This window comes from Papio anubis, chromosome 14, assembly GCF_008728515.1.
Source record: "Papio anubis isolate 15944 chromosome 14, Panubis1.0, whole genome shotgun sequence".
NCBI lineage: Eukaryota > Metazoa > Chordata > Mammalia > Primates > Cercopithecidae > Papio > Papio anubis.
Genome location: NC_044989.1, coordinates 58344895 through 58416983, shown reverse-complemented (window position 1 = coordinate 58416983; position 72089 = coordinate 58344895). Strand labels below are relative to the sequence as shown.

The following is a 72089-nucleotide window of genomic DNA, read 5'->3' as shown; positions in this document are numbered from 1 at the left end:
TTTTTGTTACCTTTTTTTTTTTTTTAAAGCAGAGCAGGGACATGGCTTTTTCTAGAGATATATTGCTTTCAGGAGCTACCCATTGCTTAGCACAATTTAATTCTAGTGTAACTGTACTTGGGATTCTTAAATGCCATCAATGGGAATGCATGGAGTATACTCAGAGGAATTAGAGTCTTCCTTTTACTTTTATGAAGTTGAGTATCATACTAAGGTAAATAAGATTGTGTTACAATACTGGAACCTGTCTTAAAGTGGAAGTAAGTTGTTATAATTCTGGCTTCGAAAAGACTGAGTTTAATTTTGTTAAATGTTGAAAGACGTATCTAACCTTCATGGGAAATGTCTTGTGGCCTTAAATTAAATGATAATATTTACTGAACACGAAAATATACCAGTTACTGTTCTAAGTAATTTACATGTATTAAATTATTTAACCAGTAGAACCACTTCATAGGATCAGTACTTTTTTGTGCCTATATTTTAGGCATGGAAACTGAGGTACTGAGAGTTGAAAGACTTTACCCAAGAGATTTGGTGTCAGAAATGAAATCAGAATGCAGGCACTTTGGCTGTAGAGAGTATGAATTTAACTACTACACTATTATTCCACTCTAGGTTGTCAATATGTAGTGATCATAAAGAAACAACACTGAATTCTGTTAACAGTTTGTGAGTTTTTCATTATTTCTCATGTTTAACTTTAGTGATTTATTTCCCTTTCACTGCAGAACAACTGAGATATTCATACCTTGGTACATGTTCCCTACTCTGGAATGCACTTCTTTCTTACTGTTCAAATTCAGCCCATTCTTTAATGCTCATTTCTCCATAAAACTGTATCTATTAATCAGATTCCCAAAATTAGAGATGGTATGGAACATAGTAGATTTCTAGAATGATTTCTTCTCAAACCAAGTAATTACTGAGGCAACACTGAATCCATTAACTTCTGATTGAAAACATGCTGTTACAGGGTACCTAATATCTTCTCTTCATAAACTTTTACTTAACTCCGAATTATTACCACCCTAAACTAGACTGATGCCTTCGTTTTTTGACAGAAATTTAGGATTATACAACCATTTATTATTAATCTCCTGTTTATTCATATATCTGTGCTTTTGATGTATATGTTTTAATGTACCACTCTTCTAGATGCTTGAAGATAAAATAATAAAGACACGGGGCTTGTCTTTACAAATCAAATTTTTTTTTTTTTTTTTTTTTTGAGTTGGAGTCTCATGCTATCACCAGGCTGGAGTGCAGTGGTGTGATCTCGGCTCACTGCAACCTCCACCTCCCAGGTTCAAGCAGTTCTCCTGCCTCAGCTTCCTGAGTAGCTAAGACTACAGGGCTGTGCCACCACGCCAAGCTAATTTTTGAAAATTATTTATTTTATTTTTAGTAGAGACGGGGTTTCACCATGTTGGCCAGGATGGTCTTGATCTCTTGACCTCGTGATCCACCCGACTCGGCCTCCCAAAGTGCTGGGGATTACAGGCGTGAGCCACCAAGCCTGGGAAAATCAGATATTTTTAAGATGTCTAACCTAGACTAGGAGACTAGGGAATGGTTCACTAACAGTAATGTTAATGTCTGTGAACTAACACATGAATGTTATGTGTCTATGAACATTCTTTGGACCCTAGTTCGATAAATGCCACAGGGTGAATAAACTCTACTTCCCTTAGACTTTGTTAGCCCACCAGCATTCATCTGTCCCAACAGCTATTTGTAATGCTTTTCCCTTGGTAACTATATCCAGATTCTTCACGACAGTGCCTCCACATCTCACCACTTCTTTGCTTTTTTTTTTCCTAAAATATAATTTACATTGAGTAATATTTACCTTTCATTTAATGTAGTTCCATAAGTTTGGCAAATGCACACAAATCATGTAACTGCTACCAGATTAGGATATAAAGTCATACTGCATATTTAAAACTTAATTTCCTAAATGGATGTGTAAGTAGAAGTACTGATGGTGGGGAGAGTTACTAGTAAAATTTGGTACACTCAGAGGGTCTGCCTCTTACGGCTGAAGAGTGCTCATGGGTTCACTGGTAAATATAGAATCTATTCACACTAGAGGCAAAGAATAGAATGTAGATTAAAGGTTTTTTTAAAGTAATTCTTGACATTCTCTTTCAGGAAGTGAATTTTGGAATATTCAAGTACGTCTTTTTTTCCCTATCCATCCCTATGGACATGGGAATTCATAAAATTCCTATTCCCAACTCTTCATAAACTTAACATATGATTTGTGTTCTCTACTTTTGTTTAATCATGTGTGTGTGCTTGTGTGTGTGTGTGTGTGTGTGTGTATGTCTGTGTGTGACTATCATAAAGGGAAAGTAAAAGGAACAGATTACATACTGAGTCTTTTCCCATGTGAACAGCTATAAAGTATTTTCTAAACAACAAAGTATTATTGAAATATAAGATATTCTTATACTTCTCTCATTTTCACAATAGCGCTCAGCAAAAAATGGACAAAAGTTTTCATTTAATGAGTTCTTTTTAATTGATTGAATGATTGCTTCCATATGTGTGAGCTCTTCTGTAATACTAGACAAGTGATACTGGAGTGAGATTTACTTTAATATTAGGCTTAGAGCTGTTTTCTGATGATGTTTTTGATGATAAGTATAAAAAGTTGCTGTGCCATTTTGAAAGGCAAACTTTAATGTATTTCTGCCTGTGATCTGGTCCTATCATGTGGACAATATTTACCCTGAATAATTCTTTTCTTTCAGCTCAGTATGACATACTCGTTTTCAGTACAAGATAGGTCATGTTTATCTGTTGCACTGTCTATGGTCCAGTGATCTCTTTTGTAGTCTAAGGGGAACTGTATGAAGACTGAACTGTGTCAAGGAGACTAAGAGTGTTAAAGTTCACGAAGAAATCAAGATAAGCCTTTGCAGAAACAAGAGGGAGTTAAAATTAGTATGAATTGATTTCCTACCCCCTTTTCAGAAATTGTTCTCACATGTTGAGAGTCTTTGGCCATTTATGTTATGCTCTGTGTTAAGACTGTGACATGACTATGCCAGAGGATGGCCAAGGTCAACAATGTGACCTATTTTTATTTTTTCTTAATAGGAAAAAGTTGCCATTCTTTTCCAACACTAGCAGAATCTTTCTGTGTGTGGCTTTGCAGACTCCTTTTTGTGAACATTTCACATCTTTTCCTTTGATTAAGCTTGTTAGATTTCAGACCTCCTTGAACTTTAAACTTCTCATTTCCAGCTTTTCCAGTTAGATGTTCTAAATCGAGTGATCTATTATACAATATTATTAGCTTATCTGTCCTTTGGCCATTCATTATTCATTTCAGATATATTTTTCTTAAAATAATAAAACAAACAGGAGATAAACATTGTTTTAAATCATTTCTATTTAAAATTGAATGAGTCTGTTTACAAGTTTGAATTACCTAAAACAGATAAAAATCCATTTATTATATGAATACTTTATACATCTCAGCTTATCTTTCAGATTTTCTTAAGCTCTGAGTTACAAAGAGGTCCTAGTTGTTTATTGATTACATCAGTGGCACTTTATTGGTTTGATCTTGAATCGGCCTAATGGATTACTAATGTATTAAAAAATAATATATCATCAGTCACTATGAAAACAACATTTTTATTAAACCACGAAATATTTAGTAGATTGAAGTCATATGATCACCAATTAAAGACAAAATTAAGGCAAACATTTCTTTTTCAAAATGTTCAAGCAATTAACTTAATGTTTCAACTCACTTTTTGTGTATGAACATAATAAAGTGATATTAGAATTACATTAAGAAATATTGCTGTGAGACTTTGTCAAGATGGAAGGCTTAACTGATAAAATACCACCCAATCACTTTCTGGACAAAAACAGAAAAATTCTAGAAAAATATAAAATTATTTAAATGTATATTTGAATGTGAATCCAATAAATGGAAAGCTTTGGTGCCAGAAACAAAGACTGAAATCAGACAGAGTAGTGAGCCATCACTGAAGCTGGGTGGTTCATGGGGGTCTCAGACCATTGAGGCTATGTGTAAAGGTGATAAGGAATTGGATCCATGCAAATCGGGGTACTGAAACTGAGTTAGTAAGGGTTGCTATGTTCAGGAAAGTGGGAATAGAGAAAAAAAAAACCCTCTGTTTGCTGGACTGGGAGCAATAGGAAGAAACTGGTATTTTCCAGGTATTTGGGTGGGAAAAATTAGGAGCTAGAATATGCAACTCCAATTTGTGTTTTGAATAAATACGGAGTTTGTATTAATCAGGGTTCTCCAGAGAAATATAATACTTATAGCTATAAAAGAAGCTTATTATGGGAATTAGAACTAAAGAGGCTGTAAATTCCCACAACATGCTCTTTGTACACCAGAGAACAGGGAAATTGGTGGGGTAATTCCGTTCAAATCTGAAGGCCTGAGAACCAGGGGAGTTGAAAGCCTGGGAAGAGGTGGAAGCAGGTGGAGGTGGTATTGGTCTGTGTCTCAAAGTACCAAGTTCGGAGAACCAGGAACTCTAATGCCTTAGGGCAGAATAAGATGGATATTCCAATTCAAGAAGAAAGAGGCTTTGCCTTTCCAATACCATTTCATTCCGTTTGGATGCTGGATGGATTGGATGATGCTTCCCCACATTGATTAGGGTAGATCTTTCATGCTTAGTCTACTGATTCAAATGCTAATCTCTTCCAGAAATACCCTCGCAGACACATCCAGAAATAATGTTTTATTAGCTATCTAGGCATCCTAGCTCAGTCATGTAGACACATAAGATTAGCCATCACAGAGCTCAAATTCACACTGACTGCACTTGCTGGTAGAACTACAACATAGGACTTAACCCATTGCTGAAGGTAAAATATCTCAAGAAGTAGAAATAATAAAACTATGTGAAGAGATTTTAACATAAATATGTTGAAAATGTTAAAGAGAAAATGAAAGAGAAAACATAAAACTTGAATAGGACAGACAGTATGAAAATGAAAAGTTTTTTTTTTTAACTTTTAATTATAATGTACGTACAGTGAAACTCACCCTTTTTTTATACAGTCCTGCAAGATTTGGCAAAGTTATGTATAGTTGTGTAATCACCACCATTACAATCAAGACACAGGACAGTTCCAACACCCCCCTCAAATTTCCCATGCCCTGCTTTGTGGTCAATCTTTCCTCCCAGCCCCAGACCCTAGTAACAGAAAACAACAAGTTTTCTGTCTCAGTAGTTTTGACTTTTCCAGAATGCTGTGTAAATGAAGTTTTTAAGTATATGTAGAAGTTTTAAAGTATATGTAGCAGCTTTTTGAGTGTAGTATCTTACACTCAGCATAACACATCTGAGATTTATCTATGTTGTTACATGTATCAGGAGTTGCTTTTCTTTTTTCACTGAGCAGTATTTTATTGAATGGAGGTTCCACAATCATTTTTGTCCATTTCCCAGCCAAGGGGCATATAAATTGCTTTTAGCAATTTTGAATAAATATACTATAAATATTCATATATAGGTTTTTGTATGAACAAAAATTTTTATTTCATGTAGATAAGTGTCCAGGAGTTGAATTACTGGGTCATATGGTTAGTGTATATTTAATTTTATTAGAAACTTCCAAACAGCTTTCAAAGAGTTTATAACAGTTTGCATTCCCACCAGTAATGTATGAGGATTCTAGTTTTTCTGCATCCACATCAGGAACTGGTAATGTCAGTGTTTTATTTTTTTTTTAAATCTATTCATATAGGTATGTAGTAGTATCTCATTATAATTTTAATTTGCCTTTCCTTAATTACTAATGATCTTGAATACGTTTTCATGTGCATATTTGCCATATGTTTATTTTCATTTGCGAAGTATTTGTTCAGAGTTTTGCCCATTTATATTGGATTGTTTGTTCTCTTACTGAGTTTTGAGAGTTCTTCGTATATTCTGGATACAAGTCCTTTATCAGATACATAATTTACATAGATTTTTTCTTGGTTTGTGGTTTGTTGTTTTATTATAAGCGCCTTCAGAGAGAAGAAATTTTTAATTTTGATAAAGTTCCATTTGTTAACTTTTCTTATAATATTTTATGCTTTTGATATTTCATTTGTTTTCCCATGTGTGTTTTCTCTGATTTCAGGTTTTACTTTTAAGTCTGTCATCCATTTGGATTTAATTTTTGCATATGGTGTGAGGTAGGAAAGGAAGTTTATATTTTTTTGCATGTGTATATCCAGTTTTTTCAACACAATTTTAAAAAAAGATTATCCTTTTTCTAATAATTACTTTTGCATTTTTGTCAAAATCAATTGTGAAAAATCAGTTGAGACTGGGCGTGGTGATTTATGTCTGTAATCCCAGCACTTTGGGAGGCCAAGGCGGGCAGATCACTTGAGGTCAGGAGTTTGAGACCAGCCTGGACAACATGGTAAAACCCCATCTCTACTAATAATACAAAAATTAGCTGGGTGTGGTGGCAAGCATCTGTAATTCCAGCTGCTTGGGAAGCTGAGGCAGGAGAATTGCTTGAACCTGGGAGGCAGAGGTTGCGGTGAGCCGAGATCGTGCCACTGCATTCCTGCCTGGGAGACAGAGTGAGACTCCATCTCAAAGAAAAACAAACAAACAAACAAACAAAGAATTGAACTATGTATTCGTGGTTCTATTTCTGAAGTCTTTTTTTGTTGCAAATATATGTAGTATATCGCTTTATAGTCTTGATATCAGGTAGTATAAGTCTTCAAATATTATTCTTTTTTCAAAATTGTTTTGGTCTTTCTAATTCCCTGGCTTTCCATATAAATTTCAGAATTAGCATGTTGATTTCTATAAGGAAATCTTGCTGGGATTTTGATTGGAAATGTATTGAATCTATATTGAGTCCAAAATCTATATTAGATCTATCAGTTTGAATAAGCTTATATTTAAAGAATATTGAATCTTAACAACTTTATGTCTTCCAGTCTATGAGCATGGTATATTTTTCTATTTGTTTAGGTATTCTTTTTTTTTTTTTTTTTTTTAAGATATAGAAGAGAGATGACTTGATTCAAATTAACTATTCTTCTGCTTTCTTGAATCCGGTTTGTAAGTTTTCTTTCTGCTTCTCTCCCAAGTCGAATACTCACAGGATAAAATTTCCATTTCTTGCTCTGCTTTATGCTTCAAGGTATATAAGAACATAATCTTTTAAAGTAGTTTACAAAAAGCAGGCATCTAAAGGCATTCTGTAATTTTTCCTACCATTGGTTTTGTAATTTTCAGCATATAGTCCATATTTAGTTGGATTTATGTCTAATTAATGTAAATGACACTGTTTTAGTTGAATTTGCAATTGTTCATTGCTACTATATATAAGATACGGTTTTTTTCATATTGACTTTGTATTCTTTGTGGTTGTTAGTTATAGTAGTGTTTTAGTGGATTCCTTAGGATTTTCTACATGATAATCCTATCGCTCATGAATAGTGGCAGTTTTATTTTGAATTTTCCAATATGGATGCCTTTTATTTCTTTTTGTTGCCTTCTTACCTACTGAAGCTACGACCTTCAGTATGATTTTGAATAGGATGAGTGAGAGCAGAACATCCTTATTTTGGTTCTGGTCTTAGGGAAAAATCATTCAGTGTTTCACCAGTAAGTATAATGTTGGCTGTAGGTTTCTTGTAAATGTACTTTATTAAGTTAAGGATATGATATCATATATATAGGAGCAATATTAAAACATGTTTGGTAAAGAAACCAAAAAATGTCAAAAGAGTGGTTGGCTCTGGGGAGGACTGGAGAAGGAATGGAATTAGAGGAAAATATTAACGAATTTCAGATTTGTGTTTAATATTTTATTTACAAAATATCCACAGAAAATATGTCAAGTCTTTACATTTATTAATTCTAAGTTTTGAGCTTATACATATTTGTAGTTTTACCCTCCTTTTCTCTAAATATTAGAAATATGTCACAAGGAAAGTCTTGCTGCAATGTATGAACATCTTAACAAAAATTTCATTAACCTTTAGACTTCATGGTTGTATTAGTGAATTGCAGAAATCCAAATATTTATATAATTCAAAATTTAACTATTAAAATTAAGTTTTACCCAATATTTGTCTATTTATCACTCTATCCATCTACCTTCCATACATCCACTTCAGCAAGAGACTTATTTTTTATGATACGCTTCAAATGATCAGAAAATCAGAGAATAATATAACAAATCTGCACAATGACTTAATGTTGACTTTTTAATCCCCCCATTTTTTTAGTTTTTATATATATATTTATATATTTATAAATATATATATTTATATATAAATATATATTTATATACATATTTATATATATTTAATTTTTAATATATCTTTATTTTTATATTTTAAAAATATTCATTCCTATTTAATTATATCTTCCAGCTTGCTTTTGCTAAAAGGAAAGTTATTGAATTTTAAATGCTTATTTTATAATGATCCCTTTTAATAATTTTAATACTTTCTAGTTGTTTTTCTTTTTTGGGGTCAACAGTAATAGTAACCAAAAATATATCATTTAGTTTTCTTCTTTTCAAAATGTGTATCTCATCATTGTCCTCATCTAATTAGTTGGGCTGGAACTACAAGGACAATGTCAATGTACTGAGCATCTGTTTTTCCCCTGGTGTTAAAAGGATTTAATTCAGTGTGTCATTGTCAGGTATACTGGGTTGAGGTAGGCATCTTTATTATGTTAAACAAGGATCCTCCCTTTGCTAGTTTAGTAAGAAGCTTGCGTTTTATCAAACTTTTAAAAGTGTGTGCCATAGTTAGCTAAAAATACAATGCCTTTTAGCACTTATCCATACAGTTATATGGTTTTTCTTCTTTTACCAGAGATTAATTGTATTGATATATTTCCCACTCTTGGATTCTAGAAGTGACCTACTTGGTCACTGAGTATTTTTCTCTTAACACACTTAAAACACTTTGCTACGAGGGTTTTTTCCTCTCATTTTCAATGATACACTTAGTTGTACTGCACAGTGTTTTTTATTGTTGTTTGCTTTACTTTTTTGTTAGGTTGTGATATCAAGGTGTTCTTGATTGTCACTTTTAAAAAAACTATTCATATGGAACAATTATGTTCATATTTAATATTAGACTCTAAAAATTACATTTAGACAATACATCAGCACTTTTTCTATGGCTGCTTTATTACCACAATTGTAGAGTTGAGTAGTTGTGATGAAGACAGTATGAAACTCAAAGTCTTTAATATTTACTCTCTGGTCCTTTATAGAAAAAGTTTGCTAGCTCTTGGCTTAGAGTATCAGCCACGCAAGAAGCACATGGGAACTCCAGTGATCTTTTTTGATGTCCCCCTATCTTGCCATCTCCTAACTTATCCAATTCCCTCAAAGCTGTTATATCAATATTGATGACTTTATCTTTGATTGGCTAATTTTGTATTAAGTATTGATCAAAGAAAAATGGTCTAACAATTATTTCATCAACTATTTTCTAACTGACTTTAATATTATTGTCATACCAAGTATCACTGTGTTGAATCCTCCAAATTTTCATCATGATAGTTATTGTAATCATTATTTCAGCCAAGATTTATTTGATTTTCTAACACGTTTTTGTGCAGCATTGTATGCACTCTCCCTTGCAGGCTCTTAATTCCCTCTTATTGACAGTAAACTTTTCAGCAGGAGAAATAAATGCCAAAACACAACATGTGAAAGGAAGGCAAACACTTTCAATCTAGAATCCACCATTAGTTTTTTCCATGCCTTTCCCTCCCATTTTCTTCATACTTATATGACACTTTGGCTGGGTTTGTGGCAGCATAATGACATCCCAAGTATGTCTATGCCCTAATCTCTGAAACCTGTGAATATGTTATCTTACATGGAAAAAGGAACTTTGCAGATGTAATTAAGGCTATGAACCTTGAGATAGGAAAATTATCCCAGATTACCCAGGTGGGCCCAATCTAATCAAATGAGTCCTTAAAAGCTGAGAACCTTTCCTGGCTACCGTCAGAGGAAGTATATATGAAAAAAGGGTTAAAGAAATACGTTATTGCTGGCTTTAAAGATAGAGAGAGAGAGCCAAGGTGGCTGACTAGATACAGCCAGGAAGACCTTCACCCACGAGAGAAACTAGGCCCTCAAGTAGATCAGCATACTCGGAACAGATGTTCAGAAAGAAGGCATTGAGAGTGGACAGAGGGAGGACACAGATCTGGACTAAAAGAGGAAGAAGTTGGAAACTCTGGACAGAGTGACCCAGTGTCAGGATCCATTTCTGGCCCTGAGCAGCTCCTAGGGAAGGGGTGAATGAAATAAGTGTGGCGCGGTTCATGGACCTCTGGGGTCCTAGCTGCAGGAGACCCCACAATACCCAAAGACATCTGAGCTGGCAAGGAGGACTACCTAGAGAGTTGGCAGAGACAGAAGTCTAGCCTGTGTGGAGCCTTGATTGTTTGGTGTGGGGACGGCTGCACTGGAGCATGGCCATGGTTACCTATTCCCCAAGGTTCACCATAATCCCCAGGTGGCTATAGACTTTGCTGGCTGCCAGACCTGGATAGTGCAGGGCGCTCTTGCTTGTGGGACAGGGTAAGTCTGATCTGAGTGTCCTCTATTCTCCACATCTGCCAGCCCCTCCTAGGTTTCCTGCCTTGCTGCACCTGCTTGCCACTGGCCACTCCTCTAGCTCTTTCATCAGCAGACCCCATCTAACCTTTGGAGTGCTTTTGCAGATGGATCCCTGCCAATGTACACCAGCCTGCAGCCACCCGCAGCCAGTTCATATCTGCATGCAGCCTTCCCCCACTGGCAAGCACCTGCATGCAGCCTTCTCCTGCTGGTGTGCAGCTGCCCACAGCCTGCTTCAGTCACTTTGGTGAAGTGACACTAGTGCTTTTGCATGCAGAGACCTGCTGCAGCTCCTGCTGGCACACATGTGTATGCATGAACTCAACACCACCATCCACCCAGAGCACTTTTGCCAGCAGCCCCCATTAGAGGGTTGTTGCCAGTAAACTGGGAATACCTCAGCCCCTCCAATGCAGCAGGTGCTTAACCTGAAGAAGCCAGAGAGCAAAGCTGCAGACCTGGTTCCAGCCTCCCAGGCTTAGAGCACATAGCCCAGGAGTGCTCAGCTGAACCTTGGCCCCTGAAAGCATCCAGAATGAAGCCAATTGACTAAACCCAACTTATACCACAGTCAAACCTTCAAGGGCATCAAAGAATATAAAAGCAAAAGGCCCCATCCAAAAGACATAAAATTCAAAGATTAAAGGAGCATCAACCCACACAGATGAGAAAGAACCAGTGCAAGAACTCTGACAACTCTAAAAACCGGAGTGTTTTCTTTACTCCAAATGACTACACTAGTTCCCCAGCAATTGCTTCTAACCAGACTAAAATGGCTGAAATGATAGACATAGAGTTCATAATCTGGATGGCAAGGAAGCTCACTGACATACAGGAGAAGGTTGAAACCTAATCCAAGGACCATAGTAAAATGGCCTAACAGCTGAAAGATGACATAGTCATTTTGAAAAAGAACCAAATTGAACTTCTGGAAATTGAATAAAATCTTCAAGAAATAGGGGATTATGTAACGAAACAAACTTATGATTCATTGGCACTCCTGAAAGAGATGGAGAGAAAGCAAGCAATGTGGAAAACGTATTTTAGAATATTGTCCACAAAAATTTCCTCAACCTCACTAGAGAGGTTGACATGCAAATTCATAAAATTCAGGGAACCTCTGCCAGATACTACACAAGTTGACTCATCCCCAAGACACATAGTCATCAGATTCTCCGAAGTCAACATGAAATAAAAAATCTTAAAGGCAGCTAGAGAGAAGGGGTAGGTCATATAAAAAAGGAACACTGTCAAGTTAACAGCAAACTTTTCAGCAGGAACCTTACAAACCAGAATAGATTGGGGCCTACATTCTACCCACCCGGGGTAGAAGTTCCACCCAGGAATTCCATGTCTGGCCAAACCAAGCTTCATAAGTGAAAGAGAAATAGAATCCTTTTTCAGACCAGCAAATACTAAGGAATTCATTACCACGGGAGCTGCCTTATAAAAGGTCCTTAAGGGAGTGCTAAACATAGAAATGAAGGACCAATACCTGCCACCACAAAAATACACTTAAGTTCATAGCCCACTGACATTATAAAGCAACTATACAATCAAATCTTCGTAAAAACTAGCTATTAATAAGAACAAAATGACAGGATCAAATCCTAACATGTCAATATTAACTTTGAATGTAAGTGGGCTAAGTGCCTCACTTAAAAGACACAGTGGCAAGCTGGATAAAGAAGCAATACCCAACTGTATGCTGTCTTCCAGAGTCACATCTCATATGCAGTGACATCCATAGGCTCAAAGTGAAGAGATGGAGAAAGATCTATCAAGCAAACAGAAAAGGAAAAAAGCAAGGGTTGCTATTCTTATTTTAGGCAAAACAGACTTTAAACTGACAATGATCAAAAAAGACAAAGAAGGGCATTACATATTGATAAAGGGTTCAATTCAACAAGAAGACTTAACAATCCTAAATATATATGCACCCAATACTGAAGCACCCAGATTCATAAAACAAATTTCTATAGACCTTGAAGAGACACATAACCACAAAATAATAGTGGAAATTTCAACACAAATTGATAGTGTTGGACAAATCATTGAGACAGAAAACTTACAAAGATATTCAGTACCTAAATTCGATATTTCACCAAATGGCCCTGAGAGACATCTACAGAATACTTCACCCAACAGCAGAATATATATATATATTTTTTTTCATCTGCACACAGATGAAAACATACTCCAAGGTTGACCACATGCTCTGCTATAAAGCAATTCTCAACAAATTAAAAAAGAAATCATACTAATCACACTCTCAGACCACAGTGCAATAAAATTAAAAATTCATGCCAAGAAGTTCTCTCAAAAACCATACAATTACATGGAAATTTAACAACCTGTTCCTGGATGATTTTGAGTAAAGAATGAATTGAAGGCAAAAATAAAAAAAAATTCATTGAAACTCATGAAAACAAAGATAAATATACCAGAATCTCCAGGACACAGCTAAAATAGTGTTAAGACAAAAGTTTATAGTGCTAAAAGCCTGCATCAAGAAGTTAGAAAGATCTCAAATTAACGATCTAACAGCACATCTAGAAGTACTTGAAAAATAAGAGCAAACCAACCCCAAAGGTAGCAGAAAAAGAAATAACCAAAATCAAAGCCAAACTGAAGAAAATTGAGATGCAGAGATTCATGAAAAAAGTCAATGAAACCCAAAATTTGTTCTTTGAAAGAATTAATAAGATTGATAGACTCATGGCTAGATTAACAAAAAAAAGAATTCAAATAAACGTAATCAGAAATGACAAAGGGAGCATTACCACAAATCCCACAGAAATACAAAAAACCCTCAGAGACTATTATGAACATCTCCATGCACACAAACTAGGAAACCTACAATAAATGAACAAATTCCTGGAAACACAACCTTCCAAGATTGAACCAGGAAGAAAGTGAAATCCTGAACAGACGAATAACAAGTTCTGAAATTGAATTAGTAATAAAACCCCTACCAATCAGAAAAATCCCTGGACTAGACACACTCACAACTGAATTTTAGCAGATATATAAAGAAGAGAGGGTGCCTGTGCTGGGGTTAAATTATTCCAAAAAATCAAGGAGGAGGGACTCCTCCTTAACTTATTCTATGAGGCCAATATCATTCTAATACCAAATTTGGCAGAGACACATGAAAAAGGAAAATTTCAGGCCAATATCCCTGATGAATATAGATGCAATATTCTCAACAAAATAATATCAAATTGAACCCAGCAGCACACATTAAAAAGCTAATTCACATGCAAATCAAAGCCACAATGAGATACCATCTCATGCCAGTCAGAATGGCGATTACTAAAAAGTCAGGAAACAATAGATGCTGGTGAGGCTATGGAGAAATAGGAATGCTTTTACACTGTTGGTGGTAATGTAAATTAGTTCAATCATTGTGGAAGACATTATGTATGGTAATTCCTCAAGGATCTAGAACCAGAAATACCATTTGACCCAGCAATTCCATTTATGGGTATGTATGCAAAGGAATATAAATCATTCTACTATAAAAACACTTGCATATGTATGTTTATTGGAGTATTATTTACAGTAGCAAAACATGGAACCAACCCAAATGCCCATCAATGACAGACTGGATAAAGAAAATGTGGTACATATACCACATGGAATACTATGCAACTATGAAAAGAAAAAGTCAGGAAACAATAGATCATGTCCTTTGCAGGGACATGGATGAAACTGGAAGTAATCATCTTCACCAACTAACACAGGAACAGAAAACCAAACACCTCATGTTCTCACTCATAATTGGGAGTTGAACATTGAGAACACATGGACATGGAGAGGGGAACAACATACACCAGGGCCTGTTATAGGGTCAGGAGTGAGGGGAGGGAACTTAGAGGACAGGTCAATAGGTGCAGCAAACCACCATGGCACATGTATACCTATGAAACAAACCTGCATGTTCTGAAAGAGGGAGGGAGGAAGGGAAGGAGGGAGGGAGGGAGGAAGGAAGGAAGGAAAGAAGGAAGGAAGGAAGGGAGGGAGGGAGGGAGGGAAGGAAGGAAGGAGAAAGAGAGAAAGAAAGAAAGAAAGAAAGAAAGAAAGAAAGAAAGAAAGAAAGAAAGAAAGAAAGAAAGAAAGAAAGAAAGAAAGAAAATAAGCCAATACTTTCAAAAAAAAAAAAAAAAGATACTTGGCCTGAGGGATTGCGTGATCCATGTCTCTTGTGATGTGGCACCCAAAATGTCAATCAATATGATTTAGATCTGGATGGTGAGTTGGCAGCATGTTTGAAATCTCATAAAGATTGGTCTGCTTGCCTTAATTGTATGATGTCAATGAATTAAATTTCATAAAATGTTTATTAAGCAAGTGACTGGCTTTTTAGATCTTCTGTTATCAAGTCTTGGAAGTGGACATGACTGAGATATAGAATGTAGCTCTGAGGCAAATCGAAAGTAAAGCATTATGTCCCACATTGTAAATTTGTAGGAATTGCTGTAATATTTTTTTTCTAATTGTTTCTGACTATGTCCATTTGTAACCTGGTTATTGATTAACACATTTTTGGATATGTTCAATTTTTTAAGAATCACCCGAACTTTATACTGAGTGATATTTTACTTTATGCTTTGGAATCAGCACCAAGTATGTAATGAATTATTTTTTTCAGGCATTAAGTCCTTTTTTTTTTGTAACATACATTATTAAAAAATACTCTTAAAGTAGAAAGAAAGGCTAATTCCCTAAGATTAACTAGGCTTTGTTGCTACTTCAGCATATGCAAATCAATACATGTGATTCACCACATAAACGGAAATAAAAACAAAAGCCACAGGATCATCTCAATAGATGCAGAAAGGGCTTTAGATAAAATTCAACACCCTTCATGTTAAAAACGCTCAACAAACTAGTCATTGAAGGGACATGCCTCAAAATGATTAGAGCCACCTCTGACAAACCTACAGCCAGCAACATACTGAACGAGCAAAAGCTGGAATCATTCCGCCTGAAAACCAGAAAAAGACAAGGATGCCCACTGTCACCGTTTCTATTTAACATCATACTGGAAGTCCTAAACAGAGCCATCAGGCAATGAAAAGAAATAAAAGGCATCCAAATAGGAAGAGTGGAAATCAAACTCTCTCTCTTTGCAGATGATATGAGTCTATATGTAGAAAACATCATAGACTCTGTTCAAAGGTTCCTAGAATTGATAAACAACTTCAGTAAAATTTCAGAACACAGAATTAACGTACAAAAATTGATAGCATTTCTATATACCAGCAATGTCTAACCTGAGAGCCAAATCTAAAACCCAATCTCACTCACAAAAGCCACACACACACACAAAAAAAACCCTAAGAATACAGCTAACCAGGGATGTGAAAGATCTCTACAATGAGAACTACAAAACACTGCTGAAAGAAATCAGAGACTACAAAATACACGAAACAATATTCTATGCTTATGGATAGCAAAAATCAATATTGTTGAAATGGCCATACTACCCAAAGCAGTTAATAGATTTAATACTATTCCTATCAAAGTGCCAATGTTATTTTTCACAGAATTAGAAGAAAATGATTCTATAATTCGTTTGGAAACAAACAAACCAATAAACAAAATTCCAAATAGCCAAAGCAATCCTAAATTAAAAGAACAAAGCCAGAGGCATCACACTACTTAACTTCAAATTATACTACAAGACTACAGTAACCACAGCAGCAGATACTGGTACAAAAACAGACCCATAGACCAATGGAGCAGGTTAGAGAACCAAGAGATAAAGCCACATGCCTAAAACCATCTGATCTTTGACAAAGTTGACAATAGGGAAAGGACTCTCTATTCAATAAGTGGTACTGGGGAAACTGGCTAGCCATGAAGATTGAAACTGATTCCCTTTCTTTCACCATATACAAAAATCAACTCAAGAGGAATTAAAGATTTAACTATAAGACCTAAAACTATAAAAACTTTGGAAGACAATCTAGGAGATACCATTGTGGACATAGGTATTGCCAAATATTTCATGACAAAGTCTCCAAAAGCAATTGCAATGAAAACAAAAGTAGACAAGTGGGACCTAATTAAACTAAAGACCTTCTGCACAGCAAAGGAAACTTTCAACAGAGTAAATAGACAACCTACAGTATGGAAGAATATATTTGCAAACTATGCATGCAAAAAAGACCTAATATCCAGAAATGATAAGAAATCTCTAAGGAACTTAAATTTATAAGCAAAAAACAACCCTATTGAAAAGTGGGTAAATGACATGAAGAGATACTTCTCAAAGGAAGACATACAAGTGGCCAACAAGCGTGTGAAAAAATGCTCAACCAGTCAGAATGGCTATTATTTAAAAAGTCAGAAAACAACAGACGTTCAGACATTTGCGAGGTTACAGAGCAAAGGAAATACTTATACACTGCTGGTGGGAATGTAAATTAGTTCCGCCACTGTGGAAAGTAGTTTTGAGATTTCTCAAAGAACTTAAAACAGAACTACCATTTGACCCAGCAATTCTATACTGGATATATACCCAAAGGAATATAAATCATTCTACCAAAAGGCACATGCTCTTGTATGTTCATCACAACACTATTCACAGTAGCGAAGACATAGAATCAACCTAGATGCTGAACAGTGGACTGAATAAAGAAATGTGGCACATATACAACGTGGAATACTACTACACAGCCACAAAAGAATGAAATCATGTCCTTTGCAGCAACAAGAATGCAGCTTGAGGCCATTATCCTAAGTAAATTATCACAGAAACAGAAAACCAAATACCACATACTCTCACTTATAAGTGGGAGCTAAACATTGAGTGCATGTGGACACAAACGGGAGCCTACCTGAAGGTGGAGGGTGAAACGAGGGTGAGGGTCAAAAACTACCTATCAGATACTATACTCACTACCTGGGTGAAGAAATCATTTGTATATCAAACCCCAGTGACATGCAACTTACCCATGTAACAAATCTGCACATGTACCCAACTGAACCAAAAATAAATTAAAAAAAAAAAAGAAAAAAAAAAAAAAACAAATATGGCACGTTCTCACTTATAAGTAGGAGCCAAATCTTGGGTACATGGTTGGGGACAGATGTTAGGGACTCCAAAAGGAAGGAGGGAGGAGTACAAGGCCTGAAAAATTTCCTACTGGGTGGTATGTTTGCAGTCTGGATGACAGGATCAATAGAAGACCAAACCTAGCATCATGTAATATCCCCTTGTAACAAACATGCACGTGTACCCCACCCCAAATCTAAAATAAAATTGAAACTGAAAAAATAGAGATGGAGGAAGGGGGTCAGAGCCAAAAACTTCAAGATAATACATTTGTGCTATTTGAAACCACAAAGTTTGTGGTACTTTGTTAAGGCGGCAGTAGAAAACTAATATAAAAAGTCTGTAGAGTATATCCTTGTTTTTGGGCACTTACTGTTGCTTCTAAGAAATTTACTGTCATTCTGATTTTGTTTAGCATTTTTATGTGTTTGGACCATGGTTGATTGGGGGTGTGTTTCATCTCAGTCACTGATATGAATACCTTGATATTAAATGTATCTTTGTTATTAATTTCTTGGTAACAGTATTTTTTTCATTGTGATTATAGAATATTGTTTTCACAAATTTTACTTTAAAAATGTTAGGGGTTGTCTATGGTCTAAAATATGATGAAATAATTTTGTAGATAATTCATGAAACATAATAATAAATAACATGTAATCTCTATAATTTATGATATTCTGTATACAATTTAACATCTTAAAACTGACATTGTTTAAATTATCTTGATCAATTTGTATAGCCTACCTGATCTCTCAAACCTATTAGATGATCGATTCTTTCATTATTATTATATAATTTTTAAGTTTCTGTGTGTGTATATAAATAACTTTTATATTGTTTGATGGCATTATTTATCAAGTAAGGGTTGGTTGTTTTATCTTCAATATGTTTTTGCAATTTATTATTTTCTGCTTTTATCTTCATTAATTCTTTTTACTGTCTAGTTTTTGATTTCCTTTGATGTATGTTTTCTAGTTTTACAGTTGGCTGTTTCCTTAATTTTTAAATGTTTTGTATTTAATAATTAAAGTACATATTCCTATGCATTTTTCTCTGAAGTGGCTTTGCCTTTACCTTACAGTTTATATGTTCACATTTTCACTGAATTCTAAAGATTAAAATTACTTTCAGCTAATTTTTTAGAAGATTTTTTCTATTTTTAAGAAATTAGATTTATAATTTTATATTTAATTTTTTGTTCATTGCACTGTAATAGGAGAATATGGCCTGTCTGCCTTTTTGAATTTAGTGGGATTTTGCTATACATCTTAGTATGTAGACAATTTGTAAAAAATATCCAATATATACTTTAGAACTGTATTTTATGTTAATTTGTTTTAGAATTATCAATATTTTAATCTGTCAGACCTTTGTGATCAATTAAATCTTGTTTAATTGTCAAGTTCCCACTTGATTTGACGATTTTGGAAAGAAAGATATTGTAAAATATTTCTTTATGATTAAACCTCTATAAGTTTTTCTTTTGATCCATTTATTTCACAGCAGAAACAATAGCTTTAAATAAATATAGAAACCTTATATGGCTTTCCATTTTTCTTAGAATAAAACATTAACTTGTTTCTGTTATCTTACCCAGCGTCCTTTAATCTGCAGCAAACACTGAGCTAACTTCTTACTCAGAGTCTTTGCACATGACACTCTCATTTTCTGGAACACGTCTACCTCCTCACCTTCCACCCTACACTTTGTTTTTGGCATCTTGCTTCTCTATCTCCTTCTCATCTTACAGTTTCAGGTGCTTAAGTGTTTCTCCATCATATAAGCCCTCCTAGAACTAAAATGGGCTCTTGCTTAAAACAGAACAATTTTCAACTAATTTTTTTTTTTCTCCACTAGATACTGGCCTCAGCTGCTTTGAACGCAGAGGTTCCTCTGAGACTTTTGGGGATATCTATCTATCTATCTGTCTGTCTATCTATCTATCTATCTATCTATCTATCTATCTATCTATCTATCTATCTATCTATCTATCTATCTGTCATCTATCTATCTTTCAAGAAGTAAAAACCTCTCAGGAAGCTGTCCTTTATCATTAAATTTCAGCTCTTGGAAATGATGTGCTTCTTTGCGATTTTAATCATAGTTTCATCATGTCTTCCACAAAATCATAAAATTTACTTCTGTTTTGATGGCCCACTTCATAGTTTGACAGTGCGGCTAGATAATTATTATTTTGTAGCTATTTTCCTTTCATCTTATTAAGAGGTAAGGAGGCAAGAGGGGTAAATATATAAGGAGAATTTGTTATATAGAAATTCAGATTTTAAAGTGAAAAAATTCAAAGGAATGGGTATTGAATGACATGTTGGCAAATGGTTTTTAGACTATTTTGAGTAAACATATTTAAATTTGATACACTTATGTATTATAATGTGTTTCTTATTAGTCAACACTCTTGTTTAGTTGGAATAAATTTACTTGTTAATAAGAGATCATACTTTTTATATTTTGTACTTGCATTTGCTTGGCCCTTAAAAATAGGAAAAAATGTTCAAATGTATCCATAAGATAAATGCCAATTAAAATTACACTGCGTTATTACTTCTCCCCTATCAGGTTGGCAAAAACCCAAAAGTTTGACAACTGTTGGCAAGGCTGTGAGAAAATAGGCACTCTTATATATTGCTGGTGATAATACAAAATGGTACAACCCCCATGGAAGAAAATTTGGCAATATCTAAAAAAACTCATGAGCATTTACCCTTTGACCCAGAAAACTAATTACTAGGAATCTATTCCAAAGATATTCAGGAAAAATATGAAAAGACGTTCACAAGACTATTTACTAGAGAACCATTTATAATAGTAAAAACTAGAAAGAACCCAAATGCTCATCAATGGAGGATTGATTGAACTACTGTACACATGGAAATATGTAGCTATAAACAGAAATGAGGAATATTTTTATATATACATATGAAATAATTATTAGTACAGGTTTTTAAGTAAAAAGGAAAAGCATGTTGTGGAAAACAATGAATGATTATCTATAGGGCCAAAAGAAGAAATAAAGAACATAAATATTTAAGATAAACAATTTGTATATTGTGTTTCTTTACATATTTGACTTTTTAATCATGGATGTGTTTTACATAAATATTAAAAATTAAAGTAAAGAATACAAACAGTTAAAAACAAAATTAAAATGAGACAAATGAATCTAATTCTGTATTGAATTCATGGCATAATCTCCCAGAAACTAATCATTCCAAGGGATTTTAAAATATAACAAACTGGCTGAACTTTCTTAATGGGTTATATGCTAAAGACCAAAATAATGCAGAAAAAAATAAACTGTTTTTGGTAATCTGCTGTTAGTGGTATTATTGTGTAACTGTTGCATGTGTATAGTAGGATAAAGCAAATAAGCACATGAATGTCATTGGGAATTAAAATTTTTCGTAAGAGAGGAATAGATAAAAAATTAAGGAAGTTGAATCTGAAATTATACATTGGAGTTAGAAATATCAGTATTATGTCATAATGTATTTTTTGACGAAACAATCAAACAAACAAAAAACATGTTTCATAGATTTGTCTGCTGAAAAGCCTAGAAACAGTAACAAACTTGATAGTAATGAACACCCACAATTGCCAAATTGTGGCCTCTAAGTACCATTTCTCAGTAAAACAAATCAAGGCTCCTTGAATACATGGCTGAATTCAGGTCTGAGGCAGAAAATATGCAAGATAAACTGGAATACTGTGTCAAGCCATAGAGCAAGGATACTGTAAAAAACTACAGTGGTCAACAGGACCCCAGAGCCAACCTGAAGAAGCTCTCATTGGCCAAAGACAATTCAATGTAAGCAGTAATTAGGTTAACTGCAATGAGTTGGATACATGAAATATGTTTAAATGCATGAATACATAATAATAATTTTTAAAAATCTTACCAATTACCTTTGAGATTGCTAAGGAATGAGTTGAAGCATTTTTGATTTTGCCTTTCCTATGTAAAGTAGACTTTCCTATATTTTTTATTTTATTAAATTGCCTTCTTTTCATGTAAGTATTCCGACTAATAAGTGAAAAGTAATATAATATCATAATTTTTCAACCCTAAATGAAATAAATGGATTTAGGCATTAAGTATAAATGGATACTATCATCACAAAAATAGATATAAGCAGGAATTGTGAGCCTCCCAGAAAAAGATTTTACCTACAAAGTAATCTCTCAAAATACATAAATAGATAAATAAAATTACGAGCATGTAGAAAAACGTTAGCAGTCCTGAAACATCTTATCCTTAGAGAAAGCCCTGCTTGCAAGGTGGGTTGATTCTTGACTGGTGTCTGGAAGCTGAATTTCAAGGGAGTTACCATCATTACCTACTAAGAATGCTTACTGTGCTTAAACTGTTTAAACAAACAATGTGGTTTATGGTGAACCCTGCTTTCTTTATGGAAGTCTTGAATTGTATATACCAGGCAGAGGGTGCCTCCATGACAATCCTCAATGGTATACAACATTTTACATGTGCTGTCATTTGCTGCTAAGTGAGTACTGTTATCCCACTAGGAGAGGGCTCTTGCAAGTTTGCACCTGATTTCCTCTAGATTTTGTCCCACATACCTTTTCCCTTTGCTGATTTTTCTTTGTATTATTTCTCTGTAATAAATGATGACCATGAGTATGGCTATATGTTGAGTCCCGTGAGTTTTAGTGAATTACTGAAACTGGAGACCCCAACGCTAAGGCTCTCTACCTTACCACCAGTTTATAAGAAATACATGGAATAGAGCAACATATAAATAATACTACAGAGATGCAATCAGCAGAGTCCAGAGTGTGAAAAGTTCTGTAGTATCTTTAACAAATAACTGGCAAGACAAACAAAAAAGGGAAAAAAATCCTATCAATTAAGAGTCTTCTGAAATATTTAAAGATAAAATGTAACAATGTGTGAGACTGGTTTTAATGTAATCTAGCAATGGTAGTAGAAGGGAGAAGAGAGTGGAATTATAGAGGAAACAAGATTGGTCATGAGTTGACTTTTGTTAAAATTTAGTGATGGGTTACACAGATTTATTGTGCTTTATAATACATTTTAATGATATTATTATGTAAGACATTGTAATTAAAGTTGAATTTAATAATTTTTAAATTAAATAAAAATTTGAAATTATATTTGCTAATGTTTTAAAATACTCTTGCATATATGTTTATATGGGGTTTTCTCCAATATCCTTTTATCATTGACTGCTTTCAAAATTAAATTTACGTTTTCTTTGTATTTTCTCTATGCTAAATTTATGTTTTCTTTGTATTTTCTCTACATGCTAAGAAAAATATATATTAAAAGAATGATCTGTTTCATGAAGATAAAAATAGTCCACGAATAATTTAAGCGAAAGTCTTTTTAAATAGACAATTCTTTAACATTTGTTTTTATTTTTAATTTCTGATTTACCATGATACTTCTTTGTAACTATGTAGTAATGGCTTATATTTTTACAGAAAATGTCCATTTCAGAAAATTCTGATTTGGGGAAAATGTACAATGGTCTCATATAATTAACATTAATTAATAGTCTCATATAGTTTTTTTAGTGTGAATGTGAATATATATGTGTATATATGTAAATATAAATATTAATATCATTTATAATTTATAATATATTTATGATTATATATTTACATCATAAATAATATGATACATATTATATACATTATAAAAATGTACATTCTGTGTATATAAATATAAATGTATATATTCATTTTATATGCCCTTTGTCATTTGTAATTATTCCATCTTCCCTCCCATACTCAAATAAACCTAAGATTCTGGACCTTAGCTACAGAAAGTGGAATATAGCATTATATGAAAAAAAATAGGTTATGGGAGGGAAACTGAAATTGAAACACATCCATACCAAGGGATCAATGGAATTCTTTTATAGCGAAGCTGAAAGACCTCGGCATATGGACAGAAAACATGTTTGAAGCTATAAGGTGGACAATGGGGCTACCAAATCAAAGCAAGGGTGCTCCAAAGGCAGAATAAGAGGAGAGATTTCTTAAGCTGCTTAAGCATAGCCTCAGCTGACCCCAATACAAGAAATCATCCCAAAGCTTTTGTTTCTGTGATTTCCTCAGTTTTTCTGTTTTAGATTTCATTTATTTTTGATTTGATATTTAGTATTTCCTTTCTCTTCATTTCCTTAGGACTTCTGGAAGTATTGTTTCTAAATTCTTGAAATAAAGTTTAATTCATTTAATTTTTGATTCCTTTTTTTAAATAAAAGTTGTGCATAAGATGTGAATTTACTTTTGATGCAGCTTTAGTTCTACTCCAAAAACTTAGATATATAAATAATCCTAATATCATAATTCTTCTAAATTGTTATTTTTTAAAATTAAAGGTATAAATAAAATAACTAAATTTGTAATTTATTTTCTCCTTGATCTGCAGTTAGGCAAATGCATTTAAAGTTTTCAGTGTTTGATTTCCAAAACCATTTTTAAACTTATATTTATCTTCTTACAATTAAAAAAAATTGATTTCTTCCAATGGAAGATGAAAATCGTATGTGTTGCTTTGTCTACTTTATTAGTTCCCAATACACTGTCCATCCCCTCTTTGTCACCTTCATCTTTGTTATGTTGATACCCTCTTTTTCTTTTTAACAAGTATTTCTTTATAATTTTTGTCTCTTATGTTTAATTTTTACGTCCATTTATCACAATTATTTAGGCTAGCATTTCCCAATTCGTGACTCCCCCAAAACACTCTATTTTATAATATATTAATAAGTGTTTTGAAAAAAAATCTTTGATGGTAAGGGAAGCCTGTCAATGAGGCTTGCCTGAGGTAAGCACAATTATATTGACATCTTTATTTTAAAAGAGATTTTAAAGAGAGATTAATATAATCATAAATATTGTGGCTTGTCTTCAGGAAGTTGCATTATGCAAACTTTCTCAAAATTGTTTGACTATGGAGTCAATTTGTCCTAGAATATTTTTTAACATTCCATGAAGTTGATGTTTTTGTAACAGAACAACATTGCTTTGGGCTTATTTCTAGATTTTTAACTAATATCGATGCTCACTGCCAGTCAAACCTCCAATTTCTTTCTCACTATTCAGTTTTTAGTTTTGATTTATCTCCTGGTAATGTGGAGCAAATTTTTATATTTCTCTGTGTGAAAAATTACAAAATGGTATATTCTCTGATACATGGATAATCTTAAAACAGCATTCACATAATAACAATAATAACGACAACTTGCTTGGGTATAAAAATCCTTGAGTCATCATAACTGTTTTCTTTCAAGGTACTACAAATGTTTATTTTCTTTTAGCATTCTGAGACCAATTTAGCTGTTGTTCCCCTGATAGGAGTCTAGCCTTACACTAAAGAATCAAGCATTTCACTAGAATATGTTTTGATAAGTATCTATTTTTTCCTAAGTCATGGTGAGCCTCTTCCATGTCTAGATTCAGCATTTTTTTGGATGAGAGATGCTTTCTTCTGCACCTTGATTACTTAACTTTGGATTTCCTCTTATTTTTATTATTTATAGCTCATATGTTTATTCTTTTTCCATAGTTTTCTTTCTCTCGTGATTTACATTACTTTATCTTTTTCTTCAGCATACTAAAGGTACTTTTTTTATGTTTGTTCTACACACTGATAATTCAATTTTTTTGCAGTTTCAGGCTGGCTCTTCTGGTGCTTCTGAGATTTACTGAGATTTAGCTACCGCAGTTTTATTTTGGGGCAATTGCTTCCTATAATGTTTTTTCTCTTCTTGTTTTAATCTTTGTTTATTATTTAATCTTATCTCATGTATAATTTATCTCAGTATGGCAGGTCCTACTTGTATAGAGATAATGTTCTTTTACATGCTGGGACACTTTTCCCCTTCTTTTTTGTTAATTTTAAGTTTTGTATTTGTTTTCTGGCTCACCCTTGAATGAAGAAATGTGTTGCTCCCTGTGGTGAACCAATCAGAATAGGTAGATTTTTTTTTTTTTTCTAATTCCCTTTTAATCTATTTCTGGTCAAATTCTTAGTACTGATCCTTCAAATATTCTTATTTGTTTAATAAAAAGCCCATCATAGAATTTTAGAGCAGAAAATAACTATACAAATCATCTAGCCCACTTCTCCTTCTTCTATAGATAAGTTTCTGAGATCCAGGAAGGATAATTGCTTAAGTTCTCTAGCCTTAGCAATGGTAGAACAAAACACTAGAATGTAGGTCAGGTACCTTTGTACTATATCAACTGCCTCACACAAGATTTTTGTTTTCTTATATTTTTATTTTCTATGATTTATTGAAAAGCTTTAGAAGCTGAGATTGAGAAAGAAAACTAGCTTTTTTCTCCCTAAGGGTGATTAAATTAGTACTGAATATTAAAAACCACCCTTGTAAATTGTTGGCTTAATCTTCTGATGTGTTAAAAAAAAAAAAAACAGAACACAAACTACATGAGATTACATACTTATTATTATTATTATTATATTTTAAGTTCTAGGATACATGTGTAGAACATGCATGTTTGTTACATAGCTATACATGTACCATGGTGATTTGCTGCACCCATGAACCCATCATCTACATTAGGTATTTCTCCTAATGCTATCCCTCCCCTAGCCTCCCACACACTGACAGACCCTGGTGTGTGATGTTCCCCTCCCTGTGTCCATGTGTTCTCGTTGTTTAATTCCCGCTTGCGAGTGAGAATGTGCAGTGTTTGGTTTTCTGTTCTTGCGTTACTTTGATAATACCATTTATATCAGTGAACAAATTGAGGATATAACTTATTTATGTAGGATGAATATGTAAAAACTTCCCCATGTAATCTCTGAATTTTAAACGTAGACACCTAAATAATTTCTCTCAAAGCCAACATTTCTACTAGACTCTCTCCTGCTGATCACATGCTGATCCTTCTCATAGACCTTCACTACTCTCTGGTTCACTGCTAACCGTTCTATTGGGATAAGTAAAAAGTTCGTGAATGAATCTTTTGGGTCACTTTTTATTAGTCAGTATACATTTAATATTTCCATAGTTTCTTGGAGGATTTTTGTTCCTGAAAAACTTCCATAAACTAGTAACTCTCTCTTAAAAATAATTCTAAAGGATTGATAACTATTATTTTATTATTTTGTATCTGTTTTTATTTTGTTAAGTTTCCAGAATTATTCGACCTTCACTTATTTGCCTTGTTTTTTCTGAAAAGCTTTTGTACATATATTTAATACTTTCTATAATTATTTGATTAGATAATGGAGTAAGCAACTTCTAAAATTTCTTGTGAGTTGTCACCATAAAAGAACCATAGATAATAATATTGTTTATAGAATACAATTTTTAATTTGGAACTGGACATATGCTAAGTGAACCAAACTGGAAGTCAATCCTTAGGAGTTGTAAACTCAGAAACAAAAACATAACAGCTTATTACCTATATACTTACTTCCCTTTTACCTGTCTCATGATACTGAACAAATTATGTAGCTGGTCATATAGGGAAGCTAAGTTGGTCAAAGTGACCACAATGTGACTACTAACTTGTTTGCTGCTTGCCCTTGATCCTGTATTCCTCAGCTGCAACCCAACCCACTGTGCGCAAATCATCCATTTGGCTCATCACAATGCCCATGGGCCTTGGGAGGCAAGGGGAACCTGTACAAGACGGTAGAATGATGACACGCTTTCTGTTTGCTGAGTGTGAGTAATAAACTGTCTTGCTCTGGTGTAGTAAGTCTTGTTGTCTACTTCTGGCATCTATGGAGTGGTAGCAGGTTCACTCCTTGCCATCCTTTGTGAGGCTGGAGTTGTTCCCTGACAAAGAGGTTAAAGCTTCTGAAGGTATGTCTGTTATTTTAACTTGAGATAACTTGAAAATACTTCAAAAAGGAGTGAAAGATTGCAGTCCTTGGTGAGATAGAAAGGATTGTATAACAATAATGCATACATCTTAATGTACTTTTCATCAATGAAATTAGTGAATCCATTCATGTATGCTATACAAGAGTATGACCAATAAAGTCTGGTTGGTCACAATGCTGACAGGGTCTCTATATTGGATCACTTGAGTCTGGGGTCTGGACCTCAGCCTTGGAATTTCGTGAAATGAATGTTGTCATATGCTGAAAATGAGGTAACCTCTCATGGATGAAGTTAGTCTAATAAAGGTCATGTTTAAATCAGAAATACAATTTATTAATTTTTAATGAGAGATACTCTTTCTAGATAAAATAATGGAAGCATTCACTAAGCAAGGAAAGCTCCCTCCGCCTTATCAAGAAGCAAATTCGTAATCAAAAGACTGCTTTGTATGATCAGAATCAGAGTCGAGACCGATGGTAATAAGTGAGGCTTGATGAAGCAGCCCTGTCTTTCTTCTCCAGTGCTGTAGTTACTCTGGTTCTTATACATTATTGACTGGCACATTGCCAACTTTCAAATTTCTGGTTCCTATTCTACACTTCTAATGCCTTCTATTCCTGTTTACCTGATACATTGTTTTTCTTGAATGTGTTGTTATAACAGATTTAGCTATTTTCCCATGAAAGTATTTTTTGAAAGAACCTGACCAGAAAAATATTTCCAGGTCTCACCCTTACCTGTAGAGGTCTTCAGGCTTTTTAAGATGACTTTGTAAACCCAATCTAACATTTGTTTGTTTATTTCATTGTATAATGATCAGTTTTCAAGGTAACCTAATGCTAAATAATACAGTATATACCTATGATTGAGTATATGCATAATGTCCCAACTTAATGTTAGGTATATCTGTTTACAATCACATATAAATGGTCCAGAGTTTATTTATGTATTTAACAAATATGTATTTTGCATCTACTGTGTGATTAATGCTTTTATAAGTGCTGGTGATATAGTGATTAGACAGTCAAGCTTTCCACCTTCATGTAACACTTCACATTATAGTCACAGTTTTTTGTTTTTTTTTTTGAGATGGAGTCTCATTCTGTCACCCAGGCTAGAGTGCAGTGGTGCGATATTGACTCACTGCAACTTTCGCCTCTCAAGTAGCTGGGACTGCAGGTGCGTGCCACCACAACTGGCTAATTTTTGTATTTTTAGTAGAGACTGGGTTTCACCATATTGGCCAGGCTGCTCTCCCAACTTCTGACCTCAGGTGATCTGCCCACCTCGACCTCCCACAGTGCTGGGATTACAGGTGTGAGCCACCTCGCCTGGTCTATAGTGACAGTTAATGAGTATGAACATACATTTGGCTCTTGAACAACACAGTTTTGCACTTCATGAGTCCACTTATACATGGATTTTTTTCAATACAAATTGCTTTGAGTGTGCTTGCCTTTCCTGTTTCCCCTTCTACCTCCTCCATCTCTTCCACCTCCACCACTCTGAGACAGCAAGACCAATCCCTCCTCTTCCTACTCCTCTTCAGTCTACTCAACGTGAAGATGATGAGGATGAAGACCTTTATGATGATCCATGTTCACTTAACGAATAGTAAATATATTTTCTCTACCTTATGATTTTCTTAATAATATTTTTCTTTTCTCTAGCTTACTTTACTGTAAGAATACAGTATATAATACATATAATATATGAAATCTGTTTTAGTTGACTGCTTATGTTATCAGTTAGGCTTCCAGTCAACAGTAGGTTATTAGTTTCTAAGTTTTGGGGGAGTCAAAAGTTATATGTGGATTTTCAACCTACTGTGTGGGGGGAGGGGGGAGGGGGCTAGCTCCCTAACCTTCATCTTTGTTTGAGGCTGAATCATATATTTATAGCATAATTTCAGATAGTAATAAGCTTAGGAAGAAAAATGAAGCCAAGTAAAAACTGAAGAAAGATAAGGGTGGCTATTTTAGATGGTATCATGACAGTGTAAATGGTTCTTGGAGCACTACAGACTACAATGGGAATGTCATTAAACAAACAGATGTATTTGCAAATTCTCTTATATCCAATTTGATCATAAAAACATTGTAATAACTGTAATGTAAATATGCAACATCAGTCAACAAATCTTGTATTCACTTATCTTTGTGAGACAGACATTACTATTGATTGGTTATAAAAAGAAAATATAAAAATGTTTATTCAAAGGCAGTCAATATGTAAATACTTTGAAGACACTGTTAATGGGACTGATACTTGAACGTGTGATTAAATGGAGTGGATGCTACAGAAATTCAGATAATGTTCAGAAATTCTCAAACTTCAGTTAGTATATTAGTCTTTTGTTCTTTCATAAGCCACAAAAAGCATGCAGCATACGGTACTGTGTCGAGAATTTTTTTAAAAATCCTATTTATGTGTATAAGTTCACATAAGATGTATCTTCCTTTGCGTATTATATAATAATGCTAAAATATGAGGTCATTTAAGGATTTGCCAAACATGGTAAAAGAAATATATTTGCAGTTTTTACATTAGGATACAATTATGCTTTGGAAAAGTACTATTGCCTAAATACATCTCGAAAATATGCTTTTGAGAAGGAATGAATAGCACACAAATTCTGATTTCTTTTAAGTCATCTTGAAAAACAGAGTACAGACACGAGCTGAGCTTTAATAAAATGCTAATTAGGAGTGCATGCTACAATTTGAATGGTGGCTATATAAAATGTACAGAAATAACAGTAGAGGACGGGTGTCTGGCTTTGGGGAACTACCTGTGACATCTAGGTGCTACTCCTTTGATGGCATGACTCTAAAACCTCTAGTGCTGCCAGGGACTTTGATATTATCTATTCAAACTCTCAATTTGCAGAAGAGGAACTAAGGTTTAGCATGGGTAAATGACTTGTTCAAATCCCGTAGCAAGCTGGCCATTACTGGTGATTTGGTGCCACACCTTTTGTCCCATGCTGCCTCTCATCCCTCATCCCCTCCCATTCGATTTTCCACCATTTTGTTGAACTTCACAGCACAAGGGCTTAGAAAGAAAGTGCAATTCACAGGTGTAAATTATCCTTTTGTTTGCTAGTTCCTCCAGTGAAATACTTTGAAGAAGAAAACAATGACAGTAAAATGAAAAATGAGGTTTAGGAATTTTATTTATCCATCTTTTTCTTATGTTTCTGCCATAAGAAATTTTAAAAATTCATAAACGTGAATAAGATGATATCAGACATAGAGACTGGAAATACCCCATGTTCTTACTTATAGATTGGAGCTAAACGCTGAGTACACATGGACTTAAAGAAGGAAACAACAGACACAGGGGCCTACTTGAAGATGGAGGGAGGGAGGAGGCAGAGGATCGAAAAACTACCTATCAAGTACTACGCTTACTACCTAGGTGATTAAATAATCTCTACACCAAGCTTCTGTGACATACAATTTACCTATATAACAAACCTGCACATGTACCCTCAACCTAAAATAAGAGTTAAAAAACAAAAAAAGAAATAGAGGTTGGGAGGAGAGGATTGGGGCAGTGTTGGTCAGACAAGGAAGAAAAGGTGAAAAGGGGTCTGCCGGACCCTGAGGTTGATCATAGTTCGTTGCCCACTAATTCTCTCTCTGGGAGTTTATTTTTCTTTTCTGAATTTGAAAAGGAAAATATTAACCATTCTGGGTCTTCCTTTCCTTGTCTGTAGGATGAAGAGGGTTGACTAACCTCTGAAGTCCTTTCTAGTCTCACTAATCAAGGACTGGATATGTACTCAGCCTTTTGGAAATGTTATTGGAAGATACACAGAATACTGTTTTTTTGTTTGTCTGTTTTGGAGACAATGTCTCACTCTGTTGACCAGGTTGGAATGCAGTGACGCAATCAAGGCTTAGTATAGCCTCAACCTCTTGGGCTCAAACGATACTCCCACTTCAGCCTCCCAAGTTGCTGGGACTACAGGCATTCGCCATCATGCCCAACTAATTTTTGTCTATTTTGTAGAGACAGGGTTTCACCATGATGCCCAGGCTGTGTGTCTAACTTCTGGACTCAAGCAATCTTCCTGTCTCAGCCTCTCAAACTGCTGGGATTAGAGTCGTGAGCCACTGCCCACAGCCCACACATAATTCTTGACTGAGCCTCTATCAATGCTGTCTATGTACAACTGGAAAGTATTGATGTCTGTGTCCAAGTAGATATAAAGCTATCCTTGCTGGTCAGTTAATAAGTCAGTTAATTTGGAATTACAGTCAACTATTGATTAGTCAGAGTAATAAGTGGAGAGGGAGTGGGTACAGTGAGAGACAGCATAGATGACCACAAATCCTATGTGAAACAAGCCCTTGTTTTCAATTATCAGTACAGCATGGTGGTTAGTAGCATGCAGTTAGTCTTGTGTTTAAAACCCAAATCTACACTTCCTAGCTGTGTGACTCTTATCAATGCCTATAAGGGCTTACATTATATATATTTTTTCTTACTATATCTGTGACTTAATGTCTTGCCTCATCCTCCTGTTCTCACTTTTTTCTACCACAAAGTTCTCTTGCTCTGCTGTGGTCAGGCCAAGCATGCTGTCATCTCAGGGGGTTTGCATAGGCTGCTTCTCCCTGGACAGCTCTTCCTCCTTCCCTGGACAGATAACTGCATGAAGCATCACTCTTCTCTTTCCAATTTTCTTCATATGTCACCTTTTTAGAGAAACTATCCTGGCTATGCTAAAGATAATGACAGAAATCCAACTATTTGTATTCTTACCTTACTTAATGTTTCTTTATAGTTACTTCCTGAGATATTATTAATACATATGTATTTTTGTTTGTTTGTCTTTTGTCTGTTCACGTAAGGAAGTAAATTCTTTGATGACATCCTTGTGTCTATTTTTACCATTTCCATATCACCAGGGTCTAAAACAATGCCTGGACACAGTAACTGTTCAGTACATATTTGTTGAGTAAATGCATGCTACCCAGTGGAAGAGCTGGTAACAGAAATGGTTACATGTTTCTCCTCTGGGAAGAAAGACTGGTGATAATGGAGGAGGGCAGGGCCCTTACTTCCCATCTGTTACGTTTGTTTTTACCCTGTGCATATTATACTCGTTATAAATTATTTTGAAGAGATTATGGCTGGATCCTGGTCTAAAATATGCCACCACACTATGCACATTTAATCTGTATTTAATTTCATTTCTTCCACTTCAATCTACTTTGCTTCTGATCATAAATGGAAATGAGCCAGCAGAAAGGAGATGGCATCTATCCACCCTGTATGTGTGTGGGAGTTCACTGTTCTGGAACCTGAATGCCATGAACCCTCACTAATGACCATAGATATGAACCTAGGAAAATACTTGTAAATGAATTAATTGAAATGATACACATTTAAAATGTTGCTAATGTGAATGTGAATGCAAATACAAGTAGATACAATCAATTTAAGTGAATGCACCAGACCATTCACGTGGCCACAATTTCTCAAGCCCCACTAACTTCAAATATTTTCTGTATCTGGCTAGCTTTATTTATGTCTCTTCAGCGGTTTGCCTTAGTGTGGAAGAACTGTATTAGAAGAAAAGACTGATGACATGGTGAGCAACACTGGAGGTGGGGGTTGGAGTATAACATGTGACAAATTAACTTCTCCCTGATTGTTATCTCTGGCAGGTGTTTTGTCTTCCAATATGAAGTATGTAAAAAAATATTCAGATCTGCACTCTTTTTGGTTGTATGATATTAGAGACATGAAAAACAGACAACCAATTAAAGAACACCTTTACACAAGGGCACGGAAGCATTTACATCAGTGAAAAAGAGAAAAATGCCTTTGCTTTTCTCCCCCTAGCCCCCGTCACCACCTCCCCCACCCCCAACAGACACACACACACACACTTCTCCCTCACACATCTAATTCACACACACACACCCATGCACACACATCCCAATTTCTCACCCCAGGGCTTGGATGATCAATGCTCAGACTCGGCCTTGCTCCTGCTGAAGTCACAAGTGAGTTCTAACAAACCCCCCTCTAAGACTGCCTCCTATCGCCTGCTCTTCAGGACATGAGGAACACATCCACTGAAAACCATGTTTTCTTTGCATCCTAACTGAAACAGCATTAAAGGGGGAAATGGGAATTCAGCTCTGCCAGCTACAGTATCTCTCCTATCAGTTCACCAATAAGGCCTGGTAGGGACCTGCCGAGCCTCTGGATAAATTGTATTTTCCAAGGGTTAATTAAGCTGTCTTGAGCTTCTGCATGAAGAGGAACAAACTGGCACTTGCAGCGCTTTCTGAAACCTGCTGTCGACATTACAGTCCCTGCTGCTTTTAGCTATATCGATCCGATGCCTGACCTGTGAAATCCTTGATGGCTGCTAACACTAGAAGCTTACTGGAGCTTTCCAAGGGAGCTTCGGGACAGCTTGTGTAGTCAGGTACAATTACCTATCCCTCCAGGAGAGCCAATTAGTTCACAAAGAGCTGGAGCAGAACAAATGTTTTGTATGTGATTTAGAATCCTAAAAAAGAAAAGGAAAAAAAGAGAAAAAAAGACTTTGTTCTGTCTGATTCTTTTGTTCCTAATTTTATGATTATTGTTCGATTCACAGTGGTCCTCACATTTCCTCACATGTTTCTGAAAGAATGATAAGAACATGATAAACCAGATTTACAGTCTTCTCTCTTTAAACTATGAAAATTGCCTTGTGCTATTTAAGATCCAGTTTCTGGACTAATTGTATGAACTCAAAGATAGAAAACCCAAGTTTGTTCTACTTTCTGCGTTTCAGAAACTTTTTTTCTAAATGATACAATAAATTTTAGTTATAGTGAATTGCTCCCAAAAAATAGGATGAATGGCAATGACTCCTGCCTCTTAGTTTTGCAGGTAGAATGTAAAAATAAGAGATTCCTAGATAGAAATACGCTACACATATCCAGGCCTATATTAACATTAGCAAGATTGGTTTTTAAGTACAGCTAAACTTTACAGACTGTCAACTAATACTGTAGTGGCCTTTGAATACGAGCAATGACACAACTGATCTACATCTGTATGCCCTGAGTCCAAGACTGTTTCCCCAATAATAAATATCAGTGTTACTGAGATATTCACATTCCCTTGACCATTTTCCTTTTTGACCAATGATATTAATTTATGAACTAACCATAGGATGTGGTCTGTTCATTGAATACATTAAAAAATTTTATTCTGAATACTATCTAAATCATGCAGGGATCAATAATTAGCTCTTAAAACATAATGGAGCAGTAGAATTAACTGCACATGAAATTTAATGTACTCAAATATCAAATAAACATCAAAATGAGGGAAAAATAAAAATCGGTTATTATTCTTAATGATAGAAAACAAAAAACATGGTTTTCAATCTTCCAGTAAATACAATCACATATATATGATATATATCATATGATACATATGTGTGTGTATATATGCACATACACACATATATGCATATAACTGTGTGGTAGCTGTCAAACTAACTGGGACCAGATGCCACGGTACCAGCTTAGAAGAGGCTTCTATTTCTTTTTCTGGAAAGAAGTACAATGAAGCTGTTAAAAAGGTTTCATTATATTTTAAGTAATCTAAGTAAAAGTAGTTTCTTGACCTAAATTAGAGTCACAAGTTCAAAGACATTAAAAACAAAACATAACAAAAATATCAGTCAGTTGTGTCTTACTTTAGCTCCTCTTAGTAAAATCTGATTTGATTAATTTATAATAAAATGATAATTGCACAAGGAGAAGTAAGGACCTAATATGGACCTGAGGTAGGGGAACTAGAGGCCTCCATACATGGGGGTAGAGGGCAGGAACCCAGATGTATGTCAATGCCTGAGTGCCTGAGATCCTCCTGTGTCCTGAGAAGGTCTGATGTTTGTCTCATGGACACAGTCAGTGTCAGTGAAAGTAGATTCACTTTGCCTCAACTTCTCTATATGGGGGAATAACTGCACAGCCTCAGTCTTTTGTTGTTCTATTTGTAAAATGGATGGGGAATTTGGCAGCAATGATAGTCTACTGTTTCAAATGCTTTCCTCTCTCTCTTGTTAATGTCAGGTAGTGTTGAGAAGACTCCAGTTAGGGTGAGATAGTTCATTCCATTTGTGGTTATAGATATATATATTTATATATATATATAAATAATATATTATTTATATATAAATACATAAATTTATATAATATATAGTATATATGTCTACATATACTTTTAAATATATTTGTATATATGTCCACATATACTTTTGTTGGTTAGAAAATAAATGTTTTGAAAATGAGATCAAAAACATAAGATTTTATTTCTTCTAGAGTCCTCAGTTTATTGCATGATCACTGATCACAGCCTTTTCCAATCTAGGTGATTTTTACGTGTTACAAGTTATGCTCTGAGAAAGCATGGGGTAGGTAATGCAAATCCTTCACTATCACTGGAAACGCAATCTAACGCTGGTTTCAGTAGTATGACCCTGAAATATGAGCTACATGGTACTTATTTATTTTTCAAAATGTATTTTTTTACAAGAGATAATTAATTTAAAGCACCAGTGAGAATTATTTGAGTTAGTAAAAATTTAGTAAATTCTTCCTCAATGTATAAATAGGTCTTCTGAATAGATTATAGCTTTTGTTCTACTTCAATTATAAGAGATTATCATCAAAAGTGAGCCTGGAACCTGCAGATATGAATTAAAGACCGTCAATAAACCTTCCTATTTTTTTTTCTCACCTCCTCTATTGAGTCTTGTAGTAAGAGGGAAAATAGTTTCCTAAGGATTCAAGTTGAAAGCTTTCAATCTGTTTAACAGTATAAAGTACATGATCATCTGATTTTTGTAAATTGTAAGAGGACTTAGAGCTACGTGCTGAAGATACAAATGAGATCCCAAACTATATTTGCATGTTTGAAATATAAATGTCCATGATATTTAATACAGTGGCAGACATTTTAAAACTGTGTTTTAATAAGGAAGTAGCAAGTTAGTGAAACCTGGAGACTCTTCTGAAAGCTTCATTTCTAAAATATCAAGAATATTCTTCCTATTGAAAAATTGCTGCTGATATTCGTACAATGCCTACTTTCTTCTCCAAATAAGGCATAAATAATCCATGCTTTTGCCCTCCGAGACATGCCTATAATTCTAACTAAGTATGGTTCTTCATATGAAGACCTAAAGAAGAGAAAGAATGGATTCCCCAAACTTAATATATGTAGTGTTCAAATGAGAAAGTGAATAAAGCCTCAAATCCAAACATAGAAAAAGATAAGAGAATTAAAGAACCACATAGAGGGGAGAGTGCTTGTACAAGTCTAAATGTTTACTGCTTCACAGTCCATTAGGACATCCTGGAAGAAGGCTTAGTGCAAAACGAATGAATACTATTATTTTATTTTATATTTTATAGTATTTTTCAGATGGGGTCTCACTCTGTTACTTAGGCTGGAATGCAGTCTCATGATCACAGGTAACAGCAGCCTCTAACTTCTGGGCTCAAGCAATCCTCCTGCCTCAGCCTCCCAAGTAACTAGTACTACAGGCATGCATCACCATGCCCAGCAAATTTTTTATTTTTTCTTTTGTAGAGGTGGAGCCTTGCTATGTTGCCCAGGCTGGTTTTGAATTCCTGGCCTCAAGCAATCCTCCGTCCTTGGCCTCCCAAAGCAGCATTAGCCACCTCACCTGGCCCGAATACTATTTTAAATGCTGCAGGGTGCTTATTTCTTTTATAAATCTATTGTTATACGTTGAACATATTGGAATGTATTTATTATTAACAGTGAAAATAGGACACTTTTAGTTTCAAGTTTATTTCTACATTAATCCAAATTCATCTCTAATGCAATCTTCCTAATGGTGAAAAACTCATCAAAAGGATATCTGTCCTTATACCCAAAATAAAATTTTTACTTTTTGCTAAATTATAGTCATAGTATTTCTAATGTGCAAAAATTCTCATTGCTAATCTCTCACAGTAAACTTTTTTTTTTAAATTTAATTCTCAGTTCTGGAGGATACATGTGCAGGATGTGTGGGTTTTTTCCATAGGTAAACGTGTATGGTGGTGGTTTGCTGCACCTATCAACCCATGAACTGGGTATTAAGCCTCGCATTTTTTTAAATAGAGATTTTTTTTGATAATTTGTAGTCTGGTAGTCTATGGGAAAATTAACTGTTTTATTCTGTTGTACCTCCGGTTGTTCAGCACTTTCAGATTTTGCTGTCAATTATATTCCATCTGCATTATATCTTCCAAAATTCAGCAAATCTGATAATACTTTTTAATGTTTTCTAATGTAACTCCTGATCTACTCTCATTTTTATATTTTGCTATCATTATCAGTGGGATTTAGGGAGTGGGTAGAGATACATTTATGTGTTTGCATATATTTAGATTTATGTGTTTGCATATATTTATAAAAATTTCACATTTGACACATCTTTATATTCTGGATATTTAGGCCTCTTATAATATACATCATTATTTTTCATGGTGTCAAAGATTGCATTATGTAGTGTTTAAGACTCTATGATGGTATTAAATTAATCTTGTTCAAATAATATTAATTGAAGTTTACTTTGTTCAGGAGACAATGTTGAGATGATGCTCTTCATTTCTTTCCTCATATCTTCTATCCTATTCTAGGCCATAAGATGTTCTTCACCAATTCTTATAGGCTGTCTCTCTTACCCCATGTCCCAGTTTTGGTAAATATACCATAAACATTATTTAATAGTTCACGATATCTATGCTTTATACTTAATTGGGGGAAAATATCAAGTTAATTTAACATCTCTAATAATCCACATAATTTCCAGACATAAACAATGCACAGTTTCTTTTTCCTGTGAGATTCTATCTTTCCATGTTGCTGACTTCTGTGTAAAATTGGTGGCACTATCAGTAGGCAATGTCTTACCTTTTCTCCCCGACTAGTGATAATAAATTCACCCTTCCATACTGAGAATTACCTTTCAAGTTCCATCAGGCTCATGATTTTAAAATGTACGGGTGAGCCTGGGTGTATGCATACTATGATTAGGAAATTGACCCTATAATCTAGTATCATCATCGACATCATCATATAGCAACACTCTGAACTTGGTAACACTAAGTGCAAAGATGAGATAAACCTTATACTTTTAGTGTATTTAGTTTTAGGAACTTTTTTATTTCCTAAAAGATGTAACTTAGCTTAAGAAAAAAATTTACTACATATTGAAAATTCAGCTTTTGCAGAATAGAAGAAAGAAAACATGAGACTGGTAGGAGTCAAGAAACAATGTGTTGAGTTGAGTCTGGTGCTAATTGAATGGTTTTGAGGAGGGCAATTAGCCTATCTGGACCTTTGTTGCCTCATATTTAATCTGAAGGGGTTGGATGAGGTGATATTTACTTCTCCTTGCATACAATTTCCACTGTATAGAACTCAGTGTGAATAGAATCAAATCCATAATGAGGTCATATGGATTACTTTCTTCAGTGGCTTAAGATTTCTAGATGATTTGGGTAAAAATACGTATTGCATAATACTTCTTGTCTAGTGTTGAAAAGCCCACTAAATGCAAGTCTATGACGCGAAGCCCTCAAATTAGTAAGAAGTAAATAAAAGATGGCAGAAATATAAATATGTAGAGTCAAATAGTAAATTTACCAAGGGGCTACAGTGTTCTAAACACTGAAACAAGTGCTGGAATGTTGGGAGGACATGGTGGTGCGATGGGGGAGAATATAACATGGGAAAAGAAGTTTTGCCGTGGAAAGACCGAATTCAAGCTGTTATCTTAAGTAATGTTATCTGTTGTTAACTTTTTTTGTGATACTATTTTATTCAGTTTTTTTGAATAACCTTTTTACTTATAAAAATTTCAGATAATATAATAATATCAGTTGCTGTTAATTTCTTTTTAATGCACAAAGGATGGAATATAGAGTCAGAAGGACTTTTTTTCCCCCTCTCTTCATTCTGGGCCTCTTAGTGGAAATATCTTCCTCTGATAGCATGGCCATGAATATGCTACTCTTCATAGCTCACTTTAAAAAATCTATAAATGAGAATTATATTTAACTTTCCTACATCACAGAAATAGTGTGAAAACAAGTAAATGACTGTATGTAAAAGATGAATATGGGAACTATAATAAATACCTTAATATGAAGAAAAGTGTTTAAGTATGTAACTGCAGTTCTAATATTTTTTCACAATTTAATAACAATTGCCATTTTTTGTGGGATATATGCAAAATGATTACCCTTTTTTCATTACTGGAACTACCTAGTTCATTCCTGGGCTAATGAATCAAAAGAAAAATGCCCTATCAATAGTTAGAATCTGTATTATAGACATGGAACAATGAGGAAAGTGGTGGCAAATCCATCACAAAGATATGTTAAGATAAATGCTCAAAATGAGCTTAGATGGAGAAAAAGTGCATTACAATCAAGACAAAAGTAATAGCACCAATTCCAACAAATCAGATAAGAGCAAAAGGTATCTCTGTTTCTCCTTTATAAGCAGGTCAAAGCTGGCAACAGAGATGGGAAAATAAATTTTCTGGATCATCATCTTCTGAAGCTTTGAAAAAAGGAATATTCTACTCCCTCTTCTCCTCCTCACCTTTTTGTCTTTAAGACTTCTAAACTCTGAGCTGCTTGGATATAATTTGAATGAAGTTATCATGGCCACACATCACTCTGTTCTTGGGGAATGTAACAGACACGCATTATTCCACGACATCTGACGAGAAGCTCAGAAAATGAAGTTGGTGAAGGTATCATTGTCTTCTAAGTCAAGGCCCAAGTTGTCAGAAAAAGTGAAGGTGGCACATCCACAGTGAAATCCATGGCCAACTTTAGGCTTCAGTGGAGATGGCCCTGGCTTTCACCCAGAAGTCCTAGATTGGGTTGCAATTAACAATGCAATATTTAACATCACTCTATGTTTTTTTCATTTTCAGTTTCCTTATCTGTAGTAAAGATTAACACCTACTCTCTCCGTCACCTTAGGTTATTCTGAGAGGCAAATGAGATCATGAATCTGAGAATACTTACCTAAATGTTACTTTAATTCACTTTTATGTATGTATCCTTGCTTTATGAACAATGTTTCTTCCAGGTAAGGATGTGTATGTTCAGGATATATACCTAGTAAAATTCCTGGTGCAGAGTATTTGTTAAATGTTTGTTAAATCTGAGTGAACTCAAAGCAACTTGGAAAAACCAGAGTTTGGAAGAAATAACAATGAAGCGAACCAAAATGTTAATTCCCTCTTTCATTTTTGTTATCTCCTTTCTTTCTTCTCTTTAATTTCTATTGAGATCTCTAAAAATGTGGAAGGTTTTACTTTTCAAAGGAGAAGCCATTGCATTTCCCTTCCCTTATGGGTATTATCAATTTATCTCTGCCTTTATACAGGCAACCTTGGTATTGTGGGTTTGTTTCCAGACCACCAAAATAAAGTGAGTCACACTAGTTTTTGGTTTCCCAGTATATGTAAAAGTTATGTTTACATTATACTGTGTCTATTAAGTGTGCAATAGAATTATGTCTCTCTCTATATCTCTATATATATGAATTAAGGTATAAATACATAGATACATATGTCTTAATTGAAAAATACTTGCTGAGTGTAGTGGTTCACATCAGTAATCTCAGCTACTCAGGAGGCTGTGCGGGAGGATCTCTTGAGGCTAGGAGTGCAACACCAGCTTGAGCAACATAGTGAGACCTCATCTCTAAAAAAAAAAAAGAAAGAAAGAAAGAAAGAAAGAAAAAAAAAGAAAAGAAAAACTTACCTGGGCATGGTGGTAGTGGTATGCTTCTATAGTTTTAAGTACTTGGGAGGCTGATGTGGGAGGATTGCTTGAGCCCGGGAGTCTGAGGCTGCCATGAGCTATGATTGCCCCACTGCACTCCATCCTGGGCAACAGACAGAGACCACAACTCAGAAAAAAATGCTTTATTGCTTAAAAATGCTATCATCTGAGCCTTCAGCAAGTCATAATTGTTTTTCTGGTAGAGGATCTTGCCTCAATGTGCATGACTGCTGATGATGACAGTGATAGTGTTGAAGATTAGTGTGTCTGTGGCAATTTCTTCAAATGAGACAAAGTTTGCATCATCAATTGACTCTTCCTTTCATGAAAGATTTCTCTGTGGCTTATGAAGCAGTTTGATAGCATTTTACCACTGGTAGAACTTTTTTCAAAATTAGAGTCAATCCTCTCAAATCCTGCTGCTGCTTTATAAAATAAGTTTATGTGATATTCTAAATCCTTTGTTGTCATTTCAACAGTATTCACAGTATCTTCACTAGGAGTAGATACTATCTCAAGAAACCACTTTCTTTGCTCATCTACATGAAGCAATTCTTCATTTGCTCAATCATGAAATTGCAGCAATTCAGTCACATCTTCAGGCTGCACTTTTAATTCCAGTTCTCTTGCTATTTCCGCCACATCTGCCGTTACTTTCTCCACTGAAGTGTTAACCACCTCAAAGTCATTAATGAGGATTGGATCAACTTTTTCTAAAACTCATGTTAATATTGATATTTATTTTTACCTCTTCCCATGAATCACCAATGTTTGTTTATTTATTTATGTATTTAAGATGGAGTCTTGCTCTGTCACCAGGCTGGAATACATGGAATGCAGTGGCGCAATCTCGGCTCACTACAACCGACATCTCCTGGGTTCAAGTGATTTCCCTGCTTCAGCCTCCCGAGTAGCTGGGACTACAGGCACACACCACCACACCTGGCTAATTTTTTGTATTTTGGTAGAGATGGGATTTCACCATGTTGACCAGGATGGTCTTGATTTCCTGACCTCATGATCCACCCGCCTTGGCCTCCCAAAGTGCGTGGATTTCAGGCATGAGCCACCACACCCAGCCAGATCACCAGTGTTCTTAAAGGCATCTAGAATGGTGAATCCTTTACAGAGGTTTTAAATTTATTTTCCTCAGATTCATCTGAAGAATCACTATCTATGACAGCTGTAGCATTAAGAAATGTATTTCTTAAGTAATGACTTGAAATTTGAAATTACTCCTAGATCCATGAGCAGCAGAATGAATGTTGTGTTAGCAGGCATGAAGACATTAATCTCCTTGTACATCTCCATTGAGTTCTTGGGTGACAAGGTGGATTGTCAATGAGCAGTAATATTTTGAAAGGAATCTTTTTCTCTAAGCAGTGGGTCTCAATAGTGGGCTTAAAATGTTCAGTGAACCACACTGTAAAGAGTTGAGCTGACATCCAGACTGTTGTTCCATTTATAGAGCAGAGACAAAGCATATTCAGCGTAATTCTTAAGGGCCCCAAGATTTGCTGAATGGTAAGTGAGCATTGGCTCTGACTTAAAATCACCAATGGCATTAGTCCATAATAAGAGTCATCTTGTATTTTGAAGTTTTGAAGCCAGGAATTGACCTTTTCTCTTTAGCTATGGAAGTCCTAGATGGCATTGTTTTTCAACAGAAGGCTGTTTTATCTACATTGAAAATCTATTGTTTATTGTAGCATCCTATATCAATAATGTTAGCTTTATCTGGATAATTTGCTATAACTTCCACATCAGCACTTGCTACTTCATCTTGCACTTTTATGTTAAAGAGATGACTTCTTTCCTTAAATCTCATGAACTAACCTCTTCTAGGTTCAGATGTTTCTTCTACAGCTTCCTCACCTCTCTCAACATTCGTAGAATTGAAGAGAGTTCAGGTATTGCTCTTGATTAGGCTTTGGTAAGGGAATGTTGTGGCTAGTTTGATTTTCTATCCAGACCACTCAAACTTTCTTCTTAGCAATAAGATTGTTTCACATTCTTATCATTTGTGTGTTCACTGGAGTAGCACTTTTTAAATTTATTTCAAGAACTTTTCCTTTGCATTCACATCTTGGCTAACTGGTGCAAGAGGCCTAGCTTTCAATCTATCTGGGCTTTTGATATGCCTTCCTCATTAAGCTTAATCATTTCTAGCTTTTGATTTAAAGTGACAGACACATAACTCTTCCTTTCACTTGAAAGCTTAGAGGCCATTGTGGAGTTATTAATTGGCATAATTTCAATATTATTGTGTCTCAAGGAACAGAGAAGTCCAAGGAGGGGGAGAGAAATAGGAGAATGGTCAGTTGGTGGAGCATTAAAAACACACAACATTTATCAATTAAGTTTGCCACTTTATATAGGCGTGGTCCATGGTGTCCCAAAACAATTACAATAATGACCCTGATCACAGATCACTATAACAGACATAATGATAATAAAAAAGTTTGAAGTATTGTGACAATTATCAAAATGTGATACAGAGACAAGTGAGGACATGCTGTTGGAAAAATGGCCCTAATAGACTTACTCTATGCAGGCTTGCCACAAAGCTTCAATTCATAAAAAACAGAATAAAATGAAGTGCAATAAAACAGGATATGCCTGAATGTAACTTTTAAGCGTTATCAGAGCCCTTCTATTTTTGCAGAAAATTATTCTTGACACTACAATTCTTCCAGCTGGTTTAAAATCCTTTTTTCTTCCTAAGAAATCTCAATTTATTGATTGTCTAGTTTAAAATAACTACTTCTATTCCCGCCACCCCCCACCCCCACCACCACTCCCAACTTAATGTTTTGCAATTTTACGTTCATAATTTTACTCTACCACAACTATTCTCAGTAGGGTCACCAATGAATTCCTTCTAGATAAATTCACAGCCCCTTTTCTAGCTTTACCTTAGTGGTACTTTCTACTGCATTTTACTTCATCAGCTTTCCTTTCTTCCTTGCTACCCCTTTCCACTTAACTTCAATGACACCATAATTTCTTGCTTCTCAGACCTTTCAAAATACTCATTTTGTGTCTCTTTTTCAGGTTCTTTCTGCCTCTTTTCCCATTAATAGCTATTTTGGGGTTGCTCAACTATGCTTTCTCCTACTTCTCTCTGATCCTCACCTTACCCAGAAAGCTTATGTGGGCTTTATTATTACCACTACACAGATGGTATCCAAATCTTTCTTCTCTCTAAGAATGTTTCTTATTCTGATCAATGTGTCACTTAAATTTTTTTTTGCCAGCATTTAAAACCCACAAGTTAAGATATTTTATTCATTGGAGAGGAATAACTAGAGGCCATCTAAGGACCAGAAACAAGAAAAGCTCCTTTGAATTAACTGTCATATTATCAGGAACTAAATGTACATGCCTGCAGAACTGGATACAGCTAAAAATTTTCTTGAAGGCCACTGTTTAGCTTTGAAGATAAACAGAAATGGAAATTTAAATGCACTTGCCTTTCTTTCCTTCCTGCAAATGGCTTATAAATGGTATTGCACATCGTAGACACTGATGTGTTCAACTAAATAAATATGGCAACAGTTAATGAGGACAGAAATAAAATGTTAATTAGAAGTACTATATGGTGAAAAGCAGACTTTCCTAACTCCGGATCTCTACTTACATCACATTTCAGTGGTGGACATTTGACCAAGTAGTAACAAGATTAAGTAAGACAAAATCAGTTTGGTCAGTTTAAAAAGAGTAAGTATAGGGCTTTGAGTATAAAACATCCTTGCATAAATAATAATGTTTTAAGTCTAGTTCTGGGAACTTAAACCCTATGACCTCATTTGAGCATGGCTTTGGACACTAGAATTATGAGTTTGTGATGGGTCAGAATTTCTCTGAGAATACATTTTTCAGGAGAGAGTACTTAGAGGCTCAGCAATGCTTATTTATAAATCTGGTTTAACAGAATAGGAAAATATACCAAATGTGGAGAAATTGCTGAAGAGAAAGAGAGAGAAAAGGAAAAGTGTATAGGAATGTTACGAGAATGATACAATTTGAGCCCATCTCATTTGAATAATATAGAAGGGCCTGACTTGACTCTCAATGGCAGTGAAAAATTTTGTTAGACTACCAGCATACAGGGCTATACCGGAAAGTGTGAGTCAGGCAACAGGTACACAACTGATATGATAGATATGTTTGCATCCTGAGATATATTTGCTGCCTGCTCTGGTAGGATCTGTGTTGAACTGAGTTACTAAATGATTTATATGTAGGAAGAAATTGAAAACTGTTCACAGTACCCTCTGGGTGGCTCTGTAGCCCAGGAGATGAGTAATTAATAAATGAAAGCATTTTCCCCTCCCAGTGGTCTGCCATGTGTCAAGCTGGGCTATTGGAAAGACCAGGGTCCGGGAAATTACCCATAAGTTTATGAGGTTAAGATGATTTCATGAAACATGTTCCTAGAGTATCTGTGTTATTGATTTTATATACACATTGTGTTCACATGTGCATATGTAAATTTAAAAAATTATTTGGTGCCCAACAACATATTACATACTAATACTAATCCAGGAATACTAATGTATTCCTGAAGGGAATCATTCTACAGAGTTGCATTTTTAAAATTTCTAGACCCACTTCTACTTGGTTCTTCAGAAAATCATGACCTCTTTAACTCTGGTTGTAGTTACTTACATATTAGACCATCTGTTTTTGTTTACTTAATAAATGTCAGTTCTCTGGCATTGATGAAGTAATGAGTTTTGGAAAGCTGCTGATACACGTTAAATTTTTGAAGAATTTACTTTAACTAACTGAGATTCTTTACTATGGGAACTTTTCTCATCATTGTGTAGATTGGTGCTCATCAGTGAAGTATAATCAAAATGGACCAAAAAAATTTTTTTGGCATATCTTCTGCTCTTCATGAAGACTTCTTCATGAAGATCAGACACTATTATTTGCAAATTTCCTCTGCCTCATCGATCAGTATAGCCAGGCTATAGTAAACTGGAGTTGATTAAATCTCTCGTGCATCCTCACTTCTATCACACACATATGATCTTGCCTTTGATATCATTACTGTAGTAAGCTAGCAAACGTCCAGAAAACTCATAAATTTGGTTGAACAGAAAGTGCTGATGTTAGATTTCAGAATATAATTTAGAATTCTCTGTTTTTTAAATCAAGTCTATAATAATTTTAATTGTTTGATGTCTTCTTGAATATCCTAAAATACTGAATCTCAAAATTTGACCTATGAAATACCAATTGATTGATAATCAGGATTCTTTTAATGGGGGAAGCCAAATCGATAAATGGAATTTCTTTCTCTTGTTCTGGTAGTAAATGACAATGCAATGTAATCTTAAAGACTCTTTAAATGTACTAACTCCCATCTTTTATTTAGTAAACTGCAAAGTTACTAAAATTTGTAGTTTAATAGTACAAATTTCATATTTAATATTAAGGGTTTGAATCAGAATTGTACTAAGAGATCTTTTTGCTGCATAATATGTGCAATTGTTACAAATGCTTGTGGCATGTAAACACTTATAAAAAGTTGAAATTTCCAAAAATAACAGAAGAGACAGTTGTCCTGAGTTGTTCATGGCTTCTCATAGCTGATTTTTTATTTTTAAATGACTTAATAATAAAACATAGTTTTATTATAATCACTGTGTTTTGCTGAAAGTTGCCTGGTTAACTCTAGATTTTGTAGTGATACATATTGTAATCAGTATTTTAGACCTATATCTAGACTTTAAGACATATATGTGTTAATAAATAAATTATTCCTCTTCTAATGCAAATGTATGTATAACCTTGCAAAATATATAGATAATACTTGCTTGTAGAATGATACTTCTTTGTTAATACCAAATTCTATTCATCTGGATATTCAGTAGTGGACCTTAGGGTCTTTTGCTCCTCTTAAGTTGGTCTAAATATATTAAGAACTACTATTTTAAATCATTCATTATAATAACTTGTATCACTTTGTCAAATCACTATTTACATGTCTTACTTAAGTTGCTGCTTTCTATTTTATACTAACCTTTCTCCTCCTGTGATATTGATGGATAGTTATAGCTATGGATGCAACCAGCAAGGAATAATTTTGGTGCTAGTAAGCCTACATATTGCTGAGTTTTCATTTAATATCACATTAAGGCAAAATTTCTGTAATTGGTAGTTCAGAAGCAACAATATGCACCTTGGCTACATTAGTGCTATTCCATCTTACATTAAACAATATTCCAAGTGTGATCAAGTAAGGAGGCCATGTGAAGGTCTGAGTGTATCTTAGATCAGACAATCTGGCTAAACATAACCTCCATGTGGCCAAGATATTTGGCAGTACAAAACATTGCTTGTAAGTGGGGCATAATGTAAATTCCTTTGTTGCTTGGTTGCTGAATTATCCTGAAATTATTGTTTATCATATCCCATTGTATTGTAAGTAGACCATATTATGTCCTTTAGTTTATAAATATCTTCAACATTATTTTTAATTCATATGATTGCATTGAAATGATATCACTAAGAGGGACCTTGAAGGCCATCTAATTGTTTATTTCTCAAACTTGGCTTTGTCCTCCTGTCTGGTACAGGGGGTGCTTAGGTTACTCAAAGCTAAAGTATTTTTGAAACATTATATTCTAAGATATAGCATTCAATAAATGATTTTTAATAAGGCATTTAAAACATTATTTTGGAGTCAAACAACAGTTCTATGTTACGTTTCGTGTAAAATTCATATTATCTTTTTAGATCACACATGATATTTCAAAAACTTTCCTATGTGTGTAGATTGTGTTTGAAGATCCTGTTAGTTTCCTGTTTCTATCATAACAAATATCCATAAATATGGCGACTTAAAACAGTGCTCATTTCTTCCTCACAGTTCTGTAGGTTGGATGTCTGGAGTGGCTATAATATTTCTCTGTCCGAGTTTCATGAGCAGAGTGCCATCCAGGTGTTGACTGTTTGATCTCTTACCAGGAGGCCACCAGAAGAATCTGTTTCCAGGTCACTTAGGTTGTTGGTAGAATTTACTTCTTTTTAGTCGTAGAAGTCTTTGCTTGTATAGGCTGCCTGTATTCCTTCTCGTGCTTAGCCATAAACCCCTGCTTGGCCCTGACTCTTTCAGCAATGGTGAATCAATTTTTTTTTTTTTTTAAACAGCTGAAATATTTTTTGACTTCCCCTTTTGCTATATCTCACCTGCTGCTTCTCTAGCTGGAGAAACGTCCAGGAACTTTTAAGGGCACATATGATTGTTTTGGCTCACTTAAATAATGCAGGATACTCACCTTATCTTAAGGTTCCTAAACAAAATTACATCTGCAAAGGCTGTTTTGACATATGAAGTGACATGATAGGTTCCAGGGATTCGGACATAGACATCTTTGGGGGACCATTATTCAGCCTACCACAGGAATCACTTTGACTCTTAGTGGGAAAGCTTGTGAGGCACTGATATTTTAATGTTAAAGATAAGGGAAGTCAGGACCAGAGAAAGTGAAGTAACATGATGGAGGGCTAGAGTTTATAGTTTACACAACTTTTTTTTTTTTTGAGACAAGCTCTCACTTTGTCATCCAGGCTGGAGTGCAATGATGCAATCATGGCTCACTATGGTTTTGACTTCCCGGGCTTCAGTGATCCTCCCACTTCAGCCTCCTGAGTTGTTGGGACTATAGGCATACGCCATTACACCTGGTTAAGTTATTCTATTTTTTTTTTTTTTTTGGAGAGATGTGGTCTCTGTATGTTGCCTAAGCTGGCCTCAAACTCCTGAGTTCAAGTAATTCTCCTGCCTAGGCCTCTCAAACTACAGAGATTACAAATGTGAGCCACCGTGCCCAGCCTATACACCCATTTAATGATAGTTCTGCAATTAGAACTTTGTGATTCTGAATTGCAGCATAACAATCTTTTCTACCAAAAGCATGCTGTCATTCAGTTTAATAAAATATTTGTAGTCTGTGAAGCAATAGCATTTAGATTTTGTCCATACTATGCTAAATGAAAAATCAAAAAAGTAAAATAACTGCAATTATAAATATCTATTTATATTCAGTTGTTTAATGAGAAAAATATTATGATATTCATCAATATTTTCCCTTATTCCTCTAGATTATTTAGATTCAATCTGCTGAACCTGAGAATTTACTAAAGTAAGTCATACTCTGAAAAGGAGAATTTTAGTTGGTGTTATCCAAAGAGAAGTGTCCAAATGTTAAACCCCTTATGATTTGTTGAATGTCTAAATGTTAAACCCCTTATGATTTGTTGAAAGTTCAGCGTTGATACTTATCATAACTGTGCTTAAATTAAAAAAATCTCTGCGGCAGTTATTTATATTATCTTATAAATGCTATTGTACAACTGTGGCATGCAATCTCATACTTCACAAGTATAGCAGTACACTTAGGTGAATCTATAAAAGTTTATACTGGTACATCAAATTAACCTTATATCACTGTGATCAAGTGAAGCATGTCTTGAATTTTTCAATAATTCTTCAGTGCATGGAAGGAAACTAACTAACTCTAGGAACTATTTGGGAGACAGAGATGTTCAATCCTCGAAGGAAAAAAAATTTGCCTCAGATGGGCTTTAACAAAATACAAATAAGCTGATCCTCTGGCTTTTCTTGTTTTTCCCTCTTCCTTTAGGCTTTCCTCCTTTTTCTCCTATTCGTACCTTGGTTCTGCTCTGTTTGCTTCTCAGTTATTTTTCCTAAAACCCTTGCTTTTTCCTCCTAATTCTTACAAGGAATCAACAATGAGACTGGTTAACTATAAGAGTATATACAGCAGGCTGGGCGCAGTGGCTCATGCCTATAATCCCAGCACTTTGGGAGGCTGAGGCGGGTGGATCACGAGGTCAGGAGATCGAGACCCTCCCGGACAACATGGTGAAACTCCGTCTCTACTGAAAATACAAAAATTAGCTGGGCTTGGTGGTGCATGCCTGTAATCCCAGCTACTCGGGAGGTTGAGGCTGGAGAATGGCTTGAACCAGAGAGTTGGAGGTTGCAGTGAGCTGAGATCGTGCCACTGCACTCCAGCCTGGTGGCAGAGCAAGACTCTGTCTCGGGGGAAAAAAATATATATATATAAAAAATATAAAAAGTATATATATATATATCTCCCTTCTCTTTAGATTGGAGTCATGTGACTAGATCTATCCAATGGGCTATAAGCGGAAGTGATTATGTGTCACTTCTAGGTCATGGCAGTTAAATCCAATGTGCCTCTTGCATCTCTCTCTTTTCCTACTGTACCATGATGGTTCTGATGTTCATGACCAATTCAGAAATTGAATAGAAGTTGGCAGAAGTGGTATAATGTCATCACAAAAATGTAAAATATGTCCTATTGACTTATGGCTGGAGAAACAGACAATGAGAAAGCAGATATTGTAGGCGGGAAAACATGGCAGATCTTGATCTACAGTGACCAACAAATTATTTGATAAAACAGTCATCAGCAGTAATTTGGGAAGCAGACCCTGGCTAAGCAGGCAGCTCCAAGTGAAGGGATTGGAAAAGAAAACATCAGTAGTGTATCTTAGTTACTATTGACTGTGTGTGGTAAGTTGTTATAGAAATTAGATTAGCTGAGGAAAAATCTGTCTAATTTGTAAAAGGAATAAAAGAAAATACAGGGTTTGGAAATGTGGGGTTTTGCTCAGTTAGAAAAGCCTATTGCTTCTAGAACCCAATCAGAAAGAAACAGTGTTAATAAAGGTTACAAGGATCAAATAAAAGCTACCAGCTAGGGGCAAAAATAAAAATAACTTTGAGCCTTCCCTTTCAGTAATAAAAGTCTCAAAAAAGCTGTCATTTTATTGAAAGAGAGTATACTGTTTTTTTTTTATTGCTGTGCAATTAATTACCACAAACTTATTGGCTTGAACTACATACATAACTTTATGGTATATATATTACATCTCAATAAAGCTGTTAAAATAAAAATATCTATTTATTTTTCTGATAGTTTCTATGAGTCAGGATCTGGCCATGACTTAGCTTGATCTTTTGCTCAAAGCTGCAATCAAGATGTCAGCTGGGCCTATGGTCTCTGATGCTTGGAGTTCTCTTCCATGCTCATGTAGTGTTGGTATAATTCATTTCTTTGCATCTGTTGAATTCATGGCAACTTGCTTCTTCAGGACCAGCAGTAAAGAGACATTCTATGCTGCTCCAAGTGTCTGATCTACAGACTTTCTTTTAAAGGGCTCATCTGATTAGGTGAGATCTAACCAGGATAATCTCCCTTTTGATTAACTCAAATTCAGCTGATTAGGCATCATAATTACATTTACAAAAATTTCTTCACCTTTCACATATAACATAACTTTATGTCAGTAATGACATCTATTGCATTCACTCACTGTCAATTACATGTACACCAGGAGTTGGTTATCTTCGGGGTCATCTTAGAATTCTATCACAGAGAAAGAAGGTGGGGTGGAGAGAAAGAGAAAGCTAGAATGATGACAAAGTACATCAGAGAATAGTATTTTGAAATTAAGTTTGAATGTAAAAACTGACAGGCACATGTAACTGGATGTAAATAGATTACATGTCTAGTAAATTCTTAAGGAAAATGTATTGGCAATAAAATAATGACTTCATATATATTTTGTAAAACTATTTTAAATTTAAAATGACCATGAGCCCATATCTCCCAGAAGCAAAATGTGTGCAGCCACCAAGGAGGGCCTCTTGGCCCTGATTCTATGAAAAATGAAGAACTTTCCCAGGCGCCATGGAAAACAACGGGCAAAAAATCTCCTTTTAGAGTAGAATCAGAGTTTAATTAAGGAAACTCCTCATCACCAGAGTAGAAGGCTTTTTAGACCAGTGACTACTGTACTTTTTCCATTTGTTATAGACAGAATGGTGTCCTCTCAAAATTCATATATTCAAGCCCTAATCTCCAGTACTGAGAATGTGACAGTGTTTGAATATAGGGTGATTAAGTTAAACTGAGGCTGTTAAGGAGGGCCCTAATCCAGTCTGACAAGTGTTCTTAGAAGAAGAGAAAAATTAGGACACACAGAAACCAGGCATGAGTGAGCAGAGAAAACCATGAAAACAGTGAAAGGTGGTCCCCTGCAAGCTAAGGATAGAGGCTATCCAAAGAAACCAGACTGCTGACACCCTAATCTTGGACTTCTAGTCTCTACAACTTCAAGAAAATACATTTCTGTTATTTAAGCCACTCAGTCTGTGGCATTTTGTTATGTCAGCCCTCACAAATTAATACACCATGCTTCCATTTTTTTCATTCAAAAATAACTTCAAATTTTATTTTAGATTCAGCGAATGCATATGCAGGTTTGTTATTAACACTTGGGTATATTACATGATGCTGAGGTTTGGGGTATGAATCCCATCACCGAGGTAGTGAGCATAGTACCAAATAGATACTTTTTCAACTCACACTCCCCTCTCTCCCTCACCCATCTAGTAGTCTCTATTGTCTGTTGTTCCAATCTTTATGTCTATGTGTATTCAATGTATTCAATGTTTAGCTCCCATTTATAAGTAAGAACACACAGTATTTGGTTTTCTTTTCCTGAGATAATTCACTTAGGATAATGGCCTCCAGTTACATCTGTGTTGATGCATAGGACACAATTTCATTATTTTTTACAGCTGCATAGTATTCAACGGTGTAAATGTACCACATTTTCTTCATCCAATCCATGGATGATGGGCACCCAGACTGATTCCATGTCTTTGCTATTATGAATAGTGCTGCAATGAACATATGAGTGCATGTGTCTTTTTGGTAGAACAGTTTCTTTTCCTTTGGGTATACACCTGGTGGTAAGATTACTGGGTTGAATGGTAGCTGTTTTAGCTCTTTGAGAAATCTTCATACTGCTTTTCACAGTGGCTGAACTGATTTACATTCCCACCAACAGTGCATAAGGATTCCCTTTTCTCCATAGCCCTGCTGGTGTATGCTATTTTTTGACTTTTTAATAATAACCATTCTGACTGGAGTGAGATGGTATCTCATTGTGATTTTGATTTGCATTTCACTAATGACTAGTGTTGTTAAGCATTTTTTCATGTTTGTTGGCCACTGGTATATCATCCTTTGAAAAGTGTCTTTTTATGTTCTTTGCCCGTTTTTTAATGGAGTTATTTGGTTTTTCCTTGTTGATTTGTTTAACTTCCTTATAGATTCTGGGTATTAGGCCTTTTTTAAGATGCATAGTTTGTGAATATTTTCTCCCACTCTGTAGGTTGTCTGTTTACTCTGTTGATAGTTCTTTTGCTGTGCAGAACCTCTTTAATTTAATTAGGTCCTACTTTTCAATTTTTGTTTTTGTTGCAATTGCTTCTGGGGACTTAGCCAAAAATTTGTTGCCAAGGCCATTGTCAAGAAGGAAATATCCTAGGTTTTCTTCCAGGACTTTCATAGTTTGAGGTCTTACATAAAAATCTTTAATCCATCTTGAGTTCATTTTTGTATATGGTGAAAGGAAGGGGTCCAGTTTCATTGTTCTGCATATGGTTAGTCAGTTATCCCAGCACCAGCACCACTTATTGAATAGAAGGTCCTTTTTCCATTGCTTGCTTTTGTCAGCTTTGTTGAAGATCAGATAGTGGTATATGTGCAGCTTTATTTCTGGGTTCTATATTTTGTTCCTTTGGTCTGTGTATCTGTTTCTATACCAGTACTATGCTGTTTTAGTTACTGTAACCTTATAGTACAGTTAGAAGTGGGGCAGTGTGATGCCTCTGGCTTTGCCCTTTTTGCTTAGGCTTGCATTGGCTATTTGGGCTCTTTTTTTTGTTTCATTTTAATTTTAGAATATTTTTCTCTAATTCTGTGAAAAATGACATTGGTAGTTTAATATGAATAACATTGAATCTATAAATTGCTTTGGGCAGTGTGGTCGTTTTAATGATATTGATTCTTCCAATTTATGAGCATGAAATGTTTGTTTCCTTTATTTATGTAATCCATGATATTTTTCAGCAGTATTTTATAGTTCTCCTCATAGAGATCTTTTACTTCCATGGTTAACTGTCTTCCTAGATATTTTATTTTCTTTGTGGCTCTTGTAAATGGGGCTGTGTTTTTGATTTGGCTCTCAGCTTAAATATTACTGGTTTATAGAAATGTTAGATTTGTGTACATTGATTGTATATCCTAAAACTTTATTGAAGTTGCTTATCAGTCATAGGAGCCTTTTGGCTGACTTTGTGGATTTTTCTAAGTATATAATCATATCATAAGGCAAGAGAGATGGTCTGACTTATTCTTTTCCTTTTTGGATGCCCTTTCTTTTTTTTTCTTTTGTTTTTCTTGCCTGATTGCTCTCTCTATGACTTCCTAATAACTACTGTGTTGAATAGGAGTGATGAGATTGGTGACACCCTGATCTTGGACTTCTACTCTCCTCTGGCATCCTTGTCTTATTATCCTGTTCCTATGTCTGTTCTTTTGTGTGATGTGGGTATTAGGGTTTGAAAGATAAAGATTTTTATTTTCTTCCATTACATAGGTCTCTCAATGAAGAAAAACCACATCTGGACCAGATGCAGAGATTATTACATCACCCTGGAACTCCTGGACTTTGAGGTAGATGAAGGATTTCATGTAATGCCTCCCTTGGAGAGGCATTGAGTATATTCTGTGTATGGGAAAAAGGAAGAAAATGCATATTGAAGACAAGAAGTGTGGATTGTGACAATGATTACAAAAAAAGAGCCAGTTTTCTATGTTCTTTATGTTTCCTAACCAAAATCTTGTTGCTCTGAAAGGCCATTTTATTATTCTCAAATATTATCTCTTCCCATATGAAAGAATTAGACATTCCTGCCCATTGCCAAGAGCTTGCAGTCCCTTCTTGTTGAGCAGTATACATTCATGTCCATGTGACTAGCTTTTAACAATGAAGTATAAGTAGAAATGATGGGGTCAATTTTGAGCAGAAGCTTAAAAAGCCAATTTTTAAATATTAATTTATTTTGAATCCATGAAGAGGACTAGGTTGTAGGAAAGATATTTCAAGTAGAGTGAATAGCATAATGAGAATTTGAAATATATTTCTCAGCAAACTTTACAGGTATGGTGAACAGAACTGCCTGGCAGGAAAGAGTAATTATGCTCTGCTTTATATTTTCTCAGAAAAATAGCTATTATGTGCCAGACCTTATACTGGTATATATGGTGACAGTTGATAGACTCGATCTAGGCAAGAGCCATTTACATAAGAGATTTGAAAAGGGGTAATGAATGGTGCTATCATTGGGAAATCTTGATGATGGAAATTTAAGGAGGCGCATACATACTTATATTCTGATTATACATATAACTCAGGATCTAAAGCATATCAAAGATAAATTGTAGCCAACTTAATACAAGATTTTTTTCAAGTTAAAAATTATGGGTCTTTTATTGACCTACTTGATATTTCTTTATTTGAAAATTTTATATGTGAATTGGTGAATTCACATTATACTTGTTTTCCATGTAAATACCCATCAGTTATTTCCAGAGTATTCCCATTCTGTCACTGGCTTGTTTGACCTTGAGCAAGTTTCTGAATCCATGATGAGTCTCTGTTTCCTCCTATATAAATTGGCTTTAACAACAGAGTCTAATTTACAAGATTCTAGAAATAAATTGCTAGAATAAATGCATGGAAAACACTTTGCACTGCACCTGGTACACTGTAAGGATTATTACTGCTCCACGTTTTTCTTCTTTCTCCTCGTTCTTCGCCTTCTTGAAGAAAAAGGGAACAAGGGGGATGACCGTTTTGCCATTTCACTTGTTTACCTGATGCATGAATTAATGAATTAATGTTTTTTTTTTTTTTTTTGAGACAGAGTCTCGCTCTGTCACTCAGGCTGGAGCGCAGTGGCGCGATCTCAACTCACTACAAGCTCAGCCTCCTGGGTTCACGCCAGTCTCCTGCCTCAGCCTCCCGAGTAGCTGAGTAACTGGGACTACAGGCGCCCGCCACCACGCCTGGTAATTTTTTTGTATTTTTAATAGAGACGGGGTTTCACCACGGTGTTACCCAGGATGATCTCGATATCCTGACCTCGTGATCCGCCCGTCTCGGCCTCTCAAAGTGCTAGGATTACAGGCGTGAGCCACCGCGCCCGGCCATGTTTTTACTTTTAAAAAATTATTTTCTACCCTAATACTTCTAAGAATTTCATGGGCTTCTTTGTTTTACATTCTTTGTCCATCCATAGCTAAAGTGCTCTCTTAAATGGTCCCTCAGACCCCCAATGTGCAACACCCTCCTCCCCTCCCCACACAAAATTAATTATTGTTTATCTGTTGGTAACAATTGGAATAAGGGATATAATGCTGAGAAATAAAGAAAGAGAAACATTGAGTTCATAACCCCACACATGGCTGTAGCTGTACACACCTCTGTCATGAAGCAGGAAGATGTGAGTATTAACATTGGCAAATATTCCCTATTACCCTTATAATATTGATTTTCTTCAAGCTCATAAAGGTTTTTGTTTTGTTTGTTTGTTTTTGTTTTTCATTTAGATCAACTGTCAGCAAACTACACTCTGGCCCACTGCCTGTCCTTGTAAATAAAATTTTCTTGAACACAGATACACCCATTTCATTTACGAATTGTCTATGGCTGCTGTTTTGCTACAATGGCAGAATTGAATTGTTGCAACAGACACCATATGGCCTGCCAAGCATAACACGTTTGCTGTCTGACGGTTTACAGAAAGACTTTGCTGACCTCTGTTTTGGAGGAATGACACTGTGCGTGTAGAACATTATTATTTCTTTAACCTCTAGGGCAAGCTATGCCTTACCCTTTCCTCGGCCAAAAGACTAAGTCTAGTTGGAAAAAGGAAAAAAGTCTGCTCCTTATGCTTCCTTCCCTTTTGTTGTCTGGTGATTTCAAGTTTATCATACCCTTGACCTTTAAGTAGCTGACTTTAAGTCACAGTCTTATGTCCATCTTCTTCACTATACCTAGTAAATGACAATGTATCAGTAGCAAACTTTGTCCTTATGGAAGTGCCAGAAGTTCCATTATCATTAGTTAATCACGTGACAACTTCTAGGTCCCCTTTCTAGAGCCTCAAGAGAGAAACAAGACATTCCATTCCCTGATTTTGAAACAGCCTCACTTGTAAATATAAAGTCTACTCATGACCATAAACTTTTCTCATACAGTTGCCTGGAATAAAAATTGACAAATATACTATGCTATTTGCCATAAAATTAGCAAGTAATGAAGTTCAATTGGATACTTTTGCTTGAAATTTTGCTTCTCAGATATGTGCCTAGTGGTGTGGTTTGCTGGGTTGATCAGGTCTCGTATACCTTCTTGGATATTTAATGATAAATAATAGGCCAGTAAGCAGTATTCAAGCATTCAGTTTGATAGCTTCCAAATGGCTAGCTACTATATGCAGTGGGATTATAAAAATGGATTCAGGGGTTTGCTTCAGTTTATTGAAAAGCTGTAAAGTGTCCTTGAAACACTGTGGATTTTAATTGCTTATAATGCCTATATAAAATGATCATATGAAAAGTGAATTTGATATTTTCCCTTTTCCATGCAAGTAACAATTGAAAAATATATATGGAGAGAAAAAAACCTAAGGCATTGTCAGAAGTGCTGCATTCCACTTTATGAACCCTGAAGTAATGGATCTACAAGAGGTATATGCAGGAGCCTGTTATTCACTGTGAAGACATTCTGCATTGGTTGACTGTGAACTGAAGTATCATTTTCTCTCTCATCCTGGCACCTGGATAATATTAAATTTGAACCTTTGATTTGGTTGATACATCTCAGCAGCAGGACATTTAGACATTTATGTCATAAAACCAAAATGAAATATTTTATATCATTGAACATGGCCCTGCAAGGTACAGTAGTTAAAACCAAATAAAGTTAGCATCAATTTTACAGTTATTTAAAAGGCATACACACAGGCACACACATGCCCACATACACATAAACCCACCATAGAAATGCCCCCTTTTTTTTTGTTTTGGAATGACATTTAGTAAAACATAAAGTTTACCTAAAGAAGCTGAGGTAGCAGCTTTAAATGCAATAAACAGGGACCTACTTACATATGCAAAACAGGGACTCACAGGTGCAAGAAAGGTAATTGCTGGTACAAAATATGCCATTACCTGTTTTACATGCACAACTGCCTGATCTGTAATGGCAACTAGCTGATCTTCCTCTGCATAATTTTTATACACAAATTAGTCGCTTTGGAAAATTTGGCATGGATATTTCTCCGTTCTTAAAATATATTATATACAGAAGACAATAGAAGCATTAGAATCAGTCAGTAGAACACATTTTCTGTTTATTTTTATTTATTAAAAACTAGGAAACCTCTTTTGGAATCTTATTTTTCTTCCCCTGCTAAAAAGTTTTTGTCGTGGTTATTCTTTTGTACAACGTGTTTCATTAGTGCTTTAAAATCTGCTGAAGCCAGGCAGCAACTTGCCTGCCTATTAGTTTAACTGAAGGCCCATCACAGCAGTGTGTTATGCATTGTCTTGGGAAAAATTAAGACATGCCATCCCCACAAAGCAGTTTTTAAGTGGGCAAAATATATTTAATGGTAGGGTTTGTGGCACCCAGAATGGAAATACAATGCAAACTATAGGGAATATGTACTTGCCCTAACATTAAACAGGTTTCTTATAATTCACATATACACTCTGGGGGATATGGTGTCCTGTGTGTACATTTCAAGTGTTGCTAATGAAATGTTTTTTGTCTATGGCAGCCTATGCATAAGAGTGTAATCTGTGGCCAGCCAAAGGGCACTGTTAACAGCAGCAATAATGCAAATTTAATATGCACATAATGATTGATCTCTTTAGTAAAAAGCTTATGAATAATATTCACATTTAGGACTAAGAGCTAAAGTACCCTGGGAATCAGGCATCAAGAGTCTAGCTATTGATGGATTTAGACAGGTCAGACAATGTCAGTCTAACAGCATTTGATCGATATAGACAAATGTGTCAGAAAGGTGATTTGAGAAATACCTTTATAATATATACAAACATCAGATTTAGTATCCTCTTTCTTATCATAATGTGATCCACATATGTTTCTAAAGCAAGGGTGTTTTTTATTATTTCTATTTCGGGTGCTCATGGTAGGTCAAATTAAAACACAGTATGTGTCCAGTTCAGCCATCCTGCTCACAATATCATATGATATGAAAAAAAGTAGTGTTGATTTCACGTAGAACTTATATGTCACTCTTAATATGTTTTTTAACACTGAAATTTGGGAGCCGACTTTAGTCGAGGTCACTGTGTGCTTCATTTAATACAATTAACAGGTTTCTTAGTTTAGAGGACATATTTCTTGTAACTGAAAAGATTATCCACAGCTTTGTGGCATTTCAGTGTCCAGATTTATTACAAAAGAGTGAGTTTAAAGTTTTTCTAGGAAACTGATGTAAGAAGTTTGGTATTAAAGTTGAATTTCTACTCTAGGAGTCATTATTGCAGAGAATCAGAATCAGTATTTGTTCTCAGGAGGCATTTAGATCCAGATGGCATTCTTGGGTTACTCTCTAAGATCTGTAATAATAAATTGTGCAAAATGTTTTTGATGACTTTCTTAGTGGTAATTTTTATTTGTTTATTTGTTTTTATTTTTTTCGAGACCAGGATGCAGATGAGTTCTAGTATATAAATTTAATATCTAAATGTATTTCATAATATTTCTATGTGAAGTAATAGTTTAGTTAGCATTATTTGTTTCATTGCCTCATGTGAAACTGTGAGAGCAGAAGTTGAGTTTTAATTGTTTCTTTAGTTGAAGTAAGTAGCCGTGATAATAATGTTCTTTCAAAAGAACTAACATACAAATAAATATATGTAAAATAATATAGGAAGGGAGGGAAAGAAGAAAGACTGGAAAATGTTTGATTTTTTTTTTTTCCCCATTTGTATGAGAACATGTTACAGTGTGGACAGTGCTCTTCTAAATAGACTGTATGACGGTTAATTCTGTGTCAACTTGACTGGGCCATGCAGTGCCCAGATTAAATATTATTTCAGGTTTTGTCTGTGAGGGTGTTTCCATATCAGATTAACACTTTAATCAGTGAACTCAGCAAAGCAGATTGTCCTCCTCAACATGGGTGGGCACCATCCAACCTGTTGAGGTCCTGAGTTGAATAATAAAATGGAGGATAGGAGGACTTGAACTCCTTCTCTTCTTGCCTGCTTGCTTGAGCTCAGACATGAGTCTTCTCTTGCCCTTGACTGGGATTTATATTATCTATTCCCCTGGGTCTCGGGCCTTGAGACTCAGACTGGAATTACACCACAGGATCTCCTGGGGCATCATCCTGCAGATAGTGGATCATGGGACTTAGATTCCATAATTATATGAGCCGATTCATCATAATAAATCTATATCTGTATAATCTATGTACTATATCTAAACTATTAGTTCTGTTTGTCTGGAGAACTTTGACTAATACAATAATGTTTATGAAAGTATAAGATATCTAAATACTGTGAGATTTCTATTTTGAGAACAATTAGCATTTTAAATATTAAAAAAGGTACAATCTCAACATCTCATTGTCAGTTGTAAGGGATGCAATGGGCATCTTTACTAATTAATGAAACTGCATGTCAAAAAATTTATCAATACCCAATAAAAGGCTGTTTCTTGATATTTCAAATTAATTATTCTGATCTTTTCCAAGAGATGTTAAAGAACACATAAGAACTAAGTGTTCTACCTAATTTCAAGCAAGTGTAAACAGAAAAATATACCATCAGCTTCAATAGTTAACGATGGGCAAAATAAAATGTAATATTATTGTTAACGGATACACTTTTTGCTGAAATGTGCATTTACTTTCACATAATTCTATTCTTTCTCAATCAAAGTAACTTTTTGTATGGATGGGTGAATATCATATAATTTTTATAACACTATATACTTTTTGTGGAAAAAGACATATAAACCAAAGAAAATGTGCTCTGTGGAGCCATGTGTCCTCATTTTTTAATCTGAATACATGAACAACCTGTATATACCTTTCATACAAAATATACATCAGGTATGGAAAGTAATGTGTCTGTTTTATTATAGAAAAAAGTGGTTGGTAGCTGGAGATGATATAGGAATAATAATATCATTGAAGAAAAAAAATGAAAGTGAAGCCCTTTACAAAACAAGAATTGATTTTGAGCGGGATCAATACATGTTTGCATATAAAAATTATACCAACTTTGGAAAATACAATGAAAGTGCTGAAATCTGGAAATCGCTAATGGAAAATGAACACTTGAGAATAAAAGGCGCAAAACGGAGACTTAAATAAAGTGGTGCAAAGTTGTTTCTGAAAATATTCGTTATGATTCAATAAAACTAAGATAATTGGCTCTAAGCATATATACATTCTGTTTGGACCTAGATTGCTTCCTTCTCTGCTCTTCCTTTATCTACTCTTGGCTTTTCTTCCAGATCCCTCTTCAAGTGTAGTTTCAGGCTTCACTATTGTCTGTTTCTGTTTGAACTGCCAATGTTGCTCACACTCTGGAATTTCTCTAATATTATGTCTCATTATTGCATCTCTGAATGAGGAATTGTTACTAGTGAGTAAAGTTAGCCTAAACAGGGAGCATTTTCCAAAAGAAAAGGAAAGCAAGTTCTTCAGAGCAACAGACTTTCATAGAGGCCTTTTCCAGCTACTAGATGGGGGTAACCTAAAAGAAGTATATTGAAAGTCATGAAAGTTAGTAGTAAAAAACAATATTTAGAGAAAGCAAGAATAAGCTGTTATTTCAATCAGCATCAATCTGATAATGCATTAAGTGGTATCCTGTTTTCTAGAAAGTACAATTTCAATTACAAAAATTACAATGGATTCCCTCCTTTTAAGTCTCCTATCACCTCGTACTTTTATTATGAACTTATTGTATTCCACTTTGTATAATTGCTTCCAGTACCCAATTTTCTTCCACTGGGTTATAAGTTCCTTGAAGACTTCCGAGACTGTGTCTTGCCCATGATCCTCTCCAAAGTATTTAGTTCAGCATCTCAGTAAATATTTGTTAAAATAAAATTAATATATATTATTGATAAATATTTATTGAACATTATTATGTTATAGAGAAGGCAGCATGTGCTGGGGTCTGGAGAAAGAAAAAGAACAAATTTTAAATGGTTTAAAGTGTAGTTGAATTGGTAAGTATACATTAAAGAATGAAAGATAAACAATAAGGCCAGGCGCGGTGACTCACGCCTTTAATCCCAGCACTTTGGGAGGCCAAGTGGGTGGATCACAAGGACAGGAGTTTGAAATCAGCCTGGCCAATATGGTGAAACCCTGTCTCTACTGAAAATACAAAAATTAGCTGGGTGTGGTGGCAGGTGCCTATAGTCCCAGCTACTTGGGAGGCTGAGACAGGAGAATCACTTGAACCCAGGAGGTGGAGGTTGCAGTGAGCCGAGATTGTGCCATTGCACTCCAGCCCAGGAGACAGAGCAAGACTCTGCCTCAAAAAATAATAATAATAATAATAGCTGATAGCATCTTCTAAATACCAGAAGAGATTGTTAAGGGCTGCAGAAGTTACCAAGAGTGAGTTGACCCTCAGAGTTGGAAGGGTAAAGAAAGTGTAGCTTTCTTACGTGCCTCTGCTATTGCTTCTAAAGAGAAAACTTCAACCCCTACACATTGCTGTGCAGATCTTTGAGTGGGATTCAAAACCACTGGGTCTGTTTACTTCCTGGCTTTCTAAATAGCAATGCTTAGTTCAAGGACAGACAGATTTATTTATATAATTACCATGTAAATAATGCACTTACACTATTCAAAATAGGTAAAGTAGAATACAATTATAACAAGTGTCCTAATTCTTTACAGTAAATAATTGATGCACTAAGAAAAGCTATGATTTGTGTCCTTAGTGTCAGAGAAGCAGTGCCATTTTCTTATTTTGTTCTGTTTGTTTTTCTGAAGGAAAGAAGGAAAAAAAAAGAAAGAAAAGTGGGATTATTGAAAAAATGTCTTTCAAGAGCATGAGGGTTGGTTAGTATTTTTCTTATGAACCCCAGAGTAAAGCCCCTGAACTCAAAATGAAGTATCCTAGGTCCCCAAAGCAATTAAGAAGTATTTGATACTTTATGTCTTTGTAATTAAAAGATTTCATAGCATGTGTTCATTTCTATTGCTTCTGAATTGGTCTATGGTACTTCTCAGAATGCTAACCCAGAAGCCACCTTTACTTATGCTATGTTGAAGAACAAGCCTGGTCTGCCAACCTCAGATGTTTCAGTATTATCACAAAAGAACAACCTGCTCGGAAGAAAGAACTAGAATCTGGGAATCCTACTGAGGAAAGAGCAGATATATTGTTTTAAACTGTGATCAGGTAAGGAAGGAGCTCGGTAAAATAGGATGTGGTATCTGGAGAGCAGAATAACCAGTAGCAGTAATCCAGAAGTGTTAGAGTTTTAGCAAGAACAAACTACACATAATTGAATGCAGAGCTGGATTACTAACAACTAAATTTTAGAAATTTTTATTGAGAGTTTAATATTCATTAATTCAATCATTTATTTATCCAATCAATATTTAATGACTTCTCTGTAGGTATAAGGATAAGGAAGAGGTACAATAAAAGTACATCATATTCTACTATAGAAATTAATAAATACAACAGGCAGAGGTTGCAGTGAGCTGAGATCCTGCCACTGCACTCCAGCCTGGACAAGAGAGGACACAGCGAGACTCTATCTCAAAAAAACAAAAATAAAAAACCAAAACAAAACAAAAAAACAAAAGCAAAGAGTAAAAGTAAATTATTTAATTTTGCATACACTAATGTGGAATTCTCTATTGCTTAAGCATTGTGTGGCTTAATTGGGTTTTTATAAGGCAAATGAAACGTGAATACATTATGAGTCATTTAGTGCTCTTAAACTTACCATTTGATTTGCTAGGTAAAATGTTTGAAAAATCAGCCTGTAAGTTTCAAGAGAAATTATGTTGACAAATAAATGACTGATCTGGTTGAAAAAATGTAATTGCAGAAATAAATATAAATTGCGAGTAAGCTGGACAGTTAAAGATTTAACTTGGTCCCGTTGCTTGGCCTCAATCTAGCTTTTTGGGTAGATTTACTGTTTCACATCAAGAAGGTCTTGGAATGAGAACTTAATAAATATTTAATAAGGTAATAATGATTGGCAACATTAATAAAGATGATGGGATTTACCTAAGCAAGTTGGTGGAATAGGAGCTTTCTACCATCACTTCCTTCTCCCGCACAGATGCAGCAATTTTGAGAATGACCTATCTAAAAATGCATCTTTGTAGGAGTCTTGGAGTCCAGAAAAGTCTCAGCACACATTGGAGCAAAATATCAAAAAGTTTATCCATTGAAGAGTTAATAAAACCATTTCACTTTATCTGTTACCCTTCCTCCAAGGCAGCATAGCTTAGTGTCAAGAGAGTCCCTTTTAGTCTGCAGTTTCTCTAATGGGAGAAAGTAAGAGCATAGTGAGGGAGCACCTTGTTCCTCCAGCCATGCAGGATATTTCCCAAAAGGTATACTTTTTTATTACCTCACCCAGATTACTAAGGTAATCAGCACAGTTGCAAGACTGGGAGAGAATGAGAGCAGAGAAGAGAGGTCACAGACCCTACTGACCACTTTGTGAACTCTGCCAGGAAGCTGGCCCATGAATTTTAACTCTGGACCCACAAGGGACACCCCCAAAACTCCATGTGTCTCACTCCTCTTCTCCCAGACCAGCATCCAGAGCACATATCTAAGGATAGGAAAAGAAAGCATCTCACACAGGTGATTTGACCCTACTGAATTGTAAGAAGGCCTAAAAACTTGAATATTTCAGAGCACTGCCCTAGAGAAAACAAATGGGAAGCTCTCAGCATCCAGCCTGGATTTTTGGGATTGGAAGAAGGCATACAGTCTTATGAATTCCCCCACATCCCACCAAGAGGAAGCAACAGATATAGAATGGCACAAACAGAAAAGATCTGAGACAGTTTAAGAATCTTTAGCTGGGCTGACTGATGAAGGTGTTTTTTTCTGCCAAAATTAATCAGAAAAGACTGAAGGAGGTGGTTGTTTCCTCAAATGCAAAGACAGCAATGCAAGACCTCAAGAAACACAAAAATCAAGGCAATGTGACACCTCCCAAGGAAACCCCAAATATTCTCACATCCAAGTCCAAAGAAATGGAGATCTACCAATTTTCTGATAAAGAATTCAGAATAATTGTTTTATGAAAACTAAGCAAGCTACAAAAAGCACAGATAGACAATTCGATGAAATCAGAAAAGCAATACGTGAACAAAACAAGAAATTCAATTAAAAAATAGAAATCATCAAAACAAGCCAAACAAATTCTGGAGATAAGGAATACAATAAATGAATGAAAAGTGCAACAGAGAGTATCAACAGTAGACTTAAGCGGTAGAATCAGTGAACTGAAATACAGACTATTTGAAATTATAAATACAGAGGAGAAAAAGGAAAAAAAAAAGAAGAATGAGAAGGAATAAAGAAAGGCTATGGGAGGTATGGGGACACCATGAAGAGAACTAGGTTTTGAATATTGAAATTTTCAGTAGAAAAGGAAAGAAACAAGCAGAAATCTTATTTAAAAAAAATGGTGGCTGAAAATGTCCCAAATCTGGGGGAACATATGAACACGTAGGTCCACGAAGCTCAAAGATTCCCAAATGGCTTCAACTTGAAGACTTTACCAAGACACAATAAAATCAGAAAGTCTAAAATCAAACACAAAGAGAGAATTTTCAAAGAAACAAAAGAGGCTAGTTACATACTGGGGAAACTACCATAAGTCTATCTTTTGTCACAGGTGAGGAGAGAGTGGAATAATATATTCAACATGTTGGAAAAAAAATACTTTCCCTGGCAAAGATGTCCTTCAGTAATAACAGACATCACCAGGAGGGAGTTCATCACCGTTAGACATGCCTTACAAGAAATGCTACAGAAAGTTCTTCAAGCTGATTCAAGGGCACTTATTAGTAACATAAAAACATATGAAAGTATAAAACTCACAATGATTAGTATATAGTCAAATTCAGAATATTTTAGTACTGTAATGGTACTCTGTAAATTCTAACTCTAGTATAATGATTAAAAGACAAAGGTATTAAAAATAACTGTAGGTTCAATAATTTGTTAACAGATACACAATATAAAAATATGCAAATTATAACATCAAAAACATGAAATGCAAAGTTTCGGGTAGCAAAAGTATGGAGTTTTAGTACATGATCAAAGACAAGCAGTTATCAATCTAAAATAGACTGTTAGACTCTATAAAATGTTTTATTTAAACTTCATGGTCACAAAGCAAACAAACAAACAAACACCACTCAAACCTGTAGTAGATACACAAAAGATAAAGAGAATCCAAGGATTTCACTAAAGAAAATTTTCAAATCATAAAGGAAGACAGCAAGAGGAAAAGAAAGAAACAAAGAATCTTCAAAACAGCCAGAAAACATTGAACAAAATGGCAATTGTGAATCTCGATCTATCAATACTTTCCATCTAAATGGATTGTATTTGCCAATCGAAAGACAGAATGGCTGAATGGATAAGAAAAACAAAAACAAAAACTCAACTACAAGCTAAGACTCACTTTAAATCTTAAGAAAGAAATAGGAGGTGGTGGCTCACGCCTGTCATCCCAGCACTTTGGGAGGCCGAGGTGGTTGGATCATGAGTTCAAGAAATCGAGACCATCCTGACAAATATGGTGAAACCCTGTCTCTACTAAAAATACAAAAAATTAGCTGGGTGTGGTAGCAGGCGCCTGTAATCCCAGCTACTCGGGAGGCTGAGGCAGAAGAATCGCTTGAACCTGGGAGGCAGAGGTTGCAGAGAGCTGAGATCTGCCACTGCACTCCAGCCTGGCAACAGAGTGAGACTCTGCTTCGAAAAAAAAGAAAAAGAAAGAAAGAAAGAAAGAAGAAATAGACAGGAATACAATAATTGATTACTCCAACACCCCACTTTCAACAATAACTGGATCGTATAGAAAAAAATAAGTAACAAAACATTGGACTTGAACTACACTTTAGACCGAAAAGATATATACAAATCATTTCATCCAAACACAGCAGAATACATATTCGTCTTAGGCACACACAGATCATTCGGCAAAATAGGTCATATCTTAGTCCACAAAGTTTAAGAAGACTGAAATCGTATCAAGGATCTTTTCCAAAAATAAAAATATAAAACTAGAAATCAATAACAGGAAGAAAACTGAAATATTCACAATATGTGGAAATTAAACAACATGCTCCTGAAAACTAAAGGGTCAAAAAAGAAATAAGAAATTATCTTGAGACAAATGAAAGTTGAAACTCAAAATAACAAAGCAGCAAAAGCAGTACTAAGGGAGGTTTATAAGGTTAAATGCCTACACGAAGAACAAAGAAAAATATCAAATAAAAACTTTAGTTTACACCACAAGGAACTTGATAAAGAAGAACAAACAAACTAAGCCCAAAGTGAGTAGAATAAAGGAAATAATAAAGATCAGAGCAGAAATAAATCACATAGAGACTAGAAAAATGATAGAAAAGATTAATTAAACAAAGAGTAAATTTTTAAAAAAGAGAAACAACACGACAAACCTTAGCTGGACTAAGTAAAAAACAAGAGAAGGTTAATAAAATATAAAGTCAGAAATGAAAGAGGAGACATTACAGCTGATTCCACAGAAATTCAAAGCGTCATAAGAAACTCCTTTGAACGTTTATATGGCAATAAAATTGGATAACCTAGAATAAGTTGATAAATTCCTTTAAACAGATAATCAACAAGACTGAATTATATATTTAAAAAGGTGAAATCTGAACAGATGAATAACGAGTAAGGATTTTGAATAGGTAATCAAAAATCTCCAGACAAATGAGAGCTCAGAACTTGATGGCTTCCCTGGTAAGTTCCATCAGACATCTGAAGAGAAATTTCAGTCTTCCTCAAACTCTTCCAAAAATTTGAAGAGGAGGGAACACTTCTAGTGTATTTTACGAGGAAGGCTAGCATTACCTTCAAACCAAAGCCAGACAAAGACACAACAAGGAAAACAACGCTGTCGAATAGAAAAATCCTAAAATTTGTATGAAAATACAAAAGATCATAAATAGCTACAACAATCTTATAGAGTAAGAAAAACAAAGTAGGCATCACACTTCTTGATTTCAAATTATTTACAAATCCATAGTAATCAAAGAAGCATGGTACTGCCATAAAAACAGACATATAGATCAATGCAACAGAATAGAAAGGTCAGAAACAAACCTATGTACATACATTCAACTAATTTTTGACAAAGGCACCAAAAATACACAGTAAGTAAAAGATAGTCTCTTCCACAAGTGATGTTGAGAAAACTGAATATACATATACCAAAAAAAGAAAGTTGATCCCTATGTTACACCACACACAAAAATCAACTCAAAATGGATGAAGAACTGAAGCACAAGATCGGAAGCTATAAATCTCTTAGATGAAAACGAGAAATTTTCCATGACATTGATCTTGGTGATAATTTTTTGGATATGATACCAAAAGCGTAGGTGACAAAAGCAAAAACAAAGTGGGACTATATTGAACTAATACATTTCTGCACAGCAAAATAACAAACAAAAGCAAAGGCAAACTATGGAATGAGATAATATGTTTGCAAACCATATACCTGATATGGGGTTAATATTCAGAGAACTCATACAACTCAGTAGCAAAAAAACAAATAAACTGATTAAAAATTGGGCAAAGGATCTGAATAGATATTTCTCAAAAGAAGAATACAAATAGCCAACAGTTATATTAAAGGGGGCTCAACATCACTAATCATCAGGGAAATTGAAATCAAAACCATAAAGAAATCTCGTAGAATGGTTTTAATAAAAAATTTAAAAGATAACAGCGAAGGATGTCAAGAAAAGGGAACTCTTGTACACTTTTGGTGGGAATGTAAATTGGTACAGCCATTATGAAAAACAATATATGTCCTCAAAAAATCAAAAATAAAACTACTATATGGTCCAGCCATCTTACTACTGGGTATACACACAAAAAAATCACTGTCCTGAAAAGATATCCACATTCCCATGTTCATTGCAGCATTATTCACCATAGTCAACATATGGAAACAACTTAATTGTCCCTTGATGGATGAGTGGACATGAAAATATAATATATGAATGCATAATATATAATATGGATGAATATATAATAAAAAATACTCAGTACATGTATATGTGATAAAAATTATTCAGCCTTAAAAGAGAAGAAAATCCTCTCATTTGCAAAAATATGGATAAACCAGGAGGATACTATGTTAAGTGAAATAAGCCAGACACAGAACGACAAATACTGCATGATATCTCTTATATGTGGTATTTTTAAAAGTTGAACTCATAGAAACAAGAATAAAGGGGTGGTTGCTAGGGTTTTGGGGTGGGCTGGGGGAGAAGTGAGGAGATGCTGGTCCATGGGTATAAGCTTTCAGTTGTAAGATGAATACATTCCAAAGAACTAATGTACAGCATGGTGACTATAGTTAATATATTGGGCTTGGAAGTGGAGCAAAATGGCTAAATAGAAGCCTTCACAGATTGTTCTCCCTGCAGGAACACCAAATTGATTCAAATGTCCACACAAAAATGCACCTTTATAACCACTAAAAACCAGGTGAGCAATCACAGTACCAGATTTTAACTTCATATCACAGAAAGAAGCACCAAAGAAGATATAAAAGATGGTCTTGAATTGCTGATGCCACCCCTCCCCAATCCCCTGGCAGTGGCTGCGTTGCCCAGAAAGAGAATCTATGTGTTTGGGGGAGGGAGCACACAGTGATTGTGGGATTTTGCATTGGAACTCAGAGTTGTACTGTCACAGTGGAAAGCAACATGGGGCAGAACTCAGCTGGCACACATAGAGGAGCATTTAGACAAGCCGTAGCCAGAGGGGAATTGCCTATCACATCAGTTAGAACCTGAGTTCTGATAAGCCTTGCCATAATAGACTAAAGTACTCTGGAGTACTGAAGAAACTTGAAAGGCCATGTAGACCACAAGGTGCAATTCTTGGGCAAGTCCTAGTGCTGTGCTGGGCTTGGGGCCAGCAGATGTGCAGGGCCCACAACTTAGTGAGACACCAGGCAGGGCAGCCAAGGGAGTGCTTTTGCCACTCTTCCCCAACCCCAGGTGGTGCAACTCACAGCTCTGGGAGAAACTCCTGTCCTCTGCTTGAGGAGAGGAGAAGGAAGAGTAAAGAAGACTTTGCCTTGCAACCTGGATACTAGCTCAGCTGCAGTAGGATAGGGCACCAGGCAGAGTCCTACAGCCCTCATTTTAGGCCCTAGCTGCTGGGTAGCATTTCTAGACACTCCCTGGGCCAAAAGGGAACCCATTGCCTTAAAGGGAAGGACCTAGTTCTAGAAAAATTCGTCACCTGCTGACTAAAGAGCTCTTGGACCTTGAATAATCAGCAGTGACACCCAGGCAGTACTTTCTGTGGGCCTTGGGTAGGACTCAGAGATGTGCTGACTTCAGGTGAGATCCAACACATTCCCAGTTTTGGTGGCTATAGGGAGAGACTCTTTCTGTTTGGGAAAAGGAGAGAGAAGAGTAAAGGGGACTTTGTCTTCCACCTTAGGTACCAGCTTGGCCACAGTAGGGTAGAGGACCAAGCAGGCTCCTGTGGTCCCTGATTCCAGGTCTTGGTTCTTCGACAGCATTTCCAGACTTGTCCTAGGCCAGAGCGAAGCCCACTTTCCTGAAGGGAGGGTCCTAGGCCTGGAGGCAATCACCAAAAACTGACTGAAGAATACTTGGGCCTTGAGTGAACACTGGCAGTAGTTAGGCAGTACTCACCATAGGCCCAAGGCAGTGGTGGCCTTGGGGAGAGACTTCTCTGCTTATGGAAAGGGGAAAGAAAAGTCAGAAGGACTTTGTCATGTGGCTTGGGTGCAGCCACAGTAGAATAAAGCACCCAGTATATTCCTGAGGTTTTTGACTCCAAGTCCTGGCTCCTGGACAGCATTTCTGGACCTAGCTGGGTACAGGGAGAGTGTGCTTCCCTGAAGGGAAGGAGACAAGCTTGGCTGGCTTTGCTACCTGCTGATTGTAGAGCTCTTAGGCTTTGAGCAAACATAGGTGGTAGCCAGGCAGTGGTTATTGTGGGCCTTGGGCGAGACACAGACCATGGTGGCTTTAGGTCTGACCCGGCACAGTCCCAGTGTTGGTGGCCACTAGGGTGCTTGTGTCATCCCTCCCCCAGCTCAAGGAAGCTCAGTATGGAGAAAGAGACTCCATTTGTTTGGGAGAAAGTAAGGGAAGAGAACAAAAAATCTCTGTCTGGTAATCTAGAGAATTCTTCTGGATCTTATCCAAGACCACTAAGGTAGTACTTCTATGAATCTACAAGAACCACAGCATTACTGGGCTTTGGATGCCACCAAAGCAAATGCAGATATGGCTGCAGAGACTAAAAACATAGATTATAACACCAAATTTCTTTGAATACTGAATACTGAGAACATCTTTCAAAGAAGGATGAGTACAAACAGGTCCAGACTGTGAAGACTACAGTAAAT

At 35.3% G+C, this 72089-nt stretch overlaps 2 long non-coding RNA genes across 3 annotated transcripts; both read left to right on the top strand.

Moving 5' to 3' along the window:
• Nucleotides 1–21439: 21439 nt before the first annotated feature.
• LOC103876968 lies at nucleotides 21440–40199 on the top strand. Of its 2 annotated transcripts, none has more exons than XR_002516656.2 (5): nucleotides 21440–21527; nucleotides 27292–27414; nucleotides 30864–30996; nucleotides 33110–33181; nucleotides 40135–40199. It is a non-coding gene; the product is annotated as an uncharacterized LOC103876968 (long non-coding RNA). The 2 variants fall into 2 exon arrangements; XR_002516655.2 differs by lacking the exon at nucleotides 40135–40199 and adding an exon at nucleotides 33258–33347.
• Nucleotides 40200–48382: 8183 nt separating this feature from the next.
• LOC116270280 lies at nucleotides 48383–55035 on the top strand. The gene is made up of 3 exons (XR_004178261.1): nucleotides 48383–48449; nucleotides 49551–49591; nucleotides 54954–55035. It is a non-coding gene; the product is annotated as an uncharacterized LOC116270280 (long non-coding RNA).
• The last annotated feature ends 17054 nt before the right edge of the window (nucleotides 55036–72089 follow it).